The 72,089-nt window shown below is 46.1% G+C and overlaps 1 protein-coding gene and 1 pseudogene across 1 annotated transcript; one reads left to right on the top strand and one right to left on the bottom strand.

The window, feature by feature from the left end:
• Positions 1 to 43,793: 43,793 nt before the first annotated feature.
• Positions 43,794 to 45,625, top strand: LOC123120218 (uncharacterized). Its single transcript, XM_044540210.1, has 2 exons — positions 43,794 to 43,832; positions 44,219 to 45,625. The coding sequence occupies exons 1-2, from the start codon at positions 43,794 to 43,796 to the stop codon at positions 45,623 to 45,625; spliced, it is 1,446 nt and encodes a 481-aa protein (XP_044396145.1).
• A 16,427-nt stretch (positions 45,626 to 62,052) lies between these two features.
• Positions 62,053 to 63,687, bottom strand: LOC123120217 (peptide-N4-(N-acetyl-beta-glucosaminyl)asparagine amidase A-like; annotated as a pseudogene).
• Between the last annotated feature and the right edge of the window lie 8,402 nt (positions 63,688 to 72,089).

Genomic DNA, 72,089 nt, shown 5'->3' with positions numbered 1-72,089 from the left:
TTCCCCCACCCCCACTTTATTTCTTGTTTGAACCAAGTACAAGATTCAACTCCATGAAGTAGCTTTACCTCTAACAATAGTAGAAAAAAATAGGTGACGTTGGACCATCCGATCGAGAGGGGCTGAGAGGTAGAAAATGATGCACATGCAGCGACGTAGCGAGCTGGGGAAGTAGAGCTAAGGCGATTTTGAAGGAAGATATACCTGAAGCTCGTCGGGATGTGGATAGGTGGGCGGCGGGAGGCCGGATCCGCCCACACTAGGGCAACGACGAAGGGATCGGAGGACCTCCCGCGCCGGCGCTCGGCCAGAGATAACGGTGCGGACGGCAGTGGGTCTCCTCCCTCGCTGTCGACGACAGCCTAAACACTGCCCCTCCTCCCCTTGACCGACGGAGGGGGATATGTCCGGATCTGTAACCACCGGTGAGCATAGAAAGATAGTGTTTTTTGAAGGGAAAAAGACAAGTTACCACCCCTATATTGTTTAGATCTGGAGAGGATGAGAGTGTGTGAATAGAGCAACCCTAGCAAGCAAGCGCGGAGGCTCCAGCCTATATATACGTAGTGGGGTAGTTTTCCTTTTTCAATCCATCAAAACAATCGTTTAAAATTGTGTACTACGTGCCAGGTCGTCGTTTTTTAGTTGTTGATTGTTTTTTGAGATAGCTACCCGCTTGTTCCAAGTAGTGTTACGGTGTGCCAGGTCGCACTTCGTATCGTTCAAGTCTAGTACAAGTCCCTCCATTAAATGAACAACCACCCCCTCGTAAAAATTGTGAACAAGCCCACGGCTAAAATTATCGGAAACGTGGGTTGCCCCAACATGCATTATTATTGATATTTTCTACTCCCTCCGTTCCTAAATATAAGTCTTTTTTATTAGCCACACCTAAGACAAGATTTTTTTTATTAGCAGTGAACCCCACATGTCATAGACACAAAAAGTGTGGCAAGATTCCCTTAGGCAAGCCAAAGTGTGTCTAACAATTTGAGCAACACAAGTTAGGCAAGTGTGGGAAAAATAATGTGGTAACATAAGACAAACATAGTCACAATCCAAACAGCCCCGTAATTTTTTGTGACATGCATGAAAATTTGGCTAGTTAAATTTATAGTCAAAATTTGGCAAGGTGCATCAAATCAACACATGCAAGTATCAAAAGGGAAGTCACGGCATGCATGCATGCGTTGTACTCCCTCTGTTTCCAAATATAAGTCTTTTTAGAGATTGCAACTAGTGACTACATACGAAGCAAAATATGTCTACATACATCTGTATGTAGTAGTCCATTTGAAATGTGTAAAAAGACTTATATCGAGTGCAGTGCTTTGATGTGTCGCGTCAACTCGTACAAGACCGAGAAGTTTGATTACTACAACGCCCTCTCCCTTGCGGACTGAGCTCCGGTGCCTTAACTGCACCTGCCTTTGGCTGCATGACAGGTGGGCCAACCACCTGTTGGGCCCACCTGTCATAGACGCAAAGGCAGGAGCAGTAAGTCAATGAAGTTGCGTCCCTCCCTCGTGCATGAGCGTGGTGGCTGGCAGGACTAGTAGGAGCTTTCGCTACATGCTTCTTGACGGCGGCGAACTTGCGGATGGAGTTGACCATCATTTCATCCATGCGAGAGGCGAAGCCGGTGTCGGCGAGGGCTACGACGCCGGCGGTCGCCAGCACCGTCTGGAAACGCTGCGCGGTGCAGGGCCGCGGGCCGGCACCTTGGATGACTTGGCACAGCCGACTGCCGCTCGCGACCATCGCCTCCATAGGTGCTTTTGTCTTCTGGTCACTTGGTCTTGGATTGGAGTGAGCAGTGTTGCGCAGTGATTGAGAAAGAACATTTATTGTCAATCTAACGCTGCCATCCATACACCTCTTTGGTTTAGAGTTAGTTCAGGGTTAGAATCTAAATCTAACCTCTAACTGAGTTAGTAGAGTTCTCCTCGTCTCGGTTCATCGCCATCATACTTTCCCCATTTTTGTGTTTTCAGTATCCTGCGAATCAAAGAGGCCCTTAGACTGGTTTAGGTCCGGTAGTTTTTTATAAACGTGTTATGTCCAAAATTTAATGAACATGCTCCGGTTTCTACGAAAATAATCCGGTTTCATGTAGTAATTCATTTATTTATTTATTCTTCTGCGGGGGGTTTGCATGTAATTCATGAGGTCTGAAATGTAAAGTACCCCGGCATATGCTCCGAGTCGTGCATGCACTACGACCCAGATGCTCTATGTCCCACATGTCGGCGAGAGGGAGCACGTGGGAATAGCCTAGGAGTACATATAGGAGGATAAATGCGTGAAAAAATATGTACGGTGAAGCGTAGCTGCGGTTCGAAAAGGAGACCTAAAATGATGACAGTTATAGGTCGCACGCACCCAACTAGTGGTAGTACTAGACATACGACTGCTCTTTCCCTAAAAAAAAGAGGTACGAGTGCTCAGTACTCCTATTCTATCAACGCGAGTCCCATCTGACAATAGCGTCTGTGCTACAGCTAGCTCTTCTCCCTCGTTTCTCTCTTCTAATTCTAAACTCAGCCGACGCCCGGTGGGCGGGGTGGGGATTTGCCGATGGTCGGTTTGCTCAACTGTGGCCCCACCTCACAGTGAAAACGTTACTACTGGAATAAAAATGCCATATACTCCTATACTAATAAAACATTAAGGCCACGAGGCAATGCAGTGCTGCTTACAGGAGGCAAGAAGAAGAGATGCATCCATCGACGATGTCCACCTCCTCGACTTAGGGCGCCGGCCCACCGAACGACGGCTAAGTAGCAGCGGCTTTCGTGGCCAGGTCGACGTGATTCTGAACAATGGCGTCCAAAGATTCCAGCCGCTGGAAGAAGGCCAACGTCTTTCTGTCCTCGCTGGCCTCGTAGTTGCCTATGTAGATGATTTCCTCGTAGACGTGGATGTGCAGGTCAGCGGTTTCTTGCATGGCGAGGCGCTGCGCGACGAGCGCGGCCTCGAGGTGCACATTCTTCATCGCGACCTCCGGCAACTGCAGGGCCACCAGGGCTTGAAAGAGTTCGTCACCATGGAGGCCGATGAGGGTGGCAGGCAATGAGGAGCCTGGGCGCGCGGGCTAGAGTAGTACAGCAAGGTCGTCCGCGCGCTTCTTGATGGCGGCGAACTTGCGGATGGAGTTGACCATTGATAACCCACAAGTATAGGGGATCGCAACAGTTTTCGAGGGTAGAGTATTCAACCCAAATTTATTGATTCGACACAAGGGGAGCCAAAGAATATTCTCAAGTATTAGCAGTTGAGTTGTCAATTCAACCACACCTGGATAACTTAATATCTGCAGCAAAGTATTTAGTAGCAAAGTAATATTTTTGGGTTTTGTAGTGATTGTAACAGTAGCAACGGAAAAGTAAATAAGCGAAGAACAATATGTGAAAAGCTCGTAGGCATTGGATCGGTGCTGGAGAATTATGCCGGATGCGGTTCATCATGTAACAGTCATAACATAGGGTGACACAGAACTAGCTCCAATTCATCAATGTAATGTAGGCATGTATTCCGAATATAGTCATACGTGCTTATGGAAAAGAACTTGCATGACATCTTTTGTCATACCCTCCCGTGGCAGCGGGGTCCTAGCGGGAACTAAGGGATATGAAGGCCTCCTTTTAATAGAGTAACGGACCAAAGCATTAACACATAGTGAATACATGAACTCCTCAAACTACGGTCATCACCGGGATTGGTCCCGATTATTGTCACTTCGGGGTTGCCGGATCATAACACATAGTAAGTGACTATAGACTTGAAAGATAGGATCAAGAACTCACATATATTCATGAAAACATAATAGGTTCAGATCTGAAATCATGGCACTCGGGCCCTAGTGACAAGCATTAAGCATAGCAAAGTCATAGCAACATCAATCTCTAAACATAGTGGATACTAGGGATCAAACCCTAACAAAACTAACTGGATTACATGATAAATCTCATCTAACCCATCACCGTCCAGCAAGCCTACGATGGAATTACTCACGCTCGGCGGTGAGCATCAAGAAATTGGTGATGGAAGATGGTTGATGATGACGACGGTGACGGATTCCCCTCTCCGGAGCCCCGAACAGACTCCAGATCAGCCCTCCCGAGAGGTTTTAGGGCTTGGCGGCGGCTCCGTATCGTAAAACGCGATGAATCCTTCTCTCTGATTTTTTCTCCCCGAACACGAATATATGGAGTTGGAGTTGAGGTCGGTGGAGCGTCAGGTTGCCCACGAGGCAGGGGGCGCGCCCCCCACCCTCGTGGACAGGGTGTGGGCCCCCTAACGTGGATTCTTCTTCCAGTATTTTTAATATTTTCCAAAAATATGTTTCATGGAGTTTCAGGTCATTCCGAGAACTTTTGTTTCTGCACATAAATAACACCATGGAAAGTGTGCTGAAAACAGCGTCAGTTCGGGTTAGTTCCATTCAAATCATGCAAGTTAGAGTCCAAAACAAGGGAAAAAGTGTTTGGAAAAGTAGATACGACGGAGACGTATCAACTCCCCCAAGCTTAAATCATTGCTTGTCCTCAAGCAATTCAGTTGAGAAACTGAAAGTGATAAAGAAAAACTTTTACAAACTCTGTTTGCTCTTGTTGTTGTAAATATGTAAAGCCAGCATTCAAGTTTTCAGCAAAGATTATAACTAACCATATTCACAATAACATTTAGGTCTCATGTTTACTCATGTCAATGGCATAATCAACTAGCGAGCAATAATAATAAATCTCGGATGACAACACTTTCTCAAAACAATCATGATATGATATAATAAGATGGTATCTCACTAGCCCTTTCTGAGACCACAAAACATAAATGGAGAGCACCTTTAAAGATCAAGGACTGACTAAAAATTATAATTCATGGTAAAAGAGATCCAGTCATAGTCATACCCAATATAAATTAACAGTAATGGATGCAAGTGACAGCAGCGCTCTCCAGCTAGTGCTTTTTAATAAGAGGGTGATGACTCAACATGAAAGTTAATAGATAGGCCCTTCGCAGAGGGAAGCAGGGATTTGTAGAGGTGCCAGAGCTCGATTTTGAAATAGAGATAAATAATATTTTGAGCGGCATACTTTCATTGTCAACATAACAACCAAGAGATGGCGATATCTTCCATGCTACACACATTATAGGCGGTTCCCAAGCAGAATGGTAAAGTTTATACTCCCCTCCACCAAGAAGCATCAATCCATGGCTTGCTCGAAACAACGAGTGCCTCCAACTAGCAACAACCCCGGGGGAGTTTTATTTGCAATTATTTTGATTTAGTTTGCATAAAGCATGGGACTGGGCATCCCGGTGACCAGCCATTTTCTCGTGAGTGAGGAGCGGAGTCCACTCCTCTTGAGAATAACCCGCCTAGCATGGAAGATACGGACAACCCTAGTTGATACATGAGCTATTCGAGCATACAAAACAGAATTTCATTTGAAGGTTTAGAGTTTGGCACATACAAATTTACTTGGAATGGCAGGTAGATACCACATATAGGAAGGTATAGTAGACTCATATGGAATAACTTTGGGGTTTAAGGGATTGGATGCACAAGCAGTATTCCCGCTTAATACAAGTGAAGGCTAGCAAAAGACTAGGAAGCGACCAACTAGAGAGCGACAACAGTCATGAACATGCATTAAAATTAATAAACATTGAGTACGAGCATGAGTAGGATATAATCCACCATGAACATAAATATCGTGAAGGCTATGTTGATTTGTTTCAACTACATGCGTGAACATGTGCCAAGTCGAGTCACTTAAATCATTCAAAGGAGGATACCACCCCACCATACCACATCACAATCATTTTAATAGCATGTTGGCACGCAAGGTAAACCATTATAACTCATAGCTAATCAAGCATGACATAAGCAACTATAATCTCTAATTATCATTGCAAACATGTTTATTCATAATAGGCTGAATCAGGAACGATGAACTAATCATATTTACAAAAACAAGAGAGGTCGAGTTCATACCAGCTTCTCTCATCTCAGTTAGTCCATCATATATCGTCATAATTGCCTTTCACTTGCACGACCGAACGATGTGAAAATAATAAGAGTGCACGTGCATTGGACTAAGCTGGAATCTGCGAGCATTCAATAAACAGGAGAAGACAAGGCAATAGGGGCTCTTGGTTAAATAAAAAACAATGCATATAAGAGCCACTTCAATAATTTCATTACGGTCTTCTCCTATCGACCCCCAAAGAAAAGAAAAGAAATAAAACTATTTACAAGGGAAAGCTCCCAACAAGCAAAAGAAGAACGGGAAATATTTTTGGGTTTTCTTTTAATTATTACTACTACAGCAAGAAAATCTCTAAATTCAAATTTGCGAGGTTCACTAGCACTACCCCATTGTGGAAGTTTGCAAGCAGTGGTAAAAATCCTCTAAGTCCATCGTATAAGATTTTTCATAAAGATCAAACAGGACAGTTGGAGAATTGCGTGAAGATGAAAATTCAAACCTCCTCACAAAGGAACTAGTGAGATAGTGGTACTGGCGGCACTTTTCCTCCTCGAAGCTCACAAGATCAGCGTTACGCAAATATGCGTTAAATTCTTCCTTGATTCCCGCTCGATCCATAAAGTTTTCTTTAGGCCATTCACAAGGCCGCACTGGAGCGTCCCTTGGTGGCTCATCGTCAGCATCACGCATTGCAAGCCTGGGTCCTTGCTTCCTTGAAGAACCACCTTGGTACATTTTCCTAAGCATATTTCTTCCTCTGAAAAATTTCTGAAATTTTTAGTAACTTCAAATAAAAGTGAACCAAGCTCAACAAAATTGATAGCAACTACTCCTACAAGTGCCTAGAGCCTATATCATGCATTAGAACTACTTGGAACCATATAAATTTGACATGCAAGCTCAAGAACATGGTCACCTAGGCAGCACAAATTTGCAATGAATAAAGCACTAGAACAAAAACTAATTGGACCAATGGAGGAGTCACATACCAAGGAAAAATCCCCCCAAGAAGTTTTGTGAGAGGTGCTTTGAGCAAGGAGATCAAAAATCGCAGCAAAATGAGCTAGAACTCGTGCTTGAGCTGGATGGTGATTTTTTTGGGAGGAAGAAGTGTGTGGGTGCAGGAATAAGTGGAGGGGGGCCACCATGGGCCCACGAGGCACGGGGCACGCCCTGTAGGGGTGGGCGCGCCCTGGACCCTCGTGGCTAGGTGCTTGATCCCCTGCTGTGTTCTCAGTGCTAGATATTCTCAAATATTCTAGAAAAAATCATATTAAATTGGCAGGGCATTTGGAGAACTTTTATTTTCGTGGTATTTTTATATTGCACGGAATTCAGAAAACAGACAGAAAAATACTGTTTTTGCTTTATTTCAACTAAATAACAGAAAGTAGAAAGAGAGTACAGAAGGTTGTGCCTTCTAGTTTCATCCATCTCATGCTCATCAGAAGGAATCCACTAACAAGGTTGACCAAGTTTTGTTAACAAACTCATTCCGAATAACATGGAACCGGAGAAATTTCGAATAACACTATGTTACCTCAATGGGGATATGCACATCCCCAATAGTAAGAATATCATATTTCTTCTTGACAGTAGGAAGAGGAAATTCTAAACCTCCAAAAATAATCGATGGAATTTTTCCAATAGAATTGATACTGTGGACTTGAGGTTGTTTCCTCAAAAAGTGTACTGTATGCTCATTACCATTAACATGAAAAGTGACATTGCCTTTGTTGCAATCAATAACAGCCCCTGCAGTATTCAAAAAAGGTCTTCCAAGAATAATAGACATACTATTGTCCTCGGGAATATCAAGAATAACAAAGTCCGTTAAAATAGTAACATTTGCAACCACAATAGGCACATCCTCACAAATACCGACAGTTATAGCAGTTGATTTATCAGCCATTTGCAAAGATATTTCAGTAGGTGTCAACTTATTCAAGTCAAGTCTATGATATAAAGAGAGAGGCATAACACTAACACTGGCTCCAAGGTCACATAAAGCAGTTTTAACATAGTTTCTTTTAATGGAGCATGGTATAGTTGGTACTCCTGGATCTCCTAGTTTCTTAGGTATTCCACCCTTAAAAGTGTAATTAGCAAGCATGGTGGAAATTTCAGTTTCCGGTATCTTTCTTTTATTAGTAACAATTTCTTTAATATACTTAGCATAACGATTCATTTTGAGCATACCAGTCAAACGCATACGCAAAAAGATAGGTCTAATCATTTCAGCAAAGTGCTCAAAATCCTCATCATCCTTTTTTCTTGGATGGTTTGGGAGAAAAAGGCATGGGTTTCTGAACCCAAGGTTCTCTTTCTTTACCATGTTTCCTAGCAACAAAGTCTCTCTTATCATAACGTTCATTCTTTGATTGTGGGTTATCAAGATCAACATCAGGTTCAATTTCTACATCATTATCATTGCTAGGTTGAGCATCATCATGAACATTATCATTAACATTTTCATTAGGTTCATGTTCATTACCAGATTGTGTTTCAGCATCAGAAATAGAAATATCATTTGGATTCTCAGGTGTTTCAGCAATAGGTTCACTAGAAGCATGCAAAGTCCTATCATTTTTCTTTTTCTTCTTTTTAGAAGGACTTGGTGCATCTAAAATATTTCTCTGAGAATCTTGTTCAATTCTCCTAGGGTGGCCTTTAGGATACAAAGGTTCTTGAGTCATTTTACCAGTTCTAGTAGCCACTCTAACAGCATAATCATTATTCTTACTATTTAATTCATTGAGCAAATCATTTTGAGCTCTAAGTACTTGTTCTACTTGAGTGGTAACCATAGAAGCATGTCTAGTAATGAGTTTAAGTTCACCTTTAACTCTAGACATATAATCACCCAAGTGTTCAATCATATAAGCATTTTGTTTTAATTGTCTACCAAAATAAGCATTAAAATCTTCTTGCTTAACCATAAAGTTATCGATCGCATCCAAACATTGGCTAGCATACTTAGTAGGAGGGATTTCAGCTTTATCATATCTATAGAGAGAATTTACCTTTACTACCTGTGTCGGGTTATCGAGACCATGTGTTTCTTCAATAGGTGATAAATTAAGGCCACGTATTTCCTCAATAGGAGGTAAATTCTTAACATCTTCAACTTTAATACCTTTTTCTTTCATAGATTTCTTTGCCTCTTGCATATCTTCAGGATTGAGAAATAGAAGACCCCTCTTCTTTGGATTTGGTTTAGGAATAGGCTTAGGAGTTGGCTCAGGAAGTGTCCAATTATTTTCATTTGTCAACATATTATTCAATAGAATTTCAGCTTCATCCGGTGTTCTTTCCCTTAAAACAGAACCAGCACAACTATCCAGGTAATGTCTGGAGGCATCGGTTAGTCCATTATAAAAGATATCAAGTATTTCATTTTTCTTAAGAGGATGATCAGGCAAAGCATTAAGTAATTGGAGAAGCCTCCCCCAAGCTTGTGGGAGACTTTCTTATTCAATTTGCACAAAGTTATATATTTCCATTAAAGCAGCTTGTTTCTTATGAGCAGGGAAATATTTAGCAGAGAAGTAATAAATCATATCCCGGGGACTATGCACACAACCAGGATCAAAAGAATTAAACCGTATCTTAGCATCACCCTTTAATGAGAACGGGAATATTTTAAGGATATAAAGGTAGCGAGATTTCTCATCATTAGTGAACAGGGTGGCTATATCATTTAATTTACTAAGATGTGCCACAACAGTTTCAGATTCATAGCCATAAAAAGGATCAGATTCAACCAAAGTAATTATATCAGGATCAATAGAGAATTCATAATCCTTATCAGTAACACAGATAGGTGCAGTAGCAAAAGAAGGGTCAGGTTTAATTCTAGCATTAAGAGATTGCTGCTTCCATTTAGCTAATAACTTTTTAAGATCATATCTATCTTTGCAAGGAAAAATAGCTTTAGCGATTTCTTCATCCATAACATAACCCTCAGGAACAACAAGTAATTCATATTTATTAGGGGGAGAGTCTTCATCATCACTATCTTCAATATTATTAGTTTCAATAATTTCATTCTCTCTAACCCTAGCAAGTTGTTCATCAAGAAGTTCACCAAGTGGCATGGTAGTATCAAGCATAGAAGTGGTTTCCTCATAAGTATCATGCATATGAGAAGTGGCATCATCAATAACATGCGACATATCAGAATGAATAGCAGAAGCAGGTTTTGGTGTCGCAAGCTTACTCAAGACAGAAGGTGAATCAAGTGCAGAGCTAGATGGCAGTTCCTTACCTCCCCTCGTAGTTGAGGGATAAATTTTTGTTTTCGCGTCTTTCAAGTTCTTCATGGTGACCAGCAGATATAAATCCCAAGTGACTCAAAGAATAGAGCTATGCTCCCCGGCAACGGCGCCAGAAAATAGTCTTGATAACCCACAAGTATAGGGGATCGCAACAGTTTTCGAGGGTAGAGTATTCAACCCAAATTTATTGATTCGACACAAGGGGAGCCAAAGAATATTCTCAAGTATTAGCAGTTGAGTTGTCAATTCAACCACACCTGGATAACTTAATATCAGCAACAAAGTATTTAGTAGCAAAGTAATATTTTTGGGTTTTGTAGTGATTGTAACAGTAGCAACGGAAAAGTAAATAAGCGAAGAACAATATGTGAAAAGCTCGTAGGCATTGGATCGGTGATGGAGAATTATGCCGGATGCGGTTCATCATGTAACAGTCATAACATAGGGTGACACAGAACTAGCTCCAATTCATCAATGTAATGTAGGCATGTATTCCGAATATAGTCATACATGCTTATGGAAAAGAACTTGCATGACATCTTTTGTCCTACCCTCCCGTGGCAGCGGGGTCCTAGCGGGAACTAAGGGATATGAAGGCCTCCTTTTAATAGAGTAACGGACCAAAGCATTAACACATAGTGAATACATGAACTCCTCAAACTACGGTCATCACCGGGAGTGGTCCTGATTATTGTCACTTCAGGGTTGCCGGATCATAACACATAGTAAGTGACTATAGACTTGCAAGATAGGATCAAGAACTCACATATATTCATGAAAACATAATAGGTTCAGATCTGAAATCATGGCACTCGGGCCCTAGTGACAAGCATTAAGCATAGCAAAGTCATAGCAACATTAATCTCTAAACATAGTGGATACTAGGGATCAAACCGTAACAAAACTAACTCGATTACATGATAAATCTCATCCAACCCATCACCGTCCAGCAAGCCTATGATGGAATTACTCATGCTCAGCGGTGAGCATCATGAAATTGGTGATGGAAGATGGTTGATGATGGTGACGGCGATGGATTCCCCTCTCCGGAGCCCCGAACAGACTCCAGATCAGCCCTCCCGAGAGGTTTAGGGCTTGGCGGCGGCTCCATATCGTAAAACGCGATGAATCCTTCTCTCTGATTTTTTCTCCCCGAACACGAATATATGGAGTTGGAGTTGAGGTCGGTGGAGCGTCAGGGGGCCCACGAGGCAGGGGGCGCGCCCCCCACCCTCGTGGACAGGGTGTGGGCCTTCTGACGTGGATTCTTCTTCCAGTATTTTTAATATTTTCCAAAAAATATGTTTCATGGAGTTTCAGGTCATTCCGAGAACTTTTGTTTCTCCACATAAATAACACCATGGAAAGTTTGCTGAAAACAGCGTCAGTCCGGGTTAGTTCCATTCAAATCATGCAAGTTAGAGTCCAAAACAAGGGCAAAAGTGTTTGGAAAAGTAGATACGACGGAGACGTATCAACCATCATGTCGTCCATGCGAGAGGCGAAGCCGGCATCGGCGAGGGCTACGACGCCGGCGGTCGCCAGCGCCATCTGGAAATGTTGCACGGTGCGGGGCCGTAGGCCGGCGCCTTGGATGATTTGGCACAGTCGACTTCCGCTCGCGTCCATCGCCTCCATAGGTGCTTCTGGCTTCTGGTCACTTGGTCTTGGATTGGAGTGAGTAGTGTTGCGCAGAGATTAAGGAGTAGATGGATTGGAGTGGTGGGGCGCCTTTATATGAGAATCCAAACTCTGTTGCATTCACATCGTGCTGGCTCTATTCTGATTCTCCAATTAATTCCCTCTACATGTAGAGTAATTTGAGGATGCATCATTGACCATTCAACGTCTCAGGAACCGCTACCCTCTCCCTTCTTGGCATTCAAGCACCTATGGAGGCGACTGCCGCTCGTGTCTATCGCGTGTGAGGAGACGTTCCCGTCGACGACGAGGTGCCTATGGTGACTTCGTAAATTTCAAGATGATAGTACTAGTATACTCAATATTGTGCACCGCGACCAAGGCCGAGAGGAAAATGAGAGAATTACGTATTTATTTATGGTGTAGATTCACTCATTTTGCTCCATATGTACTCCGTCTCGGTGTAGTCTAGTCACTTGTTGAAATCTCTAGAAAGGCAAATACTCCTTTCTGGTTTACAGGGCTATACTAGCAAGTACTCCCTCCGTCCGAAAATACTTGTCATCAAAATGGATAAAAAAGATGTATCTAGAACTAATATACATCTAGATACATCCCCTTTTATTCATTTTGATGACAAGTATTTCCGGGCGGAGGGAGTACCACAATAGTGGGCTCACATAGCAATTTTGTCTCATGCAAGAGCCTGGCTATATGCGTGCTCCAAGGTTCGCAACTGCCACGTTCGGGTTGCACTTGGCTCTTCGCCTCTTCGAGAAGACGAACAATGATGTTACTACTACTGCTTCTACAGTATCGAATCCACTGCTGCATGTCCGTCCACCGCGAGCGGGAGGAATAGCTTGTTGTAGTACTATATGTTGGGGAACGTAGTAATTTCAAAATTTTCCTACGCACACGCAAGATCATGGTGATGCATAGCAACGAGAGGGGAGAGTGTTGTCCATGTACCCTCGTAGACCGACAACGGAAGCGTTATCACAACGCGGTTGATGTAGTCGTACGTCTTCACGATCCGATCGATCAAGTACCGAACGCACGGCACCTCCGAGTTCTACACACGTTCAGCTCGATGACGTCCCACGAACTCCGATCCAGCCGAGTGTTGAGGGAGAGTTTCGTCAGCACGACGGCGTGGTGACGATGATGATGTTCTACCGACGCAGGGCTTCGCCTAAGCTCCGCAACGGTATTATCGAGGTGTAATTTGGTGGAGGGGGGCACCGCACACGGCTAAGAGATCTCAAGGATCAATTGTTGTGTCTCTGGGGTGCCCCCCTGCCCCCGTATATAAAGGAGCAAGGGAGGAGGAGGCCGGCCCTAGGAGGGGGCGCACCAAGTGTGGAGTCCTACTAGGACTCCCTAGTCCTAGTAGGATTCCACCTCCCATATGGAATAGGAAAAGAGGAAGGGAAAAAGAGAAGGAAGGAAGGGGGCGCCCCCCTTCCCTAGTCCAATTCGGACCAGACCAAGGGGAGGGGTGCGGCCACCCTTGAGGCCCTTTTCCTTCTTTCCCGTATGGCCCAATAAGGCCAATACGTATTCCCGTAACTCTCCGGTACTCCGAAAAATACCCGAATCACTCGGAACCTTTCCGAAGTCCGAATATAGTCATCCAATATATAGATCTTTACGTCTCGACCATTTCGAGACTCCTCGTCATGTCCCCGATCTCATCCGGGACTCCGAACTCCTTCGGTACATCAACATACATAAACTCATAATAAAACTGTCATCGTAACTTTAAGCGTGCGGACTCTACGGGTTCGAGAACTATGTAGACATGACCGAGACACGTCTCCGGTCAATAACTAATAGCTGGACCTGGATGCCCATATTGGCTCCCACATATTCTACGAAGATCTTTATCGGTCAGACCGCATAACAACATACGTTGTTCCCTTTGTCATCGGTATGTTACTTGCCCGAGATTCGATCGTCGGTATCTCGATACCTAGTTCAATCTCGTTACCGGCAAGTCTCTTTACTCGTTCCGTAACACATCATCCCGCAACTAACTTATTAGTCACAATGCTTGCAAGGCTTATAGTGATGTGCATTACCGAGTGGGCCCAGAGATACCTCTCCGACAATTGGAGTGACAAATCCTAATCTCGAAATACGCCAACCCAACAAGTACCTTTGGAGACACCTGTAGAGCACCTTTATAATCACCCATTTACGTTGTGACGTTTGGTAGCACACAAAGTGTTCCTCCGGTAAACGGGAGTTGCATAATCTCATAGTCATAGGAACATGTATAAGTCATGAAGAAAGCAATAGCAACATACTAAACGATCGGGTGCTAAGCTAACGGAATGGGTCAAGTCAATCACGTCATTTTCCTGATCCCGTTAATCAAATGACAACTCATGTCTATGGCTAGGAAACATAACCATCTTTGATTAACGAGCTAGTCAAGTAGAGGCATACTAGTGACACTCTGTTTGTCTATGTATTCACACATGTATTATGTTTCCGGTTAATACAATTCTAGCATGAATAATAAACATTTATCATGATATAAGGAAATAAATAATAACTTTATTATTGCCTCTAGGGCATATTTCCTTCACTATAAGCAAAAGTCTGTCCTCGTCTGCGAGCCACCGTGCGCATGGCCGAGGGAGAAGGCGTGTAGTAGTAAAATCAAGCTTCTCCTCGTTGTACGAGTTGACGCGACACATCATAGCACTGGCCCCACATGGTCGCCTCTAAACTTGGCTGAAAGACCCGCAGTGTACACCCCACCACAAATTAAAATATATATTACTGTCTTGACCAGATGAGCGTGCAAACTAGAATCACCAGGATGACAGGTAGGGTCAGAAGATTATTTTAATCAAAAATATAGCATGGAGCCGACCCCAACGATTTTATGCTTACAGGCACGGTACACGCTATCCTAGACTACTCTACACTTGAAACTGCCACACGAGCGTCCGGGCTGCGCTTGGCTCTTCGCCTCTTCGAGAAGTCGAACAAAATGATGGAGTACTACTGCAGTGGAGGAGTACTACAGTATGCTTCTGGCCATCTGACACCGATTGAACTGCTGCATGTCCACCGCGTACGGGAGGGAGAGCGTGTAGCGAATGGAAGCTTCTCCTAGTCCTGCCAGCCACCACGCTCATGGGTGAGGGAGGGACACAACTTCATTGACTTACTGCTCCTGCCTTTGCGTCCATGACAGGTGGGCCCAACAGGTCGGTGGCCCACCTGTCATGCAGCCAAAGGCAGGGGCGGTTAAGGCGAGAGGGCGTTGTAGTAATCAAACTTCTCGGTCTTGTACGAGTTGACGCGACACATCAAAGCACTACACTCAATATATTTCAATAATTTGCATTTACTGATGCATTAATTACAACGCATGCATGCATGCCGTGACTCTCCTTTTGGTACTTGCATGTGTTGATTTAATGCACCTTGAAGTAGTATGAATATGTGCCGGTAAAGCTTTGTAATGCCCCGGCCCTAATAAAGCGAGAGATGGTTGTGCACGAGGAGGGCGAGATCATGCAGACGGAACAGGACCCGATGATGGAGCTCTCTATGGTCTCGATGGACCTCACCTTGCTCCACTGCCCCTTGTGCCTCCGCCCCTTGAAGCCTCCAGTGTATGAGGTTCGAATACACCTCGTCCGTTCGGCTGATCGAGCAAGGTGCAGGTTTCTTGATTGATGTGTTGTTCGATTGATTTGTGCAGTGCAAGGGAGGGCACCTGGCTTGCGCGGACTGCCGCGTCGAGCGCCCCGGGAACCAGCGGCAGTGCCAGAAGTGCGAGCGCGGCGGTGGCTTCGACGTGCGGAACACGGCGGTGGACGCCGTCCTCTCCTCGGTGAGGGTGGAGTGCCCGCACGAAGGCTGTGGGCTCTACGTCACTTACCACAAGCTCGCCGATCACCAGAGCGTGTGTCCGCTCGCGCCCTGCAAATGCCCCGTGCCCGTCTGCGGCTACGAAGGCCCGCCGCCGGTGCTCTCCCACCACATCAGCACCGTGCATCCCATGCCCATGCACAGGATCCAGTACGGCAAGGCGCTCCAGCTGCAAGTGCCACTGTCGGAGCCACGGCTCTTGCTGTTCGCGGAGGAGGACGGCCGCGCGTTTTTCTTGGTCGGCGGCATGCTCGACATCGGCGCGCCTATCGCCGTGTCGGTCGTCTGCATCAGAGCGGGGGCGTCCCCACTGCCGCACTACGTGGCCAAGCTGTGGGCGAACGGCCCGCCGGGGGAGCCCAAAGGCAGGACCGACGCCGTCAAGGTGGAAATGGAGGTGACAAGCAGCAGGGATCCCGGCGACGTCGCCGTGCAGGAGCTGACCTTCTTCACAGTTCCGCCCAAGCTGCTGGCCGGGGCTAAGCTGGTGTCCCTCCACATTCAGATTGACAAGCTCACGTCCTAAATGATTCTATAGTGCCTTCTGTTTATCTTAGTAATATGCTAATATAGGGGTTAGCTCGGTCTACTTTAGCTTAAGAGATGGTGGGTTTTGGTGGCGATGCAGCAATTACCTCGACATCAGATCAGCAGTGAAAGTAAGTTCGAACAGTCGAATGGATATTTTGTGTCTGTTGGATATAAAGATCCTTTGCGTAAGAAGTAACAACTTATATGCTTTTTTAAAACGGAACAGCGATACTAGTATAATTTTTGTTGGCATGCGCTAATATTTTCGAAACGGACGTCGGGCTGTAGCTAGAAGGGCGGTTGGGACGCGGCATCGGCCCATACCGCGGTGACCCCCGATTGGGACGCACCGACTGTGGATTTTCTCCCTCGCCGATGTCGACCGCGTCTACGCAGAACATTGTTCCCTTCCCCCAGCTGTGGGATCAGGCCGGATATGTGACCAGCGGTGTGGCCACCGTCGTTCTATGCTTGTGAAGAGAGCAACCCAAGCAAGCAGGCTTGTAGCTTAGGCTCCTGCTAGTGTATATATAGTGGTTTTCTTTTTCTCTCCATATCAACCATTTTATATTGCGTACGTGTCATTGAAGAGTGAAATGATGGTTGCTTCTTCCGACTAACTTACTGTGTGATTTGACTGCTCCTTTAGTGGCCCCTACACGTACTCCCCCTACGTGTATGCAACAGTCACACGTACACATGGACGCAAAAACGCGCGCGACGCCCTAATGCATGCATGTCCGAGCACACGACGGAACACACACGGTCACGCTCAAGTGCTCAACCTACACGTGCATGCACACACATACTCAGCCAGGGTGAGCTAGTGACCGTATAAACACCGGAAAATGTATATATTGAGCGCAATGAGCGTATTATGAAGTCCACTGACCGTATTTTTACAAATATACAGTGACAGACAGTGTATTTATCTCGTTTGAAATTAAGCCATATTAACCGGAGAGGAGGCAGTATGGACTAGCATTACTTTGCTGTGTCCCGTCAACTTGCCGAACGAGGAGAAGCTTGCAGGACGGGAGAAGCTTGCGCGCGGTGGCTCGCAGGACAAGGAGAAACTTTTGACTAATGCAAGCTGTCCTTCGCTCAGGCGGTGGACGTGCAACAGTTAATTCGGTGTCAGATTGCCAGAAGCATACACTATACTAGTACTATTATTGTTGCACTTCCCGAAGAGGCGAACAGCCAAGCGCAAAGTTTACTAGTACTAGTACTACTACTATAGTCTATAGAGGTATGTACTAGTATACTAGTACTAGGAACCGGATGGAGGAGCGTCTGCACTCTTATTATATTTTTAAAATGTGATAAAGCAATCTTCAACACATTTGGTTCTCTTCGAGGGTTCTCGCATGTGATAATGGAAGTTGATTGCATGGAACACTCGCCACAATTCTCGCTTAATTCTGGCTCATATCCTGTTACAAATAGGAGCGCTCGGTAATATTTCCTCTTTTTTTGTTATTCAGCATGTAAACAGGTCAGCAAACCTTGCGGCGCATCTTTGTGCGAACCGTGCTTGCTGCACTTTGAATGTGGCCGAGAGCTGGCTTGATGAAACACCTCGCTTCCTACTTCTTTTTTGCGGGGTACCTCGCTTCCTAGTGACCAGTGTCTTGGCTGATCGTCCTAAGAATGCTTATATATGAATAAAGCTCTCTCATTTACCCGCAAAAAAGATTAAGCCATATTAACCGGAAAGGAGGGAGTATGGACTAGCACTACTTGTTGGTGTGTCCCGTCAACTCGCAGAACGAGGAGAAGCTTGCAGGACAAGGTGAAGCTCGCTTACGCCTTTTGACTAATGCAACGTACCCTCGCCCAGGCGGTGGACATGCATCAGTTCATTCGGTGTCAGATTGCCAGAGGCATACACTGTAGTACCGAACATGCGGAGTACCATCATTGTTCGACTTCACGAAGAGGCGAAGAGCCAAGCGCAAGGTTTAGTAGTACGAGTAGTACTACTACTAGAACCGCATGGTGGAGCCTCTGTACTCTTATTTTTCTTAATCTCTGATAAAGTACACATTTATTCCGGAGAAGGGCGGAAAACGGCAGCCCAACATGTAATGATGATATCGATCAACCATGCTCGAATATATCTTGGCCTCCGTGCGAGCCCGTCTGTGTGTTCTCGCTCCTCGTCTCTCTCAAGGAACGGCGGGTTGGCCATTTTGCCGTCAATTGAGATCGGTTTGCTCACACTCCGGTCCCACATGTCAGTGATATGCCAAGAGGAGGTGCGTTGACCGACTGGCCATACGCGTACTTGGTTTTGCACCTTCATACTACTCCTCCCTCCGTCACAGTTTACAGGGCGCGCTTCATTATGATGCATTTCTCTCAATGCATTTCCACCACCAGAGAGACTTTAGACGCGTTTGGTTTAATGCTCAATTAATTAGGGCGTGGTAACCGCAATTTTCTCTCGATGTAGTACTACGGAGTGGAGTAAGTGCATGCATGTGTGTACCCGGGGTGGAAGCACTGCATGCATGTGTGTACGCATTATTTCCTCTAGTAATAGACGTCGTGCTATAACTACCAATGCTATTTTTCAGGCCGATCGCTAGTCGCCTTGGTCCCAGAGATTTTCTCTTTTTCTGAAGCGCGCTCTATAAACAGTGACGGATGGAGTAGTATGAGCGGATTCAAAGAAGAGCGTATTGATGGTTGCTTCTTCCGAGCAACTTACAGTGGGAAAGGTGGGGCTTATGATTTGACTGCTCATTACTCACTATTAATGCGGCGCAACGACCGGTCTGAGTCTCCCATGCGGCTGTGCACTACCCCCTCGGTTCTTAAATATACTCCGGAGTATTTGTCTTTCTAGAGATTTCAACGAGTGACTACTCAAATATTTGTCTTTTTAGAGATTCAAATGGACTACTACATACGGATGTATATAGACATATTTTAGAGTGTAGATTCACTCATTTTGCTCCGTATGTAGTCACTTGTTGAAATCTCTAGAAAGACAAATATTTAGGAACGGAGGGAGTACACATACGAAGCAAAATGAGTGAATCTACACTCTAAAATATGCCCATTTGAAATTTGTAAAAAGACAAATATTGTTGATGACAGTTGCGACGACAAAAAAGAAGCATATTCCTTGTCCTAAGGGAAGATAACAACACGGTTGTGTTTGTCTAAAACGGTGTGAGGACGAGATTGCAATATGGAAAGTACGCCGGACGAGCTACGTTTTGTGCAAAGAACTATGGAAGATCCACATGCAGCGACGTGGGAAGACGGGCAGTGGAGCAAGGCCGGAGGGGATACCTGGAGGTCGTCGGGATGTAACTAGGTGAGCGGCGGCGGGCGGAATCTGCCCATACTGCGGCAGCGAGCAGGTGGCGTAGGCCCTACCTGCGCCGGAGCTTGGTCAGAGAGAACGGCGTGTACCGCAGATCGGGACGTGCTGCCTCGGCGCCGTCGAACGGAGAAACGATGCACGTCCTCCCTTTCCGCCGGCGGACGGGATGCGGCCGGATCAGTGACCAACGGTGAGAGAGAGAGAGAGAGGCCACCCCAGCCTTGTGTGAGATACTCTGAAGAGAGACAAACTAGGCAGGGAGGCTCCATTGTATATAGTGGAGCGGACTACCTTTTTCTCCATAAAAATCGTTTTATATTCTGTGTACGTGCCATTGAGCGATATAACTTTATTTAAAAATAACGCGCCAACGCATCAAGTCGAACTTTGTTTCGTGCACGCGTGGTACACGACCTCCGTAGGTAAACAACCGCTACACGCGTTCAAATTAGCACGTGGGCTGCCATTTCGTACAGAAATGAGCTCCATCGTGTACCCGCGCGGGTGTGGCTGGGCACGAAGCGTGAGTACGTGCACGGTGCACCTATTCTCTTCTTGTATACGTACACCACCTACGTGGGGTTGTGTGAGAGAGATACAAACGTAGAGAGATATAGTGTGTGGGTTCGTGAGAGTTTTTTTAGGGGGGGGGGGTCAATCAAAAAATGTAACATATGCAATGTGTGTGAAATAGAGTCCTGGATATATCATATATATAGAGGGGGCGATCCACGAGAAGAGAGTGGAGGTATCATCGACTTGAGGTGTCCATAGAATCGAAGAGAGGGATGATGTGTGTGTGTGTGCGCGCGCGGTCGATAAAGAGTGCCATCGAATTTGTGTGTGCCCACGTCAAAGATATAGAGTGGCTGGCCTACTAGAACGAGAGAGGGGACAGGTGCAGTTTGTCTCTGTGGCATGGATACCTACCTACAGCGCTCGACTATCGGTGTGTGGTGGGGGGGAGGGAGGCCTAATTAACTATAGAGGTACAATGGCTGGTATATGTGTGGAGGAGGAGAGAGGCCTACCTCATGTATTAAGGGAGATCGATCTACCTCATGTATTAAGGGAGATCGATCGGCATCCATGCATATGTGTAGGAGAGGAATAAGGTTGGGAGAGAGACAGAGCTAGAGTGTTGGAGGGGGTGGTAGTGGAGTTGCTTCTAACAAATGGTGGGATAGGCTTGCTAGACAACCGGAGGGCACGCCTGCAATATCAATAAGAGAGGGGATGGCTGCCTGTCTGTGCACGTGCGTGTGAGAGACGGGTCAGGAGGCATGCACGAATGATGAGGGGGGACGATATGGCTGTGGTAAGCAGACATAACTACATAGGAAGATCAATCGTCCTTTGTCAGAGAAAGGAGAGACATAACTTGTGAGGTACGTCGATCGATGGGGGGGAATAGTTAAAGTCGACCTAGGTATATGTTGGGAGATCGATCGGTATACATGCATGTGTGTGTTAGAAGCAAATGAGGCACGGGGAGAAGGATAGAGAGAGAGGGATGCATCTAGGAGGTGGTGCGAGAGTCATACTATATCGAGGGGGAAGGAGTGTGCGAGTACGAGATCGATGAAAAGAGTGGTGGGAGTGAGGCATGGACGGTGATAAGAGAAGAGGGGAAGCTTGTGTTTGTGCTAGGCACACCTGGCTAGAGAGGCATATCGATCGATGTGTGCCGTAAAGAAGGAGCTGGGGGGCCTACACACACCGTGGGTGAACGACCTAAAGTGAAAAGACGAATTTGCGCGATGGAGCTAGAGAATGCTGAGGGAGGGTGAGAGGGATGCGGGCGTCTGCATGCACGAGAGAAAGTTAGCGCTAGCTAGCTACAAAGATAAGAGGATTGTGTGGGTGTAAAAGACGAATAGAGATCATACTTCATTATAAAAAGCGAATTCGGATATTTGAAGAATTTATCATAGTGTTTTAAACCGACGCATGTGTGAATATATATAACGGTGATACACATGGTGTGGTTATGAACATGTTATACTACATATAATATATTTTATCTCTACTCTTATAAAAAACGGAGTTGTTGATGATGGTGCCATCCTGCAATATAGGCCGTCCGATTTATATCTGACGGATAGGAAGGAAACTATGGCAATTTTGAAAAAAGATACCCACACCCCTCTCCATATTTGCAAATTAGGCCTCCCCTTGATCATGTTGATGTTCTGTGGAACGCATGGGCATCTTGCTAGTACTACGTATAACATATAGAACATTGATCATAATTTGGGCTAATGTGTGGCTTTTGCAGCTCAGGTCTAAATACTTGTCATAATGTAGGGGGCGGGGCACTATACTATGTGTGATAAACACGGTGTACACGTATGGAACATGGTTTAGATTATGAATATATAGTTAGTACATCAAATGTACTATTATTTGGAATCAACATCAAGTGTATTCAAAAAATAGAATTCGAGTTCATGTAGTACACATAGTTCATATCTATCTCTATAGTAATCATGTGGTGTGTTATTAAGGTAATACACGAATGATGGTTGAAGTTGGCAACAATCATGATTGTAGATTGTTATTGAAATAGAGAAACGAATTCAAATTCAGTTCGAATTGCAGCGGTAGTATAGACATTTGGAATGCACTAAAATGTTGGTATGAGTAGGTTACATGCATTATACAGCAAGCGAAAAAATTTAATTGGACATAACATGGATTCATACTACCGAATAGCATTTAATTGCACTAAATTGTTGGTATGAGTAGCTTTAAATAGCATTTTTATAGTAAAACGGGGCAAGACTCTCTCTTTGTGTGGTGTGAATAGTTTTATTTTTTTCGTTTTCTTTTTGGTTGAGGGAAGTGCGAATTGATTTGGTACGTACAAGTACAATATTACACGTTAGGCTTGTCCCTAAAATTTAATCCGCGCCTTGTTATATCCCGAAAATTCAGATATCGTGCTCCCAAAACTGGCGCCTTCACAACCCGCGCCTTGCTATCCCGAAATTACAACGCGCGCGAAAACTCCCTCCAGCTGCCAAATCCCGACACGCGAAATCCCCCTTCTAACCCTGAACCGAAAGGGCCGCTAGTTCAAATCGGTGGGGGGTACTTTTGTAACACACCCTACATTTTGGACAAGCGCGTCCCTAAGTCATGGTTCACCCCCTCCCATCGCCTCCTTTTTGCCATTCAAAATCCTAGGCCGCCATAACCTCTCCGCTCTAGCCGCGAAACCCCACCCTCCTTCGTCCGCCACCTCACCGCTGCCCAGCCGGAGCCTCTTCCCCGACGACGTCGTCCACCGCAACAGCTCGGCGTCCCTCATCCACCTCCTCGGATGAGGATCCATCGTCCATCTCGTCATCCCGCCGGTTCAGCCGCCCCGTCCTCCACCTCCAAGGAGCTGCTCTGACGATCGCTTCATCTATCACGGCTGCTCCATCCCCACAGCGCCGCCTTAACCAGCTCCACCGGAACCGCAACATCCTCACCGACTCCTCGGACGAAGCCGAGGCCTACTCGGCACCACCAAAGAGGTTGTACACTCATCACATCGCAACTTCTCCTTAGCTCGACCTCCCGGCGCCGACGGTGCTCCATCCCGCACCCCCATGGAGCGGCTAGCTTGAAGCCGGCGCCGTGGGCGACATCTCCACGGCGGCTCTCCCCCAATGTGAGGCCCCTTCGGCGGCGGCGTCCATACCAGCCGGATCTGCTGCTGCTGCTCCGGCTCTCGCTCGATCGCTCGCTCGCCCAGCTGTTGCTACTCCGGCTCTCGCTCGCTTGCTTGCGTTGCTGCTGCTGCTCTCCCCCTCGCTCGTGCTGCTGCTCTGCTCCGATTTAGCTACACTTCAGTCGACTGAATCGACTTTTGGGTCAGTCGATTTTCAGGGGGTGGGGGGCTCGCCGGAGTTAAGGAAGAACCACCCGCGGCGGGGACGGGGGCTCGCCGGAGAGGTACCCCACTATCTATCTTAGGGTTCAGGGTGGGGGCGGGGGCCTATAGGGCTGGCCGGGGCGGCGGCGGACCGGCGGTGGGGAGTTGTTTCGGGGCGGCGAGGCGGCGCTGGGGCCGGCGGTTCGGCCGGTGGTGGCTGGCGGCTCAGGGGGGTGCAGGTTGAAGATGAACTGCAGGCCCTCCCTAAACTACATGTCAAGTGCCTCTCTGCTACCATTGCGTTTGGTTTTGACAGTAACATTCAGATTCCACAGTAAATTTCAGTTTCGACAGTTAAGTTCAGAGTCAACAGTTTTTACCTCATCTGTTGTAGTCATGTGGTTTTTGGTGATGTAAATTTTACATCTATTTTACATCATCTATTGGAGATGCTATTAGAATCCCACTTGAGATTGACGATGTCTGTCTTGTGCTGCTTCAGCCTTGACGTCTTACGGCTCACCGGGGCTGCTCCAACGACAGAACGATCCATCACAACAGAGCAGTGCCCTGGACGCCGTCTACAGATTCCTCAGATCTTCCTCCACACCTCCGACAGCCACCTCTGCCTCAACTGCTTCAGCGACCAACCCAATGATGCTGAGGTCGACACGGCTACGGCAAAGAGGTTGTACACTTGTTGCATCACTTATTACTATACATTCATGTCGATCCATTAGGGCTATTTTGGTTCGACGGAAAAACATAGCAATAGGGAATTTTCCAATGGCACTCTACTATTCAATTATTCATGCATTTTGTTGAAAGGAATGAAGCAAAACATCCACCTGGACCTACTTTTCAAAATCCTATGCATGAAAACAAGACCAAGTGCATTAGTGGCAGAATAACATTCTAACTGTACACGCTTTCATATGGTTTCACTTTATTTTGGCCATGTTTCTTTGCATTCCTCTGCTCTTCCAATTCCTGTAAACCAAACACCCAAGTTGACAGAAATCCTGTGTTTACAAATGCTCTGTTTACCATGTGCATTCCTATCCTATTCCGGTGTTTTTCCTATCCCTGCGTTTTTAGAATCATGCAAGCCAAATGAGCCCTTACAGAATTACTTCAGTTACAGGTAGGTGTCGAAGGGAACTTTGTGTGGTTTGTCCTGCTCCTGCCGCGACGTCGTCCACCTCACCTGAGGTGCTCCATCGACAGAAACATCCACCAAACCAGACATCACGACTCCTGACCGTCTTTCGCCGCCTCAGATCTCCTTCCCTGCCGCCGGCACCCACCGCAACGGCATCACCATCATCGACTCAGCAGATGAACCTGAGGAGTACACGGGTCCACAAGAGAGGTCGCACTCTTTTGATTCTGCTTATGTTATGCATTGCTTAAAATTACCTGCTACTTTATCGTCCTGTTCACCTCTTGGACTCCAAGTCAGGTCCAAATTAATGTTCAAACTTGAGTTCTAAATTAGTTGTGGGGCACATATCGAGGAAGCAATGAATAGTATCTCTGTCTAATATCTGGTTCACCTAGGGTATGCCTATGTTGTTCATCTTGGGTGGGAAACAAATAGTAAAGCAATCATCATCTGTCTTTTTATTAAATTAAAGCAATCATCAGCCTGCTATCATTATTTTTGGATCCATCCACTGGTTGTTACCATCACTCTAAATTTCTGCATGCTCTCCTTACATAATCTCACCATATTTTTTTCGTATGCATGTCAGATATTGTACACAGTCATGCTGAACATGTAGAGAAAAAGAGAAGAGTTTTGCGCGGCAATACAATGTCATGCAGACATCGCTCCATGGTGGGTTCAATGGCAAACCCTCCCCACCCCTCTCCAGATTGTAATCCAGAGGAAGATATCTGTTCTGAGGCGGATTCAGACGCCGCTGACCACTCCTATTTACCCCCAAGGTGTTTGCTCTACCTTGGCATGATGATGTTAGTCATATCATGCATATGTTGCCTTGCAGTGCCTACTTTTGACATCATATATGTCATCTGCTTAGTTTAGACATGTTCTGTCGCCACCAGTTTAGTTTCTATATCATATATGGGAATTATGCAGTCTCATGTCTTTTAGCCAGCCATAATATATGTGAAATGTGCAATGCCATCCTGTTTAACCAGGCATCATATATTTGAATGATATCTTGCCCATCCTTTTCTTCATTACATTTCCATTTGTCGACAATGTTTGTACATTAAACTACTCTTCCTGTGAATCAGCCATTTGGGTGGGAGATTGAAAAATCTGGAGTGAAAACAAGGCCTTCAGAGCAGACAGTGCTACCTGTCGAAGCAGATCTCTTGTTGGGTCCCGATAGCTCCTCAGAGATGGATTCAGAGACAGATGACCAGTCCTATTCCCCCACCGAGGTGTATGCTCTAACTTGGCACGGCGTTTTAGTTATTCATCATATCTTTGAATTATGTTATGCTATGCTATCCAGTTTAGATAGACATCATATATGTGAAATTATGTCATGCTATCCGTTTTAGTTAAACAATATACATGTCAACTATTTCATGTCCTCTTTTTTCCACACTATCTATTGCATCTGTCTCTCATACAATGTCTGTACATTCAACTATGTTTCCTGTTTATCAGCCATTTGAATTGGAGCGGGTGATGCCAGCATCTAGCGGACTAAAAACACGGTCTTCAAATAAAACAGTGCTACCTCTTGGTGGAGATAGCACCCCGGTTGTACATGCACGAGAACCAGCCCTACCACACATAACCCAAACTCTCGCAGATTGTACCCCTACTGCGATGGACAGAGAACCAGCTTCACCCAATCTAACCCCAACCCCAGCAGATAGTAACCCAGTTCCTGTTGACACAGCACCATCTCCACCACAGAGCTCCCAAACAAGAGCAGTTAGTAAGGCAGCTCCAGTGCCCAAAGGGCCAGTACTACCACGGCGAACCCCAACTCCACCAGTTAGTACGCCTATTCCTGTGGAGGAAGCACAACCAGCTAGTCGTACTTTAGCATCTATCGCATTTGATGTTGTTAAATCGTATGTGCGTATCTTCCCATCTTGGAAATATTATACTGAAGATGAAGGAAAATGCCAGTTGCAGGTGTTTGTCCAGGAGTTATGTGTAAGTAATGTTATTCATGGCAATTACTTTGCTTTGTCCCATACATCCTACCTCCATGATGGTTATAATACAGCAAATTTTCCCATTTTTCTCTATAGAGAAGGACCGATTTGGAAACTCAGGATGAGGTAACCTGTGCTAATACCTCTGCTATCTTCAAGAATGCTTGGTGGCAGTATCGGAATTACCTGAAGAAAACGTACTTCACCGGCAAAGAAACTCATCAAATTCCCTTACGTTCTCCCGAGACACATTTACTGGACGATGACTGGGAACGCATTGTTCTGTACTGGTCCCGAACCAAGAATGTGGTAAGGTCTATGAGCTCATTTTCTATTTTTAAGTACTATATTCTTGCGTCTTACTGTACTCTGTTCATGTAGAACAAGTGCCTAAACCTGAAGAACAACTGTTCTAATTTAAGATTCCATTGCTATCATAGTTCCAAAAAGCGCTAGGCGTTAATTATGCGTTTTGCCACCGCCTTGCGCTTTACTGACCAAAGCGCATGCTTTGCGCAGTTATGCACAGATTAAGCGTAGTTATGCGCAATGCGTTTCGCCAACGCCTAGAGCCTAGGCGCGCTTAAGCGCTCGCTTAGGCGCGCCTTTTTTAACTATGATTGCTATCGTGCATACTGCTTTGCTCTTGTATCACTGTATTTACTCATACAAACTTATTTTTAAATTGAAGGATCCAATCGAAACTCCAATGGCACAGCAGGTATGTTCACGCATGTTTCTTTAACAGGCTTGCTCTTATCAATAGCTCTGTTGATTTCAATTTCAATTGTGTATACAGTTGACTTCTCATATCATGCACATTACTAGCATCACAACAAAGCAAATAGTGTTGTTGTACATGTAGACCCGTGGTACCCATCTGAAATCTTGTTGTGCCGTGTAGTTTCCCACGCTTTGTATTCTTTCACTGCTGCTTTGTCTTGAACTGATATGATTTGAACCGTGTCTCTATTTTGATTTGGCAAGACAATGCAGTGACCATAGGACATAGATATATGTTTGTTTGATGCTTTTATTATGTACTAGTACTTGGCAATAGAAGACTTGGTAGTTTAATCCTGTCCACCTTACTAATGAACTGGTTCACCGAAATGAGTTTCATATACTAGTACATGCTAAACTGTTATGTGTCTGCTTGTTTCTTCTTTTAGAATGCTGACAGAATATTGGGGAAGAGTGCCTTATTAAGCAATGGTAAAGGAAGTAATGCAGATAAGGTTCAGGATAGTGACACATCCTTGTTGGTCTCCAACAAAGCTGATAAAACAGCTAAGGAAGACTATCTCGAAGACAGTGAGACAACCCCAAAGTCCTGTCTTGGTTTAGTGTTGGAGTTACTGGCCACTACCGCTTGCACAAGCTATTCAAACTCACTGTCTGAATCAGTTCGGTTTCTTGAGTCTCAACTACAAGCTGAAAGACATCGATCAGCTGTGCTGCGACAAGAAGCGGAAGGACTGCGGAAGTCCCTGGAGCATTCAGATGCATACTTTCTGGTGCAACAGCAAGCGTTGGAGGATTTTAGCGCCAAACAGGACAAAGCTAATAAGCTTGCTAAGCTTATTGCCAGCATGGTGGATACCACGTTTCTTGAGCTCTTCTGAAGTTGTTTCAGTTATGCTCTTGTTTTGCTGCCGCGTTTATTTGCATTGGTGGCGAATTTTGACAGCCAGTGTATGTAATATGCTGCTTTGTTCCCTATATTTGCACTGGTGGCGAACTTTGATGCCCAGTGGATGTAATATGTGTATTAGCGGTAATAGGCTAGCGTTAATTGCTTGCTTATTTATTTCCTTATTGTCTTGTTTAGTTGTTTGCTTGTAGTCACTGCAGTTCTTTTTCTGTGTTTTTCTAGTGGCCACAATAACCTATCTTTGGAAACTAGGCAAGAATAATCATGGCAACACACGGACTGTTGTAACCATGGGCCTCCTACAGGCCGTATGATCCATGGGCCTATTACGGGCCGTAGGATCCATTGGCCTTCTATACGGGCCGTAGGATCCATGAGCCTTCTACGGGTCGTACGATTCATGGGCCTTTTACGGGCCGTAGGATCCATGGGCCTTCTACGGGGCGTATCATCATTTCGCCAATTATGGGTCGTACTATTAGTGGACAATAACGGGCCGTTAATAGGCCGTATTTGATAACTCTATGAAAACAGCCCAACGGTTTTTTTACATGAAAACGGCCCAACGTATTATCGGGCCACAAACAGGCCGACTGTAACCACGGGCTGAATTTGGCCCACAAGTAGAAAATGACAGTAATGGGCCGTAAGTAAACGAATGTGGAAATGAGCCCAAGAATAAATGGGCCCCGAGAAGGCCGAAAGATAACATGGGCTGGAAACGGCCTAACGGAATAATGGGCCGTTAATGGGTATAAAGTGATACACTGTTCATTACGGCCCAGTTTCACCACATGCCGTTAATGGGTATAAAGTGGTTCACTGTTCATTACGGGCCAGTTTTACCACGGGTCGTTAATGGGCCGAGAGTAATAAGGGCCTCATATGGGCCGAAAGACGTCATGGGCCATACATGGGCTGGAAGTTAAAACGGGCTGGAATTATATTGGACGGCCCAGATGACGCTACTGGGCCTAATTCGGATAGGCCGTAAACCGGCCCTGGGTTAGCGGGCTATAAATGGGCTATATGCGAACATGCCGTTCACAGGCTTGCCGTGGGCCGGCCCGCCACCTTTTGACCAAGTCAAACGGGCCGGCCTTTTCACAGGAATGGGCCTTTGTTGGGCCATGCCACGTGTCGACGTATCATAGGAGCTTTGGGTCCAATGAGTGGATGACATCTGTGTTGGGGAACATAGTAATTTCAAAAAAATTCATACGCACACACAAGATCATGGTGATGCATAGCAACGAGAGGGGAGAGTGTTGTCCACGTACCCTCGTAGACCGAAAGCGGAAGCGTTAGCACAACGCTATTGATGTAGTCATACGTCTTCACGATCCGACCGATCAAGTACCGAACGCACGGCACCTCCGAGTTCAGCACACGTTCAGCTCGATGACGTCCCTCGAACTCTGATCCAGCCGAGCTTTGAGGGAGAGTTCCGTCAGCACGATGGCGTGGTGACGACGATGATGTTCTACCGACGCTGGGCTTCGCCTAAGCACCGCTACGATATTATCGAGGTGGATTATGGTGGAGGGGTGCACCGCACACGGCTAAGAGATCAAGAGATCAATTGTTGTGTCTATGGGGTGCCCCCTACCCCGTATATAAAGGAGCAAGGGGGGAGGTGCGGCCGGTCAGGAGGAGGCGCGCCAGGAGGAGTCCTACTCCCACCGGGAGTAGGACTCCCTCCCTTCCTTGTTGGACTAGGAGAGGAGAGGGAAGGAGAGAGGGGGAAAGGAAAGGGGGGCGCCGCCCCCTCCTTGTCCAATTCGGACTTGGGGGGGAGGGGCGCGCGGCTGCCCCTTGGCCGCCTCTCCTCTTCCACCAATTGGGCCCATGAAGCCCAATAGCCTCCGGGGGGTTCCGGTAACCCCCCGGTACTCCGGTATATATCCGATAACCCCCGGAACCATTCCGGTGTCCGAATATAGTCATCCAATATATCAATCTTCATGTCTCAACCATTTCGAGACTCCGAACAACCTTCAGTACATCAAAACATATAAACTCATAATATAACTGTCATCGAAACGTTAAGCGTGCGGACCCTACGGGTTCGAGAACTATGTAGACATGACCGAGACACGTCTCCAGTCAATAACCAATAGCGGAACCTGGATGCTCATATTGGCTCCCACATATTCTATAAAGATCTTTATCGGTCAGACCGCATAACAACATACGTTGTTCCCTTTGTCATCGGCATGTTACTTGCCCGAGATTCGATCGTCGGTATCTCAATACCTAGTTCAATCTCATTACCGGCAAGTCTCTTTACTCGTTCCGTCATACATCATCCCACAACTAACTCATTAGTTGCAATGCTTGCAAGGCTTAAGTGATGTACATTACCGAGAGGGACCAGAGATACCTCTCCGACAATCGGAGTGACAAATCCTAATCTCGAAATACGCCAACCCAACAAGTACCTTTGGAGACACCTGTAGAGCACCTTTATAATCACTCAGTTATGTTGTGACGTTTGGTAGCACACAAAGTGTTCCTCCGGTAAACGGGAGTTGCATAATCTCATAGTCATAGGAACATGTATAAGTCATGAAGAAAGCGATAGCAACATACTAAACGATCGAGTGCTAAGCTAACGGAATGGGTCAAGTCAATCACATCATTCTCCTAATGATGTGATCCCGTTAATCAAATGACAACTCATGTCTATGGCTACGAAACATAACCATCTTTGATCAACGAGCTAGTCAAGTAGAGGCATACTAGTGACACTCTGGTTGTCTATGTATTCACACATGTATCATGTTTCCGGTTAATACAATTCTAGCATGAATAATAAACATTTATCATGATATAAGGAAATAAATAATAACTTTATTATTGCCTCTAGGGCATATTTCCTTCAGTCTCCCACTTGCACTAGAGTCAATAATCTAGTTCACATCGCCATGTGATTTAACACCAATAGTTCACATCACCATGTGATTAATATCCATAGTTCACATCGCCATGTGGCCAACACTCAAAGGGTTTACTAGATTCAGTGATCTAGTTCACATCGCCATGTGATTAACACCCAAAGAGTACTAAGGTGTGATCATGTTTTGCTTGTGAGAGAAGTTTAGTCAACGGGTCTGCCAAATTCAGATCAGTATGTATTTTGCAAATTTCTATGTCTACAATGATCTGCACGGAGCTACTTTAGCTAATTGCTCCCACTTTCAATATGTATCCAGATTGAGACTTAGAGTCATCTGGATTAGTGTCAAAATTTGCATCGACGTAACCCTTTACGACGAACCTTTTTGTCACCTCCATAATTGAGAAACATATCCTTATTCCACCAAGGATAATTTTGACCGCTGTCTAGTGATGTACTCCTAGATCACTATTGTACTCCCTTGCCAAAATCAGTGTAGGTTATACAACAGATCTGGTACACAGCATGACATACTTTATAGAACCTATGGCCAAGGCATAGGGAATGACTTTCATTCTCTTTCTATCTTCTGCCGTGGTCGGGCTTTGAGTCTTACTCAATTTCACACCTTGTAACACAGGCAAGAACTCTTTCTTTGACTGTTTCATTTTGAACTACTTCAAAATCTTGTCAAGGTATGTACTCATTGAAAAACTTATCAAGCGTCTTGATCTATCACTATAGATCTTGATGCTCAATATGTAAGCAGCTTCACCGAGTTCTTTCTTTGAAAAACTCCTTTCAAACACTCCTTTATGCTTTGCAGAATAATTCTACATTATTTCTGATCAACAATATGTCATTCACATATACTTATCAGAAATGCTGTAGTGCTCCCACTCACTTTCTTGTAAATACAGGCTTCACCGCAAGTCTGTATAAAACTATATGCTTTGATCAACTTATCAAAGCGTATATTCCAACTCCGAGATGCTTGCACCAGTCCCTAGATGGATCGCTGGAGCTTGCATATTTTGTTAGCACTTTTAGGATTGACAAAACCTTCTGGTTGCATCATGTACAACTCTTCTTTAATAAATCCATTAAAGAATGAAGTTTTGTTTATCCATTTGCCAGATTTCATAAAATGCGGCAATTGCTAACATGATTCGGACAGACTTAAGCATAGATACGAGTGAGAAACTCTCATCGTAGTCAACACCTTGAACTTGTCGAAAACCTTTTGCGACAATTCTAGCTTTGTAGATAGTAACACTACTATCAGCGTCCGTCTTCCTCTTGAAGATCCATTTAATCTCAATGGCTAGCCGATCATTGGGCAAGTCAATCAAAGTCCATACTTTGTTCTCATACATGGATCCCATCTCAGATTTCATGGCCTCAAGCCATTTTGCGGAATCTGGGCTCATCATCGCTTCCTCATAGTTCGTAGGTTCGTCATGGTCAAGTAACATGACCTCCAGAACAGGATTACCGTACCACTCTGGTGCGGATCTTACTCTGGTTGACCTACGAGGTTCGGTAGTAACTTGATCTGAAGTTTCATGATCATCATCATTAGCTTCCACATTAATTGGTGTAGGTGTCACAGGAACAGTTTCTGTGATGAACTACTTTCCAATAAGGGAGCAGGTACAGTTACCTCATCAAGTTCTACTTTCCTCCCACTCACTTCTTTCGAGAGAAACTCCTTCTCTAGAAAGGATCCATTTTCAGCAACGAATATCTTGCCTTCGGATCTGTGATAGAAGGTGTACCCAACATTTTCTTTGGGTATCCTATGAAGACGCATTTCTCCGATTTGGGTTTGAGCTTATCAGGTTGAAACTTTTTCACATAAGCATTGCAACCTCAAACTTTAAGAAACGACAGCTTAGGTTTCTTGCCAAACCATAGTTCATACGGTGTCATCTCAACGGATTTAGATGGTGCCCTATTTAACGTGAATGTAGCTGTCTCTAATGCATAACCCAAAACGATAGTGGTAGATCGGTAAGAGACATCATAGATCGCACCATATCTAATAAAGTACGGTTACGACGTTCGGACACACCATTACACTGTGGTGTTCCAGGTGGCATGAGTAGTGAAACTATTTCACATTGTTTTAACTGAAGGCCAAACTCGTAACTCAAATATTTTACCTCTGCGATCATATAGTAGAAACTTTTATTTTTGTTACGATGATTCTCCACTTCACTCTAAAATTCTTTGAACTTTTCAAATGTTTCAGACTTGTTTTTCATCAAGTAGATATACCCATATCTGCCCAAATCATCTGTGAATGTCAGAAAATAATGATACCCGCCGCAAGCCTTAATATTCATCGGACCACATACATCAGTATGTATGATTTCCAACAAATCTGTTGCTTGCTCCATTGTTCCGGAGAACGGCATTTAGTCATCTTGCCCAAGAGGCATGGTTCACAAGCATCAAGTGATTCATAATCAAGTGATTCCAAAATCCCATCAGCATGGAGTTTCTTCATGCGCTTTACACCAATATGACCTAAATGGCAGTGCCACAAATAAGTTGCACTATCATTATTAACTTTGCATCTTCTGGCTTCATTATTATGAATATGTGTATCACTACGATCGAGATCCAACAAACCATTTTATTGGGTGTATGACCATAGAAGGTTTTATTCATGTAACAGAACAACAATTATTCTCTAATTTAAATGAATAACCGTATTGCAACAAATATGATCAAATCATATTCATGCTCAACGCAAACACCAAATAACACTTATTTAGTTTCAACACTAATCCCGAAAGTATAGGGAGTGTGCGATGATGATCATATCAATCTTGGAACTACTTCCAACACACATCGTCACCTCGCCTTTTACTAGTTTCTGTTTATTCTGCAACTCCCGTTTCGAGTTACTACTCTTAGCATCTGAACCAGTATCAAATGCCGAGGGGTTGCTATAAACACTAGTAAAGTACACATCAATAACATGTATATCCAATACCTTTGTTCACTTTGCCATCCTTCTTATCCACCAAATACTTGGGGTAGTTCCGCTTCCAGTGACTAGTCCCTTTGAAGTAGAAGCACTTATTCTCAGGCTTAGGACCAGACTTGGGCTTCTTCACTTGAGCAGCAACTTGCTTGCCGTTCTTCTTGAAGTTCCCCTTCTTCCCTTTGCCCTTTTCTTGAAACTAGTGGTCTCGTCAACCATCAACACTTGATGTTTTTCTTGATTTCTACCTTCGTCGATTTCAGCATCACGAAGAGCTTGGGAATTGTTTCTGTTATCCCTTGCATATTATAGTTCATCACAAAGTTCTACTAACTTGGTGATGGTGACTAGAGAATTCTGTCAATCACTATCTTATCTGGAAGATTAACTCCCACTTTATTCAAACGATTGTAGTACCCGGACAATCTGAGCACATGCTCACTGCTTGAGCTATTCTCCTCCATCTTTTAGCTGTAGAACTTGTTGGAGACTTCATATCTCTCAACTCGGGTATTTGCTTGAAATATTAACTTCAACTCCTGGAACATCTCATATGGTCCATGACGTTCAAAACGTCTTTGAAGTCCCGATTCTAAGCCGTTAAGCATGGTGCACTAAACTATCAAGTAGTCATCATATTGAGCTAGCCAAACGTTCATAACGTCTGCATCTGCTCCTGCAATAGGTCTTTCATCTAGCGGTGCATCAAGGACATAATTCTTCTATGCAGCAATGAGGATAAACCTCAGATCACGGACCCAGTCCGCATCATTGCTACTATCATCTTTCAACTTAGTTTTCTCTAGGAACATATATAAAACATAGGGAAGCAACAACGCGAGCTATTGATCTACAACATAGATGTGCTAATACTACCAGGACCAAGTTCATGATAAATTAAAGTTCAATTAATCATATTACTTAAGAACTCCCACTTAGATAGACATCCCTCTAATCTTCTAAGTGATCACGTGATCCATATCAACTAAACCATGTCCGATCATCACGTGAGATGGAGTAGTTTCAATGGTGAACATCACTATGTTGATCATATCTACTATATGATTCACGCTCGACCTTTCGGTCTCAGTGTTCCGAGGCAATATCTGTTATATGCTAGGCTCGTCAAGTTTAACCTGAGTATTCCGCGTGTGCAACTGTTTTGCACCCGTTGTATTTGAACGTAGAGCCTATCACACCCAATCATCACGTGGTGTCTCAGCACGAAGAACTTTCGCAACGGTGCATACTCAGGGAGAACACTTATACTTTGATAATTTAGTGAGGGATCATCTTATAATGCTGCCGTCAATCAAAGCAAGATAAGATGCATAAAAGATAAACATCACATGCAATCAATATAAGTGATATGATATGGCCATCGTCATCTTGTGCTTGTGATCTCCATCTCCGAAGCACCGTCATGATCACCATCGTCACCGGCGCGACACCTTGATTTTCATCGTAGCATCGTTGTCGTCTCGCCAATCTTATGCTTCTACGACTATCGCTACCGCTTAGTGATAAAGTAAAGCATTACAGGGCGATTGCATTGCATACAATAAAGCGGCAACCATATGGCTCCTGCCAATTGCCGATAACTTGATTACAAAACATGATCATCTCATACAATAAAATTTAGCATCATGTCTTGACCATATCACATCACAACATGCCCTGCAAAAACAAGTTAGACGTCCTCTACTTTGTTGTTGCAAATTTTACGTGGCTGCTACGGGCTTAGCAAGAACCGTTCTTACCTACGCATCAAAACCACAACGATAGTTTGTCAAGTTGGTGTTGTTTTAACCTTCGCAAGGACCGGGCGTAGCCACACTCGGTTCAACTAAAGTTGGAGAAACTGACACCCGCCAACCACCTGTGTGCAAAGCACGTCGGTAGAACCAGTCTCGCGTAAGCGTACGCGTAATGTCGGTCCAGGCCGCGTCATCCAACAATACCGCCGAACCAAAGTATGACATGCTGGTAAGCAGTATGACTTATATCACCCACAACTCACTTGTGTTCTACTCGTGCATGTAACATCAACGCATAAAACCAGGCTCGGATGCCACTGTTGGGGAACGTAGTAATTTCAAAAAAATTCCTACGCACACACAGGATCATGGTGATGCATAGCAACGAGAGGGGAGAGTGTTGTCCACGTACCCTCGTAGACCAAAAGCGGAAGCGTTAGCACAACGCGGTTGATGTAGTCGTACGTCTTCACAATCCGACCGATCAAGTACCGAACGCACGACACCTCCGAGTTCAGCACACGTTCAGCTCGATGACATCCCTCGAACTCCGATCCAGCCGAGCTTTCAGGGAGAGTTCTGTCAACACGACGGCGTGGTGACGATGATGATGTTCTACCGACGCAGGGCTTCGCCTAAGCATCGCTATGATATTATTGAGGTGGGTTATGGTGGAGGGGGCACCGCACATGGCTAAGAGATCAAGAGATCAATTGTTGTGTCTATGGGGTGCCCCCTGCCCCCGTATATAAAGGAGCAAGGGGGGAGGTGCGGCCGGCCAGGAGGAGGCGCGCCAGGAGGAGTCCTACTCCCACCGGGAGTAGGACTCCCTCCCTTCCTTGTTGGACTAGGAGAGGAAAGGGAAGGAGAGAGGGGGAAAGGAAAGGGGGGGCGCCCCCCCCCCTCCTTGTCCAATTCGGACTTGGGGGGAGGGGCGCGCGGCTGCCCCTTGGCCGCCTCTCCTCTTCCACCAATTGGGCCCATGAGGCCCAATAGCCTCCGGGGGGGTTCCGGTAACCCCCCGGTACTCCGGTATATATGTGATAACCCCCGGAACCATTCCGGTGTCCGAATATAGTCATCCAATATATCAATCTTCATGTCTCGACCATTTTGAGACTCCTCGTCATGTCCGTGATCACATCCGGGACTCCGAACAACCTTCGGTACATCAAAATATATAAACACATAATATAACTGTCATCGAAACGTTAAGCGTGCGGACCCTATGGGTTCGAGAACTATGTAGACATGACTGAGACATGTCTCCGATCAATAACCAATAGCGGAACCTGGATGCTCATATTGGCTCCCACATATTCTACGAAGATCTTTATCGGCCAGACGGCATAACAACATACGTTGTTCCCTTTGTCATCGGTATGCTACTTGCCTGAGATTCGATCGTCGGTATCTCAATACCTAGTTCAATCTCGTTACCGGCAAGTCTCTTTACTCGTTCCGTAATACATCATCCCACAACTAACTCATTACTTGCAATGCTTAAGTGATGTGCATTACCGAGAGGGCCCAGAGATACCTCTCCGACAATCGGAGTGACAAATCCTAATCTCGAAATACGCCAACCCAACAAGTACCTTTGGAGACACCTGTAGAGCACCTTTATAATCACCCAGTTACGTTGTGACGTTTGGTAGCACACAAAGTGTTCCTCCGGTAAACGGGAGTTGCATAATCTCATAGTCATAGGAACATGTATAAGTCATGAAGAAAGCAATAGCAACATACTAAACGATCGAGTGCTAAGCTAACGGAATGGGTCAAGTCAATCACATCATTCTCCTAATGATGTGATCCCGTTAATCAAATGACAACTCATGTCTATGGCTAGGAAACATAACCATCTTTGATCAACAAGCTAGTCAAGTAGAGGCATACTAGTGACACTCTGTTTGTCTATGTATTCACACATGTATCACGTTAATACAATTCTAGCATGAATAATAAACATTTATCATGATATAAGGAAATAAAAAATAACTTTATTATTGCCTCTAGGGCATATTTCCTTCAATCTGTCCCAACGGTGAGCCGACACGTGTTTCCTCCAGCCAATGATGATTTTACACGTGGAAAATCCCCATTGGTCGGGGCTGTTAATGGGTTATCGGATCCAAAACCGGACCCGATAGCTCAACGGCGTTCCGTTACGGTGCATGCCACGTGTCGGTCACCCTTGACGAAAGCACTTCTGTGACGCGCGATTTATCGTCATGGAAGTGGACACTTCCGTGATGATAATTCTGGTAATGTCATGGAACACTTCTATGACAGCACAGGTATGACTATCTTGATTCTGTCATAAATTTGTCATGGATGTACATGCATGACAGAAAACGTGACCTTCTGTGACAAACACGTATCATCACGGAAGTGTATTTTTTTGGTAGTAATAGCAACATACTAAACGATCAAGTGCTAAGCTAACGGAATGGGTCAAGTCAATCACATCATTCTCTAATGATGTGATCCCGTTAATCAAATGAAAACTCATGTATATGGCTAGGAAACTTAACCATCTTTGATTCAACGAGCTAGTCAAGTAGAGGCATACTAGTGACACTCTGTTTGTCTATGTATTCACACATGTACTAAGTTTCCGGTTAATACAATTCTAGCATGAATAATAAACATTTATCATGATATAAGGAAATATAAATAACAACTTTATTATTGCCTCTAGGGCATATTTCCTTCATTGAGAAGATATGAGTATATCTACTTAATGAAACACAAGTCTGAAACGTTTGAAATGTTCAAAGAATTTCAGAGTGAAGTGGAGAATCGTCGTAACAAGAAAATAAAGTTTTTAGGATCTGATCGCAGAGGCGAATATTTGAGTTACGAGTTTGGCCTTCATTTAAAACAATGTGGAATAGTTTCACAACTCACGCCACCTGGAACACCACAGCATAATGGTGTGTCCGAATGTCGTAACCGTACTATATTAGATATGGTGCGATCTATGATGTCTCATACCGATTTACCACTATTGTTTTGGGGTTATGCATTAGAGACAACTGCATTCACGTTAAATAGGGCACCATCTAAATCCGTTGAGACGACACTGTGTGAACTATGGTTTGGCAAGAAACCTAAGCTGTCGTTTCTTAAAATTTGGAGTTGCGATGCTTAGGTGAAAAAACTTCAACCTGATAAGCTCGAACCCAAATCGGAGAAGTGCGTCTTCATAGGATACCCAAAAGAAACTGTTGGGTACACCTTCTATCACAGATCCGAAGGCAAGATTTTGTTAGTAAGAATGGATCCTTTCTAGAGAAGGAGTTTCTCTCGAAAGAAGTGAGTGGGAGGAAAGTAGAACTTCATGAGGTAATTGTATCTTCTCTCGAATCGGAAAGTAGTTCATCACAGAAATCAGTTACAGTGATACCTACACCAACTAGAGAGGAAGCTAACGATAATGATCATGAAACTTCATACCAAGTTACTACCTAACCTTGTAGGTCAACCAGAGCATGTTCCGCACCAGAGTGGTATGGTAATCCTATTCTAGAAGTCATGTTACTAGACCATGACGAACCTACGAACTATGAGGAAGCGATGATGAGCCCAGATTCCGATAAATGGCTTGAGGCCATGAAATCTGAGATAGTATGCATGTATAAGAACAAAGTGTGGACTATGGTTGACTTGCCCAATGATCGGCAAGCCATAGAGAATAAATGGATCTTCAAGAAGAAGACCGACGCTGATGGTAGTGTTACTATCTACAAAGCTCGACTTGTCGCAAAAGGTTTTCGACCAGTTCAAGGTGTTGACTACGATAAGATTTTCTCACTCGTAGCGATGCTTAAGTCTGTCCGAATCATGTTAGCAATTGCCACATTTTATGAAATCTGGCAAATGGATGTCAAAACTGCACTCCTTATTGGATTTCTTAAAGAAGAGTTGTATATGATGCAACCAGAAGGTATTGTCAATCCTAAAGGTGCTAACAAAATGTGCAAGCTCCAGCGATCCATCTATGGACTGGTGCAAGCATCTCGGAGTTGGAATATACGCTTTGATGAGTTGATCAAAGCATATAGTTTTATACAGACTTGCGGTGAAGCCTGTATTTACAAGAAATTGAGTGGGAGCACTACAGCCTTTCTTATAAGTATATGTGAATGGCATATTGTTGATCGGAAATGATGTAGAATTTTCTGGAAAGCATAATGGAGTGTTTAAAAGGAGTTTTTCAAAGAAAGACCTCGGTGAAGCTACTTACATATTGAGCATCAAGATCTATAGAGATAGATCAAGACGCTTGATAAGATTTTTCAATGAGTACATGCCTTGACAAGATTTTGAAGTAGTTCAAAATGGAACAATCAAAGAAGGAGTTCTTGCCTGTGTTGCAAGGTGTGAAGTTGAGTAAGACTCAAAACCCGACCACAGTAGAAAATAAAAAGAGAATGAAAGTCATTCCCTATGCCTCAGTCATAGGTTCTATGAAGTATGCTATGATGTGTACCAGACCTATTGTGTACCTCACCATGAGTTTGGCAAGAGGGTACAATAGTGATCCGGGAGTGGATCACTGGACAGCGGTCAAAATTATCCTTAGTGGAATAAGGATATGTTTCTCGGTTATGGAGGTAACAAAGAGTTCGTCGTAAAGGGTTACGTCGATGCAAGTTTTGACACTGATCCAGATGACTCTGAGCCTCAATCTGGATACATATTAAAAGTGGGAGCAATTAGCTAGAGTAGCTCCATGCAGAGCATTGTAGGCATAGAAATTTGCAAAATACATACGGATCTGAATATGGCAGATCCATTGACTAAAGTTCTCTCACAAGCAAAACATGATCTCACCTTAGTACTCTTTGGGTGTTAATCACATGGCGATGTGAACCAGATTATTGACTCTAGTAAACCCTTTGGGTGTTGGTCACATGGTGATGTGAACTATGGGTGTTAATCACATGGTGACGTGAACTATTGGTGTTAAATCACATGGCGATGTGAACTAGATTATTGACTCTAGTGCAAGTGGGAGACTGAAGGAAATATGCCCTAGAGGCAATAATAAAGTTGTTATTTTATATTTCCTTATACCAGGATAAATGTTTATTATCTATGCTAGAATTGTATTAACCGGAAACTTGATACATGTGTGGATACATAGACCAAACACCGTGTCCCTAGTAAGCCTCTACTAGGCTAGCTTCTTAATCAAAGATGGTTAAGTTTCCAAACCATAGACATGTGTTGTCATTTGACGAACGAGATCACATCATTAGGAGAATGATGTGATGGACAAGACCCATCCGTTAGCTTAGCATAATGATCATTAAGTTTTATTGCTATTGCTTTCTTCATGACTTATATATATTCCTTTGACTATGAGATTATGCAACTCCCGTACCGGAGGAACACCTTGTATGCTATCAAACATCACAACGTAATTGGGTGATTATAAAGATGCTCTACAGGTGTCTCCGAAGGTGTTTCTTGGGTTGGCATAGATCGAGATTAGGATTTGTCACTCCGAGTATAGGAGAGGTATCTCTGGGCCCTCTCGGTAATGCACATCATGATAAGCCTTGCAAGCAATGTGAATAATGAGTTAGTTGCGGAATGATGCATTACAGAACGAGTAAAGAGAATTGCCGGTAACGAGATTGAACTAGGTATGACGATATCGACGATCGAATCTCTGGCAAGTAACATATCGATGACAAAGGGAGTAACGTATGTGGTTATGCGGTTTGACCGATAAAGATCTTCGTAGAATGTGTAGGAGCCAATATGAGCATCCAGATTCCGCTATTGGTTATTGACCTGAGACGTGTCTCGGTCATGTCTACATAGTTCTCGAACCCGTAGGGTCCGCACGCTTAACATTCGATGACGATTTGTATTATGAGTTATGTGTTTTGGTGACCGAAGTTTGTTCGGAGTCCCGGATGAGATCACGGACATGACGAGGAGTCTCGAAATGGTCGAGAGGTAAAGATTCATATATTGGAAGGTTATATTCGGACATCGGAATGGTTCCGAGTGATTCGGGTATTTTATCGGAGTTCCGAGGGGTTACCGGAATCCCCCGGGGGAAATCATGGGCCTCATGGGCCATGGGAGAGAAGAAGCGACAGCCCACAAGGGGGAGCCCCCCCCCCCCCAAGGGGAGTCCTAATAGGAAGGGGAGGGGGCGCGGCCCCCCTTTCCCTCCTCCTCTCCTCTCCTTCCCTCTTTCCCCCTCCATTGGAAGGAAAAGGTGGGGGGGGGGGGAATCCTACTTGGACTAGGAGTCCAAGTAGGACTCCCCCCTTGGCGCACCCCTCCTAGGCCGCCGGCCTCCTCCTCCCCTCTTTATATACGGGGGCGGGGGGCACCCCAAAGGCACACCAAGATTTGTCTTAGCCGTGTGCGGTGCTCCACTCCACGGTTTACTCCTCCGGTCATAGCGTCGTAGTGCTTAGGCGAAGCTCTGCGCAGATCACATCACCAACACCGTCGCCACGCCGTCGTGCTGACGGAACTCTCCCTCGACCCTCTACTGGATCAAGAGCTCGAGGGACATCATCTTGCTGAACGTGTGCTGAACACGGAGGTGCCGTACGTTCGGTACTTGGATCGGTTGGATCATGAAGACGTTCGACTACATCAACCACGTTGACATAATGCTTCCACTTTGGGTCTACGAGGGTACGTGGCCACACTCTCCCGTCTCGTTGCTATGTATCTCCTAGATAGATCTTGGGTGATCGTAGGATTTTTTTTGAATTACTACGTTCCCCAACAGGTACTCTGCTCGTTAGCGTAGACCACGTATGTAGTGGTGCGTAAAATGAAAAATAACCTACAAAGGAGAACAATTTATGTCATTAAAAACCAAAACATTTCTACAAAGCCAAAGCGATCATAGAAGGGCATACACACCCACGCTTATTAGTGTTTTAAACCTATTTGAGATATATACCGTCCAACCAATGACCAAGAATATTGGCAAGACTTGTGGGCAGGTACAGATTTGACGCTATTTGGATGACTAACGATGTAGAACGTGCATAGGAAAACCAGGCGTTTGATTGTCTCGTCATGAGTACAAAAGCTACACTTCTTACTTCTTAATCAGTTGCGACGTGGGGAGTTGTCTTTGATTAGCAAAACTCCCCTTTGAAGATACCACATGAAAACATTAATTTTTAGTGGAATCTTTGACTTCTAAATTTTCTTATTCTTATTCATCGGGACCTCTGAATGCATGAGCGCACGGTACAAAGAGTCGACTATGAATGACCCAAATGTAGTGAGGTCCCAACGAAACACATCCCGACCTTGTGTCAGGTAATCCTCTAGCGACTGTGATTGATATTTTTTTCCTCTAACAACTGTATTTGAGAGTGGGAGCAGGAAAAAAATCGACAACGACATTTGAGTAGGATTTATCGTTGATGTTTTGATTATGTTTTCTTCAAGGAGAGAGATATGTTTGGTAGCTAAACAAATGTCATCTATTCTTAAATAGTTGTAACCGACTAACTATTTTTGTGGAACATGTAAACTCTTGGCATCATCAATACTTTTTATTTTTTATTTTTAGCAACAAATCATTTCACGGAAGTGAGAAGGCCAGGAGACTATAATGCGCAACTACTATTTTTTAATACAATACATATCTAACTTTATTCTTGATAAATTTAATGCTATAAATTTTCGCGGGAACACACTAGGAGCCTGTTCGGACTCCCTCCGGCTCTGCAACTCCGTTCCGAAGCGGAGTGACATCTAGTTGTAATTTATGGAGCGGCTAAAACGATGCTCCGCGCGCTCCGCTCCGTGGTAGAGGAGTGGAGGGTTACCAAACATAGCCTAGGTATTTACCATATAATCCCTCCGTTCCAAAATAGATGACTCAACTTTGTATTAAGTAATACAAAGTTGAGTCATCTATTTTAAAACGGAGGGAATAGTTTGGAGAGCAAGATTTGAGAATCCGGGAGAGCACACAAATAAATAGACCCAGTATGACATGGAGAGTTTGATTTTAGGAGTTCGTTTGTAGTCTGTATTTTCTAAGCTTGCACTAGTTGTTTGTTTGTAGTCTGTGTTTTCAAATTCAAAACTAGGGAGGATTTTCTTTTTCTTTAAACATCAAATTTGCTTGTAGTCTGTGAGCAGTTGAGCACGCAAACCTTTTGCTTTTGGCCTTTGTCAGGCAGACCTGCTGCCGTCCACAGTAGCCACATACCAACCGTCAAAGGAGGAGACTGCTACAGTACACAAACATCCACCAGTCCGACGACGGACGGACCACACCGAGCTCTGTGCCGACGCCACCGCCATGTCGCTCCGGCGCCTCATCGGCATCTCCTCCGCCGCCGTCTCAGTCCGCTCCCTCTCCGGGCGCCTCCTCGCACCCGCCATGGGCCGTCATCGACCGCACGACAAGGGTCGACAGGTCGTCGTCGGCCCCGGGCGCGTGCTTCCGCCCCGTCGAGCCCCCGGCCGTCTCCCGCGTCTCCGCCCCGGCGCATCTCATCGACCCCAGCCAACGCCCCAGCGCGGGCAGCAGCAACGTCCTCCATCACCTCGGCGGCAACGTCGTCCAGCTCCTCTTCGGCACCGTCGACGCCGCCAGCGGCGACGGCCACCTCCTCCTCAGCTACCACGACCACCGAGCCGAGGGCCCCTGCACCACCTGGGATCTGACGGGGGACCCCGAAATTCACCGCTTCGTCTGCAACCCCCTCACCGGCCAGATGCTCCGCCTGCCCGACATCGGCGGCTCCAGGAGGACCCTCGTCTTCCACCACATGGGTCTCCTCACGCAGGCGGATGCCGGGCTCGGGAACGGGCCGCCTGACAGGTTCGCCGTCGCCGAGCTCATCTTCGATGGCGCCGCCTTCGAGCGGTTTCTCTCGGATGAAGGGGAGTGGAGGACGGTGATGGGCGTACCGCGCGGACCGCTGCTCCGGCGCCAGATGGAGGTGAACCAGGAGACGGTTGCCTTCGGCGGCCGCCTGTGGTGGGTCGACCTCACCTTTGGCGCCATGTCCGTTGACCCGTTCGGCGACTGGCCGGAGACCCGCTTCGTGGAGCTGCCCAGCGGCAGCGTGCTCCCTGCGCGCGCAAGTACAAATGACGGAGATTTTAGGGAGCTCGAGGACAAGGTGATGTTCAAGGAGGAGGTGGCCAAGCACCGGCGCATCGGCGTAAGCGAGGGGCGACTGCGCTACGCCGAGGTCTCTCCTCACGACCCGTTCCTGCTCAGTTCCTTTGCGCTCGACGGCGACGAGGGCAGCGGCTGGACACTGGAGCACCAGGTGGCCCTCAGGCAGGTCTTGGCGGATGGAGGCTACCCATGGCAGGAGAACTCAACGCAGGCGGCGCCACAGATCGCGGTGCTTGACCCGCTCAACGCCAATGCCATCTACCTCAAGGTCGGCGAGCACGTCGTGGTGGTGGACATGCACAACGGCAAGGTGACAGGGGCCTCTCCGCTTGAAGAGGAGTACCTGTACCTTTCTCTTGTACCATGTGTGCTTCCACCATGGCTTGGATCAAGCCGGATCCCTACCCCAGGTATGCAATCAAGACTGCCAATTTCCCTTTATGCTTCAGTTTTGCTTGAGTTGTTTTGTGTTTAGACATGATTTTGTGATTTGTTCATCATAATGTGAAAACATACAAATGGATGAGTTTGTGACTGGAAACTATTTTGTGACCCGTGTCATAGATCGTGTTGATGAATAGATCGTTGCTGCTAATATTCCAAACATATACTACGTATGAGGCTGAAAGAAAGATGACTATCTATTTAATAATAAAAGGAGATGAACTTCCCACCAAGGGGTCTGAAAAAAATAGAGAAATAGTCTAGAAATTTTCACAAAAAAGCAAAATATCTGGACGTTAATCTCCTCTTCTTATTATTTCATAATGACATCTGACCTTGATGTATCTCCCGTGCCTAACCTCTCACGTTCATCTCCAATGTGAAGAAGTTTAGTAGCCAGAGGTCGACTCCCATCAGCTACAATCTTCAATAGTTATTTTTCAGGAACCAGGACCAATCTAAATTATAATCATGTTTTCATATTTTAGTAGCAAAACTTGTACTAATAGTCGACATTTTGGAGTTGCACAAGAAATGAAAATCTATTTAACAAAGATGCAAGGCAATTAGGGAGCTAAGTAAAGAATCCGAGCCACCAAACTAGACATGAGGTTTGCAGTGCCTGTTCTTGCGTGGGCATCGATATGTTAGATATCATTGCACAGATGATTGAGTTCATTACCTCCGAGATCAGTTTCCTCCAATCCTCTTGTTCCCCTCTCATTCCCTTTTGTCTCCCTCCTCCCTTCTTTGTCAGAGCAGAGCAAAGAACAAAAAAAAAAGAGCCATGGATATATGAAGGCTACCGAGGAGCCGAGGACGTGATCCAGATGGAAATAAGTTAAAAAGCAAGTTCTAGACAAACATCTTAGACCAGAGCGGTCCAATGGGAAAATAAGTAAAAAAGCAACCAAAATATAACCATTGCTGAAAACACTGCAGAGAAGACTATCTTGGTGTTAAGGGTGTAGTAGTAGTAGTATAGGACTCTAATTGTAGATTCCTTATCCCAGTCTAGTACTAGCCCTCATGTACCATGTATATTGTCCCCATGGGGCTAGAATATACAAGTGCTATTCATAACATGGTATACAGAGCCAAAAATTAGGGTTAGGGTATGTCTCTCCCTCTCTCTAATCTTTTCCGCACGTTGCACTTGCGTGTCATATGTTTTCCGCTGCCCTCCCCCCCGGGAGGAGCAAAATCAACTCCCGGGGGCGGCTCCACATCTTCCACTGCTTGCTCCGGGACGCGCTGATCTAGAGCTTCATCGCTAAGGCCACGGCGCCATCCTTTATCAACGGGTCGCCGCTCTCCACAGCAGGACGCGGTCATCGAATTTCATTTGGAGCGCGCCGAGACCTCAATCCTCGTCGAGTTCGTGTTGTTTGTTTTCGGCCTTCACAGCTGATTTGTTTGGGATCTAGCGCGATCTTCCTTGTTGCCTTGTCTCGCTCCTGCCGGCTTGTCATCACGTTGCAGAAGCTACAACTGCCGGCTGTTCTTGAAGCGTCGCTACTTTTCGTGCTGCTCCCGATGGTGTGGCTATAGTCTATTCAACATGGACTGCTTTTGGCCTTTTGTTGGGTTGGAGGCCCGTCTTCTCGAAGGGCCGATGGCCGAACTTTATTAGATAGAAAGAAGAGAGGTACAATCTGGTTAGCAGTCTAGGCGTACTAGAGCTGAAAACCGTCTAAAGCAGCCAAATACAGCTATACAAAAGGAAACACAGAGGTACATCCAAAGTTCTCAGATTAGGCTCCGAGCTCAACAATACAACCGGCCGCACGTCAAACCGCAATATCTTCATAGACCAAATCCAGCACCCTGTCGGCGCTGCTTGCCATCTGGTCAAAAATCCTGGAGTTCTTCTCCTTCCACAGCCTCCAGTGCATGAGAATAGTAAAAGTGTCGAAGTTGCGACGCATCGGTTTAGGAACGCCGGCTCTGGCCTGGAGCCACCACTCCTCTATGCCGCTAAAACTGTCCTCTGGCGTGATGAAGTGAGCCCCAAACCTGCGCTTGAGCAAACCCCAAAGCTGCTGCGTGTATCGGCAATGCACAAACAAGTGCGTACAGGTCTCGGGTTCCGACAGACAGAGGGGGCAGGATGCATTAGCAGGCCAGCCGCGGCGAAGAAGGTTGTCTGCTTCCATGAATCATGGAGGCCCGTCTTGAGCTATGCTTCCATGAATCATGCAGTTACTTGTGCTACTTCGTGTTTTGCTTTATGGTGCTTGCTTGTCCTCTGGCTTCTAAAGTTTAGCCATTTGTGTTGCTTATTGCTGCTAGCATCTTTGGATCTAGATCTAGTATTTTGTTTTCTATTGCGTCCACATCCCAATCTATTTTCTCTTGTGTTCGTCTACGTCGTGCGAGTCCACATATGCTTTACCGGACAACCAATATCTTTTTAGTTAGCCAAACTTCATCTTTGTTTGGCTAATACAATGTTATTTTGGTGTCATACAACCATCTAGGTCTTTTCGCAGCTTTTCTTGTCGACTTTGTTTGTCGGCTTGGCTACTCGTTTGATGTAGGGCATTTTGTCTGTCTTCTTGGTCTTTTTCATAGCTCCAGGAACAACTTTCTTTGTTGCCTCCTGCTACTTTTGATCATGGGCATTTTTTGAAGTCACCATCATGACTCTACACATGTGCTTCGTTATGCACTTCTTCGGCTTGATTCGACGGATTATCAAGACTCCACTATAAGAAGGCTTCATAGAGTTAGATTTTGTATGTACTAAGTATAAGTTTAGTCTTAGTGCTCACTCTTTCTTTCAAATGCGACGCTATTGCATACGGCTTGCATTTAGGGGGGGGGGGGGGTGTTAAGGGTGTAGCAGTAGTAGTACTATAGGACTCTAATTGTATAGTCCTTATCGTAGTCTAGTATTCACCCTCATGTACCTATATATATAGTCCCCATGGGGCTAGAATTCAATAGAAGTGCTATTCATAACACTTGGCTGTGTTCCATGAGGTCAGTATGCATATTCACAGGCTAGTAGAAAAATATTCCTTTTAAATCAAATGGACACATCAGCATGGCACAACATGATCATTCAAGTAAAATGAGTTCATATCCACAACTGTGGAACTGTGTGCTGTGACAAGAAGCAGCCATAGATGAATAAACAAACTATGGATTCTTCCTCTTGTCAGAGCCATAAGCATATATAGAAGTAGTAGAGACATTACTGTATTTTCATACCAAATTAATTTTACCTTACAAGGCTCGCTGGAGCATGCTAAGATCGCAAATTAAGTTTTCTCCAAGTAAAACTCATTACTGTCACAAAAAGGTCCGCGGGGATATGTATAAAGCAAGGTTACTCAGAATGAACTATTTTTCAGGAACCAAGACAATTCTAAATTACTATAATGATGTTTCCATATTTTAGTGGGAACTCCACTAGGCTTCTGCTAATAGTCGATATTTTGGAGTTGCATGGGAATTGAAAATCTATTCTACAAAAGTGCAAGGCATTTAGGGAGCTAAGTAAAGAATCTGAGCCACCAAACTAGACGTGAGGTTTGCAGTGCCTGTGCTTACGTGGGCATGGATATGTTAAATATCATTGCATGGACGATGGAGTTCATTACCTCCGAGATCAATTTCCTCTGATCCTCTTGTTCCACTCTCATTCCCTTCTGTCTTCCTCCTCCCTTCCATGTCCACATGAGCAGAGCAAAGAACAGAAAAATAAAGCTATGGAATATATTGTTAGTAGTTATTGTGAATAATAACATACTAAACAACCATCCAGGACATCACTACCTCATGTTAGTAGTTATTGTGAAGCTGATCCTACAGCAAACACTCTAACATAGTAGTAGCAGTTTCGTAGCAGAGTGAAAACTGGATCCACTTGGAGATGAGTATTAAATGTACTTCTTTTATGAAAAGGAAAACTAATAAATTTGGCACTATGAAAATTCTGATTATTGCGAATGATATAGTACAATCAATAATTACAAGATAAATTTGTACTGAATCATATGGTCAGAACAAAGGACATGGTCAATCATGCAATGACTCTGAAAAAATACTGTTTTGTGAGCTTACCAACAAAGAAATTTAACTGAACAAGTGACACTTGGGTTCTTAAGAAGATAGCAGGCCAAAAAAGGAGACCAGGAAAAAAAAAGAATGTACGGTGCTTGAGTAAACTCATATGGCACCCCGAAATTCTTAAGCCAACATGAAGCTTTCAATTTAACTAGTTGCTAATGCAGCACATTGGTAATTTCATCATTCAGAAGGAGTGCAACGTTTCTACACCCAGGCTCAGCTGCACCTGCCTATGAACAGTAAAGTCGAAAAAATAGCAAACATATTCAAAAAAATCTGATACTTTTACACATGAAAGTTGAGAGAATCTTCTAGGTGCGTGCCAAATTTCAACGTGTTTGGACATATGAGAAGGCTGTGGCAAAAATAATAAATTTGGCTTGTCAAAGAAACTTTCAAAAAGTGCACTGTGTAGTCCGAATTTTGTTTTTTACCACGAGCTCGTCAAATTTCCAAACACCTTGAAATTTTGGAGGCACCTAGAAAATTCTCTCATATTTCATGTGTAAAAAGTTCAGATTTTTTTGAATTTATTTGCTATTTTTTTCGAATTTACTGTTCACCGATAGCAGACGAGCCTGGGCACCGTTTTGAATTATCGATTCAGAAGAGACTATATTTGCATAAGCCTTAGCTTTGTCTCCACATGAAAAGATGGTAGAGTTGCAACAAATCCTAATCTTTCTATCTTTAATACAAGTTAACTAACATAATATAGTGCCTCTCAAAACCTATGGGTGCGCGTGTCATCGGCCCATATGGGCCGAGTTCACGGAATGGTTTGTGTGAGTGTGGTCCATGTGGACTTAGTTCATGGAGTGACGTGGACTGGAGAGGAGTTAGGCTATGTCACTGACTAATGGGACCCGGGGTGAACGGGGCCCACATGTCATCGTGAGAGAGAGGAGGGATGCCACTGTAAAATATTTGGACATAAACATGAATAACCTAAAGCATGAGGGTCTAATCATAATCATAAGTTTCAACTCTTCTACCCCGACCACCATTGACAGAGCTTGGGAGCTCGAACCGGCATGGGGATAAAGGAGGAGGGTGGCACAGAGCAGAAGAATCGGAGGCTCTGGCCCTCGCGCATTGGTTTGAGCCAGAAATCTAAGCAGGGATGATGGTGATTAGCTACTGCGACAACATGAACAGCGATGGCCAAAATAACTATTGCGGTACAAATCCATCCATTCACTGCTTGAGCATGTATATGAATGTTTTATTGAGAAGTGCTCCAGTACTCCTTTTTTTTAAAGCGACACGAATCCTAAAGCATACTTAATTAATTAAGAATATTATTTATGATGTTCACCTGTAGGTACCTGCCTGGTTCCGATCCTCACCTGTCCAATCCAGCCCATCCAAATAACCACACAATCTAATCACATGCATCTGCGGCAAGAAGTACCAGTGAACCCTAATCATGTTAAATTATAGCTAGTATGACAAATCGTTAAAACATATTATCCATTAAACTAGCAAATTGAACTCGGTTTACAACTTTAGAGATCATATCAACATTTTTTTCCTTGTATATAGCTGCTGGACATTTTTCTCAGATGGAGAACATGGATTGAATGACAAACTCAAACAATTAGAACTTGGGTCATCAACATTCAGATCAAGGAAAAATTATCTCTATATAGCCAGCATCATCTTCTTTGTCCATGGATGAGTGATTGTTGCACAAATCTATTCCGACCCGACTACCTTTTCCAGGTAACTGAGGAAAGATGGGCTCATGGAACCGATGAAATGGATGAATATGGTAGTTGAGGTGGCTGATCTGCGGACATTAGGCTAAGGGGTGTGCTGCAAGAGAGATGCATGATGTTTATATATTATTCAGAGAGCTGTGGACGAGGAATGTTCTTGGACGACAGAGACGATGGTGGAGTCTCCGGCGACAGGGGCGCAGCACGACGTGAGCTGCTAACACGAAACATGTTTTTGTGGACTTGGGCTGGGCTAGGCTAGCTGATGGGTTGGGCTAGATTTCCGATCCTCGCATTAATTGAAAATGATAATAAGAATTTTAGTTGTGCTTTAGGATTCGTGCTAATCATTTAGAAAGGGAGCAATGTAGCAGTTCTGTTGTAGGGTGGAACCATGGATGGAGATCTTTCACGAATTGGAGGGGAAATCCCCAAGAACACGAAGAACACAAGAGAGGGGAAACATTCAAATTGACTAGATCCAATCACACATATGCTAGATCCAAGAACACACAAGAGGTCACAATGATCCAAGAACAACAAAGGAAAGATACAAGGTACTAGTTCATCCCAATCCTATGAGGAGAGAGGTCTTGATGATCCTATGATGGGGATCCTTCCCAAGAAGGGGGCTTGAATCCACTAGGGATCTTCTCCATAGGAGGTCATGATCTTCATGAGGAGGAAGATGAGCAAAGCTCTCTCTTTGTCTACCAAATACTTTGCTATCCTCTAAATGAGCCAGGGAAGGAGTATATATAGTCTAGGGACGAAATAGAGGGAGAGAGGGATACAAAGGTCCAAAATTACCCTGAAAATGGAGACACTCTCGGAGGGGTCCGGGCACCCGGGGTGCGAGGGACCGGGCACCCGGTCCGGTCAGGGGGGCTGCGCCCTTGTTGTTGTAGAGGCCGGGCACCCGGGGGTAGTGGCCCGGGCACCCGGGGTGGTGGCTGGTGGCACCAGGCGGGGGGCCCGGGCACCCGGGGCCGGCTGGGACAGCGCCCAGGGGGGTGCGGGCACCCGGGCCCTCCAAGGCCGGGCACCCGGAGCCGGGAGCGGCCGCGCCCAGGTCAGGGCCGGGCACCCGGGGTAGTCAGGGGCTCCGCCGGCTGTAGGGGAGGGCCGTGGTGGTCCGAGAACTCCTTTGCTTCATGCTTCTCGCGCATCCTTCTTCCTTGTCCTCCTCCGTAGGTCTCCGATGAACTTGGTGATTCCTCCGTGCTCCCTCGTGACGATCTCCGAAATACCTAAGAATGCCCAACGTGTCTCTTTGAGGTAGAATCCCATTCACAAGTGAATCCGAACGAAACTCGGAGAGGAAAGAGTTAACCTCGGTTTCGACGGTGCGTGCACGTGCTCTTGTCCTTGGTCCTCGAGGTCTTCGCGGTGGTGGTGTGACGCCCATGGTGATGGTCGAGGGATGCTCCACATCATCCCCCCCCCCTTGGGAGAGATCCGTCCACGGATCGTGATCTTCATCATCATGGGAAAGAGATGGCCGTGTAGAAGTGGACGACTACCAAGCACTTGTCATCTTGAAGCTCAAAATGGGCACTCTCCAATGTTGCACCGTCTTGTGATTCCTTCAAAAGGAGCAAGTATAACAAACACTTGGAAAAACAAATGTGGTTAGCGTTAGTGCAAAACCAAGCATTCAAGAGGTGACTCACCAAACAAGTGTCGTCATCAAGCATAGCATGTGGTGTGACAAGGGAGTGTGACATGTCATGTAAGCACGTAAATTGAGCAGAAGCAAAGACATCATGGAAACAAGCATGCAAATGTGAGGTAGCGATGCAAATATGTTTGACAAGATAGCAAGCATCAACCTCAAGATCATAGCAAACATGCATAAAGCGCTCGACAAATGGTCTATGGTAGGCATAAGAGTCATTCACAACACCAAATGAAATGGAATGGCTAAACACATGAGGCAAGTGCAAGACAATCCAAGAATAATGTGCATATGGTGTGGTGAAGATAGTGTGGCACTCAACACAAATGAGATAGCAATGGTGCAACATGTGCGAGGCAATCAAGTCAATCATGTGACAAGCAATGCGACATGACATATGTGAAGTAATGACATTGTTGCAACCAAACATATGATAGGAGCAAGTATCCTAGAATTGGATGCAACATGAGAAAGCATAGAAATCAAGTTGTGCAAACTAGTGGAGCGAAGATGCAACACACTATAGGAAATCATGGCAATCATGTCATGTGAGCAAATAATAGGCCTAGGCAATGCACATGGCATATCGCGAGCACGAACACAAAGCGAGATCATAGTATCATCATGGGAATGGATCATAAATGAAACATGGCAGGAACGAGCAATATCTCCACCAAGCTTGCAAATACACATACAAGTACTAGAATCAATCATCGTGTGTAAAGCAAAGCATGGGTCACAAATGCATGGTAAAGGCATATGAATAAGCATGTCATGCAAAGTGAACATGGCAATATGGGCATATAATATGTAATGGACAATAATCCATAGCCAAGTGAGGGCCATGTAGAAGAAATGCGCGAAGTCTTTGCGTGAAGAGAGCGGTGAGAAAGACAATCCACGGGATCCCAAGCCATCATTGCTCTCTCTAGAACTCGTTTTGTCAACTCATGGGATTGTGAGGTTGACAAGTATTCATGGGTACCTACACAAAAGAGAAAAAAACCAAAGAAATTGTGTTCGTGGTAAATATACACGTCATCCATCATGATGTGTATGTGCTTGTGTGAGTTAGCACAAGATAAACATCGCTCAAAGAAATTTGATGCATGGTATAAGAACATGTCATCCATCATGAAAGAATAGTTGTTATGTATGACACGATGGGACACAAATTGAGAATGCAAGTATATGGCACATCACTAGCATGTTTATTCATGGGAAGCATATGGTGCACACAAGTAGTGGGATCATGCAATGGATAGGATGAATCAAAATCTCCTAAAATGTATGAGAAAACTATGGGGGTCTCCTCATGAGAAAGAGCGGAAATATCATATGGAGAAAATAAACAACATCCAAAACAATGCATATCCGAAGGTAGGAGGCGATGGCATGTCATATGAGATAAATGATGCAAAGGGCGCATATCAATATCATCACAAGAAAAACAAATGCCAATAACCATGGGCTTGTAATCTATGTCATATGTGCAAATTGGGTTTATGTTGATGGCATATGCATAGTCACTATGATGAGATTGCAAATATGACATATTGTTGATCTCATGCATAGCATATGACAAGGCAAGCGGATTGTCAAACATAATGTGACCAATAGAATTGTCACAAGAAATCCTATGTAACATGGCATCACAACTAATAGACTCCACATGGAAATCATCAAACTCATCATAAATGGGTAAATCATCGCATGGGGAAGTCGAGCTAGCATGAAGCATGACAATAGATGGATCAACATCATGCAAGCAATCAATGTCCAGAATGTCCACTAGCGGGACTAGAGCATCACCTTCACCTATATTACCTTGTTCATTCCACTCAAGTGGTGTAGGTGAAGTGGCAAAGACCAAATGGTGGTCATCATCTTCATCTTGATGGAACCATGTGGGGGGGTGCATCATATTCCACCATGGCCATCGTCTTGTCCAAAGGAAGGACGAAGTCGTCGCGAATCGGCGCGTCATCATAAATGGGACCTAACACCAAATGAGAAGACACAATAGAGGTAGAGGTTAAGTCGTTAGAAATCATAGTGGCCTCACATGCCCTATCAACTACCTCACTCTCTCTATGTGGTGGTGGCTCACTCACTCCCTCAAGGTAGGTGCACTCAATGTCACATATGGTGGAGTCACTCATCTCACTCAAGTGGTGGGGGTTGTGGCTCTCCTCACATGGGAATTGTGGCAACTCATCATATATGGGGCTAGTGGTGAAGTCACTCTCACTCTCAATATGGTAGGACAAGTCACTCAAGTCATCATACGTCGCCGTGGTCGAAGGGAAAATCCCATGCTCAACCATCTCGTCGTCGTCGTCGTGGATGAAGGCCGAAGATGGCACATCATCGCTCTCCTCCATGACCAAAGGGAAAATCCCATGCTCGATCATCTTGTCACCGTCGCCGTGGATGAAAGCTGATGTAGGCGTACTTGTCGGAGGTAGGCGAAGATGTTGTACGTCCGAAGGCGAAGATGCCTTGATAACACTTGGCGAAGATGCCGAAGTGGTGGTAGTAGTCGTAGATTGCTCGTGGTGGAGGTCGTCTCTCGGTCTTCTCTTTTACTCATGAAGGTTTTCTTGACGGTGCCGCGTGGTACTTGCATCTTGTGGTCGCTCCGAAGACTTGCGACTTGAGCGTCTCCGCCTTGAAGATGACGAAGAGGAAGAAGACTTGTAGTTGGCCCACACGTGTCGGATGTCATCCAATTGTGCATCCAACTTGGTGTCGATGTAGTCCCTTGTCCGTGCTTCGCGTTGATGAATGTCGACGGTGAGTCTCTCAATGCTTCGCATTGCTCGTTGTAGTCCGAAGATGAGCGTTTTGGTGATGTAGTTGTTCGCTCCGTCGTTGTCGTGGAAGACAGGAGATGAAATGCCTTGCCTATCCATCACAAGACTCGAGCAAATGTAAGTGGAAGAAAGGAAAGAACTAGACCAATGTACCTTATCCAATGGTGAAGATGGATCAATGATCACTCAATAATGTAACAAGGAAATAGCACAATTGGTACCGGATCTTGTCAATTCTCACACCTACACAAGTAAGGCTTATGGTGGAGCTCGGTGAGGATAGTGGCACAAAAATTTGATGCAAATTGTTAGCACGAGTCAATAATGTTGTAAAAGATTCATAAATTCGCAAGTGAAACAAGTAGACCAATAACAATGAATGGCACACGGAAACACACACATGGATAGATAAATGGGGCCGTGCAACCAAGAAATGAGCACAAAATGTGGAATCCACGGAAAACGCTCGTGTTGCACAACTCTAGAGAGACGCTAGCACGATTGCTCAATAGGCGGATACGACACTTGTGCACAACCTATAAGATGCAAAATGTATCAACGTTCTATCCCAAGTATGATATATATGTATGATGTTCCGGTGTTTCGCACACGATGATCCAAGATGATCAATATGGTAGTATGGTATGCAATGTGGCGATGCTATGGCTCTTGCTTACAAGCTTCTTTGCCCTCTTTTTCTTTTGCTTAAAAGCTTATTTTTTTGATATGACCACTTATGCGAAATGCACAAACCAACATAGCAATTGTGTATATGCGGGAACAATCTTGTGACACAAGGGATGATATGATGATACCAATATGATATGGTATATATGCAATGGAAGGTACGGATCACTAATGTGCACAAGTAACGTTGCCGGCAATACTCAAAGGCTAGTCTCGATAGGCAAGTGACGCAAAAATGGGCTAAGGAGTTAACAATGTAAAGGCAAGAATGTACAATGATGGGATACCACGATACCAAGATGATATAGAGGTTACCGTTCTTGCTTACGGTTAGGGTGTCAAAATGGTGAAGTGGTCGATGTCGAGTCCTTGTCGAAGGTGAGCGGCGGTGTTGTCGATGTCGAACCGTTCCTAGTTAGCCGAAACACCCTAGGAAACGGAAAAACCGCAAACTCAAAATCTCAAAGGAAAATGTCAAATGATGGTAGCGGAATGCGTAGGTGGTTCCGGAGCTAGCAATGTGGAAGAGGTGGTGGTGGTTGATGACGAAGCAACCGTACCTAAGTAGCCGAAACACCTTAGGAGACTCAAGTCACCACACAAGCAACCACAAATGCTATATGGATAAAAAAAGGTTAGGTTGCGGAAAGCGAAGGTGGTTTTGCGAATGATATGGTGGATGGCCTAGTCAAAGATGCCAAGATGCCGAAATTTTGATGGAGTCAAATGGTGTTGGAATCTATCTAGATGGATGGGGGGTGTCAATAGCTACTCAACGAGCTAAAGAACGTCAAAATCGGACTCCGGGAGCGAAAGTTATGGCCGAAATGGTGAATGTTGGTGGGCTGATTCGGGGGTGGGGGTGCGAGTGCCCGGTGTTTGGGGGTGCGGGCACCCAGGGTGGTCAGCGAGGTTGGGCTGAAGAAGAGGACCGGGGGTCGGGGGGCAAGAGGTGCGGGCACCCGGGGTGGTTCGGGGCGAACAGCCCGGGGTGCGGGTGCCCGGAGGCTCGGGGCGCAGGCACCCGGGGTGGTCAACGGGGATGCGCGGGCGGTCCGGGTGCTCGGGGTTTGAGGTCCGGGTGCCCGGGGGTGACGGATTTGGGCGGAAATTCGTGGGGAAAAGGGAGAAATTGGTGGATTTCGTGGAGGAAAAGGTGGAGATGGATGGGGGGAAGGTTAGATCCACTTGAAACCAAGCAAATCCATGGATCAAATCCAACAAAACCTCATCAAACCGACAAATCACAAAAAAAAATTTGGGGCTATTTCTGGTGGGGAATTTTCGAAATTGGGGAAGAACACAACAAAATTAGGCTAGAGAACAAGAAGGGGGGTTCCAATTTCGTGAGAAACCATGGCTCATGATACCAAGATGTTGTAGAGTGGAACCCTAGATGGAGATCTTTCACGAATTGGAGGGGAAATCCCCAAGAACACGAAGAACACGAAGAACACAAGAGAGGGGAAACACTCAAATTGACTAGATCCAATCACACATATGCTAGATCCAAGAACACACAAGAGGTCACAATGATCCAAGAACAACAAAGGAAAGATACAAGGTATAGTTCATCCCAATCCTATGAGGAGAGAGGTCTTGATGATCCTATGATGGGGATCCTTCCCAAGAAGGGGGCTTGAATCCACTAGGGATCTTCTCCATAGAAGGTCATGATCTCCATGAGGAGGAAGATGAGCAAAGCTCTCTCTTTGTCTACCAAATACTTTTCTATCCTCTAAATGAGCTAGGGAAGGGGTATATATAGTCTAGGGATGAAATAGAGGGAGAGAGGGATACAAAGGTCCAAAATGACCCTGAAAACGGCGACACTCTCGGAGGGGTCCGGGCACCCGGGGTGCGAGGGACCGGGCACCCGGTCCGGTCAGGGGGGCTGCGCCCTTGTTGCTGTAGAGGTCGGGCACCCGGGGGTAGTGGCCCGGGCACCCGGGGTGGTGGCTGGTGGCACCAGGCCGGGGGGGCACCCGGGGCCGGCTGGGACAGCGCCCAGGGGGGGTGCGGGCACCCGGGCCCTCCAAGGCCGGGCACCCGGGGCCGGGAGGGGCCGCGCCCAGGTCAGGGCCGGGCACCCGGGGTAGCCAGGGGCTCCGCCGGCTGTAGGGGAGGGCCGTGGTGGTCCGGGACCTCCTTTGCTTCGTGCTTCTCGCGCGTCCTTCTTCCTTCTCCTCCTCCATAGGTCTCCGGTGAACTTGGTGATTCCTCCGTGCTCCCTCGCGACGATCTCCAAAATACCTAAGAATGCCCAACGCGTCTCTTTGAGGTAGAATCCCATTGACAAGTGAATCCGGACGAAACTCGGAGAGGAAAGAGTTAACCTCGGTTTCGACGGTGCGTGCATGTGCTCTTGTCCTTGGTCCTCGAGGTCTTCGCGGTGGTGGTGTGACGTCCATGGTGATGGTCGAGGGATGCTCCGCATCAAGTTCTCTTTTTATTTTGATTTAATTTCTCTATTTACAAAATTTACTATCAAAATCTATAAAATTCTTTGACGTATTCTCACGTGAAACATCAAAGCATTTATTATTTTTGTTTTTATTAGAAAACACATAACCATCTTAGTTTTTCATGTGCAAAAGGGGGCTACCATAGTGGAGGTCAAACTAAACTAGTGTTTGTCTGCGAAATGAAAATTACATGTTCCTAACATTTTGTGGGGGTAAAACACAAACACATGTTCATCATGGGCCTTATTTGTAGTGCTAGCTAAGATAAAACAGAAAAAGAATAAGGACAAGCTCTGTGATTTTTCTTATGATATTTTCATCTGGTTCGAAGGGCTTATGCAGTAGTGAAAAGGACATAACTTTAAAGATAGAGTGATTATTGAACTAACTATTAAAACAATTTAAAAACTTTAATAATATCTATGAATCTAGAAAAGTCAAAACGATCTATAATTTGGGATGGAGGGAGTAATATTTTTTTTATATTCTAGTCATGGTTTCGTTTTCTTTTTTCTTTCTTTCTTTTTTTTTGCGTTGATAAGCATAACTTTATCAGTATGGCTTGTTTGCTTTATCTCAAGTACTAAGGGCGAAATCTAAAGTATATAAGAGCAACTCCAACGCACCGACCCAAATGGACGGCGCTTTTGTCTGCTTTTTGGCCGTTTGGGTCGGCCGCCCGCCCGGCGTCGCCCAGTTTTAGATTTGGGTCAGTAGTGCGCCCAATACGCCGACCCATATGTGCCGGCATGACCGGTTGGCCACCCTTTTTCAACAAATATATAGCTTATTTTTTGCATTGTTTCACACACAACTTTTGCATTCAAACATATAGTCCAGAACCAAATAAATAAAATAGTTTCAACTGAATAAAATAGCATAGTTTCACAAGCCGAATAAAATAAAAATGTCTCACATAGTTTTGCAAGCCGAATAAAAAAGATACGTCTATTGGTTGCCAACATGAACCCACGTATGCTCAACCAAATCATTTTGCAGTTGCATGTGGGTTTCCCAATCACGCATGTCATGATGAAATTGGGTGAACTGTTCAAAAGTTGCCGCTCCTCCATGCTCAGGCACAACATTTTCACCTTGAAACTGAAACCCTTGATCGTACAGACGTTTCAGGCGCTCATCTTCTACGATCATATTGTGCATGATCACGCAAGCAGTCATCACCTCCCACAGTTTCTGCGTACTCCAAGTATTAGTGGGATACCGAACAATGCCCCATCGAGATTGCAAAACACCAAAGGCACCCTCGACGTTCTTCCTAGCACTCTCTTGCTCTTGGGCAAATCTTTTCCTCTTCTCTCTGACAGGGTTGGGGATTGTCTTCACAATAATGGTCCACTGAGGATAGATACCGTCACCCAGGTAGTATCCTTTGTCGTAGTTGTGGCCGTTGATAGTAAAGTTCACCGGTGGGCTGTTGCCTTTGGCAAGCCTAGCAAACACCGGCGAGGCTAAAGCACGTTGATATCATTGTGTGATCTGGCCATGCTAAAGAAAGAGCGTCAGATCCAGAGATCTTGAGACGCAATGGCCTCAAGTATGACAGTGCAAGCCCTGACATGGCCCTTATACTGCCCCTGCCAAGCAAAAGGGCAGTTCTTCCACTCCCAGTGCATGCAGTCTATGCTGCCAAGCATCCCTGGGAAGCCCCTGCTGGCATTCATCGCCAACAAACGGGCTGTATCTTCAGGAGTCGGCTCTCTCAAGTACTCAGGGCCAAACACAGCAATAACAGCCTTGCAAAACTTATACAGGGAGTCTAGGCATGTAGACTCGCTCATACGGACGTACTCATCAATGAGATCACCGAGCACTCCGTATGCAAGCATTCGGATGGCGACATTGCATTTTTGATAAGAGGAGAAACCACTTTTTCCAACAGCACCCTCTTTGCACTCGAAATAGTCATCATAGCCGACCAATCCCTCTCTAATACGGTTGAAAAGATGTCTATTCATACGGAAACGGCGGCGGAATTTCTGATGTTTGAACAACGGGTTTGTTGTGTCAAAGTAGTCCTTCCAAAGAAGGAAATGCCCGCTCTCTCGGTTGCGATTCAACATCGGAAGGTGCCCCGGAATGGAGCTACGGAACGACGGGCGCTGGCTATTGACCTGTTGATGGATCAACACGGCACCCAAGATCTCCTCCTCATCATCGGACGAGGAATCGTCAGAGTCGCAAAGGAAATTGTGAAAAAGAACTCGTCGGCAGAGTCCATTTTGTACCTTGGCAAACTGTCGAACAACTTGCGGGCGTCGATGAAGATGACGGCCGGCGAAGGGAGTCGCGCCGCCCTCGGACCAGCTAGCTGCCCTGGCGGCGTCCGACGAGCGTGCTGGTGAGGATCTCGACGGGGCGGCGAGGCGGCTTCTTGGTCGCGGTCGCGGTTGTGTCGGGGGAGAGGGGGTGGGAAGCTTTCAGTTCCCCGGCGGCAACATGGTGGTGGCGAGCGACGTGGGAGGTGGCGGCGTTGCAGAGGGGATGTTGTGGCGCCGGCAGCTGGCAGAGCCACCAGAGAAATGGGCACTGTGAGCGGCAGCGGCGTCGACGAAGGAGGCTGGCGAGGGCTTGTTGGAATGGGAGAGGATGACCAATGTGCCATCGACCAACGGGTCAGGGGGGAGGAGAAGGCGAGCGCGCGCGCGTTCGTCTCGTGTCTGTGCCGACGTAAATCCGGCTCAAAAAATGGGCCGGGAATGGGTCGCCCGCAGATGAAAAGCGGACGCGCGTCCATTTAGGTCGGCGCGTTGGACCGACTTTTGTGTCCGCGCTGACCCAAACGAACGCCCTTCTCCGCTGTCCGGAGCTGATTGTATTTTGTCGTTGGTTTGCATGCTCGTAGGCTTGTTGTCGACTGCCATAAATTGACAATATAGGAGCTGTCCAGGCTTTTTCTATAAAAATATGGTATTGTCATTGGCGTATTTTTGAAAAAAAACTGCCCGGGCTTTATTACCGCATCCTACACTTTATTTATTGCTTGATCCTGTAGATCAACGCAATGGCCCCTTGACGCACGCCTCACTGGACTGGTCCGCCACGATGCTGTAACCGCTGCTGGTCACGTTCCTCAAGTAGCACCAGTCGGTCGCCTCGTACCTGTACGTCTGCCGGATGCCCCACGACGCCCCGGCGACGCTGCTCCGCTGCGTGTTGCGCAGCGACTGGTATCTGGGCCCTGACGACCACCGGCCGGCGGCTACCGTCTCCTCCAACCCGTGCGTGACGGTTACCTGGTCCGGTCCTGAGTCCAAGAAAAGCGGGAAGCTCTGGCGCATCTGCATCGAGTAGTACAAGACGCCGGCGACGTCCGTGGCGGCGACGCCGGCGTGCGCGACGGTCGTCTGGTTCACCTTCTCTCCGGCGTTGGTGTTGTCGAAATCGAACGTCTGCGTGGCGTTCCTCGTGATGTTCCCGTACGACGACTTCACCCATCCGGTCGCCGAGACCTGCCGGCTCGCCGTCGTGCGGGAGGACGCCGTCGCCGGCGCTAACTCCGGCGCCACGTAGCTCACGAGGCCCGCCGCCGTCGCCGTGCTCCCAGGGTCCAGCCAGAGGTGGAGGTTGGCGTCGACGTACCACACGTCCACAGCGTTGGTCACAGCGAACGCGAAAACGTGCGCCTTGCCGTCCAGCATCTTGCACAGCAACGGCGTCGCCTCGACGTCGTACGTCCGGAGGTTGAAGGAACCGATGCCGGTGATGGGCCGCCATAGGAGGGGGTCCATGCCGCCGGTGAAGATGACGGGGAACGGCCACGCGGCACCGGCGAGGACCCCGTCAACACGGACAGTGACCTCGCGGAACGGGCTGCTGGCATCGGCACCGGGCTGGTTTGTCCACTAATCGTCATCCCCGTGGAACGAGACGTAGAGTTGGAGGACCGCGCAGTAGGTGTTGGATGGCAACACGACGCTCTTGGCCGTGACGTCGGTAGCGTTCTCGATCTTGTACCAGAGCCCGTCGTTGAGAGGTAAGCCTCTGGACATCGGGACGATGAGGTCGGCGGGAGCCACAGCGGGCGGCGGCCTCGTCGGCGTGCGGCGGAAGTAGAGGTGGAGCGTCACGTTGGCATAGTACACGCCGGTGTACTGGTTGTTGACGAGGTTCTCGACGAAGACGGCGAGGGTGGAGTTGCCGGCGGCGAGGAGGGACGCGTACCTGGTGATGTCCTTGGAGACGGACCAGACGACGCCGTTTTGCAGCGGCTCGGCGGTGCTGCCGCGGAGGAGTTGGCGCCGCCGTGCCAGACACCGAAGATCATGTCGAACTGGAGTCCCCGGCAGGTGGCATGCCACTCGAGGACGGCAAGGGAGATCGCTGAGGCGCGGCCGCCCGCCGCGGCGAGGCAGCGCGGCGGGGAGTAGGCGGCGATGGCGGGCAGCTTGGTGAAGGTGAAGGCGAAGGAGCTGGATAGCAGGAGCGTGGAGCACGGGCCGGAGCTGTCCGGTGGCGGGCGGAGCGGGCGGTCCACCTCGAAGAAGGTGGTCGGCCGCGACGCATCTGCCGGAGACGGTCGGGGCCGCGGCGATGTCGACCGGGGATTTGCGTAGATTACGATGAGGTGAGGCGACGGTGGCTGGGACCAGACAAAGGAGAAAGACAACGTGAATGCAGGGCGCGGCCATGGTTGAGGCTTGAGACCACAGTGGAGGCAATGCCTCCTGAGTCCTGACTGCGTGTACCCGTACGTGTATCTCGTCTTGTGAGATGGAGTTAATTGCAAAGAAGTACCACATTTAGGGCGGTTGTGACGGATCAGTACCACTATTCAGATTTTTTGCAAGTCACTACCACGTTTAAGGCTAATCGTTGCAAAACGGGTTAAGCGCCGTATAACAATGTATTGACACTGTATCTGACAGCGCAGCCCCACCTGTCAGGTGACAGGTGGCATGTTGTTTTTGCAGATAAGACCCTCGCATTGCACTTAATCACGCAAATGCTCCCGCGAAGTTAAAAAAAGGAAATAGCGCAAGCGGGGATTCAAACCCACGACCTCCTTGTTTTGAGGGAGAGGCCCTGCCACTACGCTAGGCCTAGTGAGTTGCTCAGTTAGGATAATTAGTACTTATATTATTATACCGTTAAATAAATAAAACGAACCACAAAAGTAGCGATCGCAGAGAGGGCGCGCCGCAGCTGGGATTCAAACCCGGACTAGGGCGACGCAGCGCGCGCTCACTATCGCTGCGCCGCGAGTGTTCCTCTGTTTACATAGCACGCATACATGTTTTATACCGTGCTTCGTTCTCTTTTTCATACGGTAACAAAAAAGATAAATAGCGCGCCGTATATAGTGTGTGTATTGTATATTGTTAAAAAAATTACATCATATACAAAAAAAATGTAATTTATAAATTTTAAAAAGTACATTGTATATTAAAAAAGTTCAATGTATATAACAAAATTGTTCATCTATATTATACAATAATGTTCAATGCATTTTTATAGAATAATGTTCAGCGTGTATTTACAACCTTTTTTGCATACTAAACCTATATAAAAAAAGTAAAAAAAATTGAAAACATGAAAATCCGAAGAATACCAAAGATCTGAAAAAGATAAAAGAAATCAGAAACAAAAAAACACGTATAAAAAAAAGGAATTTATGCATTTTTTAAAAAAGTTCACCGTATATTTATGTTCAGTGTGTATAACAAAATTGTTCATCGTACATTATACAAGAATGTTCAGTGTTTATTTATATAATAATGTTTAGTTTGTATTTACAAAAAATATTGCATACTAAACCTATATAAAAAAGAAATGTGAAACAGAAAACATAATTAAAAATGGTAAAAGACCAGGACGTGTCCAAACTAGATAAATGCCACTAGCCTGACGCGGGCATCTCTCTAGAGCAGTGGCTGGCGCGTTCTTTCTTTCAGTCGCAGGCGCAGGTTTGAATCAGCGCAAACGCGAGTTTTTTTCCGTTTGTTTTATTTATTTAATCGTCACGTAATATAGAAACCAACTATACTATTACCACAGCCAACATGGGCTAGCGTAGTGGTAGGGCCTCTCCGTCGAATCCGGAAGGGCGCGGGTTCTAATCCCTGGCATGCGCAATTCTTTTTTTAACATCGCGGGGGCATTTGCATCATTAAGTGCAATGCGGGGGTCTTATCTGCAAAAATAATATGCCACGTGTCACTTGAAAGGTGGGGCCGCGTGGTCAGATACTGCGTTATACAACGTTTAGCTCGTTTTGCAATGATTAGCCTCAAACGTGATACTGACTTGCAAAAAATCTGAATAGTGGTACTGATCCGTTACAACTATCCCAAATGTGGTACTTCCTTGCAATTAACTCTGTGAGATGAGGAGCTTGGCTTAAAACTTTGCGGGTGCATGAAAAGGACGGACCATGAGGTCAACGTCAACCTGGAGGATGCGATGCGTCCATTCATGGCAAATTGACAATTTTAACTTGTGGACGCAATGAATTCACAAAATGAACTGCCCCTAAAACTATGTCACGTAACTGACTTTTTTGAATGGCGCCCGACACGTAGGCGCCACACCCTACGGTGCAGCGCCTAGCTCTGGAGCGTTGCACTTTTTTCCACCGTGGCAGCCCCTGGACCCGCACCCAGCAGTGCAGCGTCTCCGTTTTAGGCGCCACACATGTAATGTGCAGCGCCTAGCCCTCAGATGTTGCACCATGACTTAGATGCAGCCGCCGCACGCAGCCGTCCCCAACCCACCCCATTACCAGTTACAGAACAGCGGTGGCGGCGGCTCTCTCCTCTCCCCCTCTCAATCCCCTCTCCCAAATCCTTCAGATCTGACGATTTGGTCCGTGGATTTCTTCACCAATCCATCCTAGAAGGTACTCTTCTCCGATCCTCTTCTTTCTATCCATAGAATGTATGCTATGTTGGAGATTTGGGGAACCCTTATTTGATTAGATTAGATTAGAATGTTGCATGTATTAGATACCTAATTTTGCAACCCTAGTTTAGTTGATTTTATTGAAAAGTTATTGTTTGGATACATAGGCTGACATGTTATTACTATGGAAAAGATATTTGTATTGAATCTTACATGAAGTAGGCCTAGTTTAGTTTATTTGTATTGAAATTATATTCGTATTGACAAGAATGCTTTGGATACATATGCTTTGAATTTTGCATATAGTAGGCGTACTTTAGTTTATTTGTATTCAAAAGATAATCGTGTTGACAAGAAAGCTTTGTTTGAAATTGTTAGGATGGTTTGGCTTCTCGATGACCACTGGGACCATCAACACCGGTCATACGCTATGTCAATGGAGCAGCGGGTAATAATGAAAGTGGTCGGTATTATGAATTTCGTGTTTATTTCAAACACAAATGCCCCATATGTAATTTTTTGATTTGTTTGTTTGTAGGAGCTTCAACCTCTGAAGATTCGGTTTCACGGGGTCAACCTTGGGGGGATGCGCTATGATGAGCGATACACACCGTATGTAAGGGAGACAGGACTCCTCCCTTTCATTCAGTTGGTTAGTCGGTCGACGCCACCCCTCAATGCTGCAACAATCACCGCGCTTACTGATCGTTGGAGGCCGGAGACACACAGTTTCCATCTTCGGACCGGGGAGATGACTATGACGCTCCAGGATATTGCTATGATCGCCAGTCTTACTATCGAGGGGAATCCTCTATGTATGAGCACCGATTCTGATGGGTGGCGCGAGTATATGCATGCCCTTATCGGTATGGTTTCTCCGGAGCCTCGGGAAACAGAAACAGAAGACAAGAAGAAGGAAAGAGTCGCAGCTGGTGCTCCTTTCATCTGGATTGCATGGAACTTTGGTACTTGCCCCGAGGAAGCGAATGAGGATGAGGTCAAGACATATGCTCGTGTCTACATGTGGTATGTTATATCCAGGACTATTTTTGCTGATGGCACAGGCAAGAATGCTCCATGGATGTGGCTGAAGGCGTTGACCATCTTCGATAGCAAATGGAGTTGGGGTTCGGCGACACTGACTTACTTGTATAGACAGGTACAAAGTTGTTTCTTTTTCACTTCATTGCTACATTATCAATGCGATCTTCTTGTTAATTCAACCATGTTCTCTTTTATGTGCAGTTGGATGAAGCCTGTTGTAGGAAATCTGGAGGTATTGGTGGTTGTATGCTCGCACTTTCTATATGGAGCTGGGAGCGATTGCCGCTTGGACAACTGTTGGGGATATAACTATTGAGTATAAACCGCCCAGGAGGGGCCGAATTATACTCATGATGATTACCAGTATCGAAGCCCATGAAGACATAGAAGATGGCGACTTATGAAGGAGACTTAATAAGAAGGCCCAAAGCCCAGAGGCGGGTTAGGACCCATTGACGTAAACCGCCATAGGCGTGTGACTTGTATTGTAAGATAGGAAAGAGTAGATACCGAGCCGGACACGTTTATGAGCCGGCCGGGATTCTGTGAACCGCGGGGCATCAACTTGTGTATATAAGGGGACGACCCGGCGGCGGTTTAGGGACAAGAAACAACAGATCGAGAGCCAGGTTAAGCGTATTTGCTCCGTGGTCATCAAAACACTAGAAATACCACCTCAAGCTGGATTAGTCCTTTACCTTCACCGCAAGGGGCCGAACCAGTATAAACTCCTCGTGTCCTTTGTCCTGATTAACCCCTTTAAGCTAATCTTGTTGCAATGGCTCCATGACTAAGTCCTCACACTAGGACATCTGCCGTGACAATTCCACGATAGTTGGCGCCCACCGTGGGGCTATCGCACGATGGTTTCAAGTTCTTAGAGGGCAACTTCGAAGGGCTCAAGGGATACGCTGTGAGCCGGATGACCAAGAGTCGTCACGACAAGCTCTACATCGACGACGCAGGCTGGGGCCCCAAGGCCGGCTCAATTGAGTACGGGTACCGGGTCCCCTTCAACGGAATTCACGTCTTCATTGGCAAAATCGGCGAGCCGGGCCCTGAGCCGGACATCTGCACCGACATCATCGAGACGGCTCAGCGTGCGAGACTCGCCCGAGTTCAGCTCGCCATGAAACGTGCCTTCGTGGGATTCATCCATGGAGCGGAATCTGAGGGTAGATCGGCATCTGGTGGTGAGACGGTCGGTTACTCTGATGATGAGTCATCCACCGGCGAGACCGAGTCACTGTATCAACCGCAAGACGGCCGGCTTGGGGGCTGTTCCGATGGCGAAAGTATTCCGGACCCCTACGAGCCGCCGAACAGGGTCGCGATCTTCATGGACGGTACGCAGCCCGTGCAACACTCGTCGACTGCAGCAGAGTTGATTTCCAGGTCAGCAGCGGCGACGGCTGCCGGGGCAGGAGGCCCCGTGCGCCCGCCAGCTCAAGTCTTAACTTACTTGTTGGATAAGCTGACAGCATTGTTAGCAACAGTGGTTAATCCGGTGGATCGGGATCAGCATAATGCGGCGGTTGCAAATTTGGGTGATGAGATAGCACAGGCCAAGGAAGAGCTGAACGCGGAAAACACGAGGATGGCCGAGGAGCGAGCAGCTTTGGATGCTCAGGCACAGCGGATCTAGTCGGAGTCTTACCGGCTCATGCTAGATCACTACGCTTCAAACGATGTCATGAGAAGGAGGCATCAAACTCGTCTGCCCCCGGTTTACGAGGCAAGAAACCTTTTCAACACATCAGGAGCAGGAACCAGTAACCCGGCAGTAATAAACCAGGTCGAAGCACCTGGGATGGGTATGCCGGTTCAGCCACGAACGACGGACCCACCTCATCAGAACAATAACCCGCCGCAGCACGTGCCGACACCACCGGGTCATTACTCTAACTCTTTGGATAACATGATCGCTGCGGCGTCACGATTGGCAGCTCTCCCAGTTGAAGGCGAGTCTCCGACGACGGTTGAAACACGGAGAGCTAGAGAGCTCCTTCAGACAGCTTTGGTTCAGCAGCAGGCTTATTCTTACAGTCGTGACAGGATTCATTCCACCCCTCGCCCGAGCCGGAGTTACAGCAGGCATATCGATGAGCTGGCTATGTCAAGCTGTGGACGGAACCATAACCCGCCCCATGGACATAACCCGGCGGGCGGTGGTGCTGATGCTCAGAATGTAGTGGATCAAGGTCGAGTACGTCGAGAGGCCGAATTAGCGGCACAATATGCGGCCCGTCAACCTACTCCGGTTCGTCCGACAACTTCGGTGGAGCCCGGTGTAACCTTTAGGAATTTGGGCGTGCCATGTTTAGTGCCAGCTCTACGTAATGAGCGTCTTCCCAAGGATTTCAAAGGTCCTCGCAAGGTGCCTAACTATACAGCCGACTTACCTCCTGAGGCATGGATCGAGAGTTATGAGATGGCCATGGAATTTTTGGATGTTAGCGATGCTGCGTGTGCTAAATATTTCCCCTTGATGTTGGAGGGGACGGCCTGCACTTGGTTGAAGGGGCCCCTTGCCAACTCCATCGGGTCATGGGCCGAGTTAAAGGCTCGGTTTATCCATAATTTCAAAGACACATGCAAGCAGCCCATGTCAATTGTGGATTTAGCCGTCTGTGTTCAAGAAGAAGGTGAATCGATGACTCATTGGGTGCGCCGGGTCTCAACAATCCTGCACTCATCGGATCATATCAATGCTGATTTAGCAGTATTAATGTTGGAAAGCAATTGCCGTTTCACGCTCCTGAAGCAGAAATTGGGGCGGCTCAAACGCCACTGCAATGACATGGGGACACTCATGACGGCTCTGGTTAAGTATGCTGACTCTGATGGTACCAAGGACCCCGAGTCTGATGATGAAAAGCCGGGAAAGGGAAAGAAGAGCAGCAACACCAAAGGGCAGCAGCATAACCCGGCGAACCAGGGAGGCAACGGTATGCGTAAAGCTGATAATAGTTTTGACTTTGTGGCTAACACCAATGCGCAGAATAATGGTCAGCGTCGTAAGGGTAAACCGCCCGCACGGACTGGAGGATCAGGCATTAATCTTGAGCAGCTGCTGAATCAGCCCTGCCCAAGGCATGGTACGCGAGAAAGACCGTCTGGGCACCTCTGGAAGGATTGTTTCATTATGAAAGAGTTCAAAAATTCGAATCATTTTCAAGACAGTTATGGGCCAGGTGGTGGTTCAGGATCTGGCCCTCATGGACCGGGTTATGGCGGTGGCAGTTCTACGGGTTCCAAGGTAATCAAGGCAATCAGGGTGGCTACCATCAACAGTCAGGTCAGGGGAATCAACAGCAGCAATCTGGGTATCAGAGTAACCCAAAGCAGTTGAATAGTGGGCAGTACCATGTTTTCACCACAAGTTTATGCAAACGGGATCAGAAGCTTCATAAAAGGGCGGTGAACGCTGTTGAACCGGCAGTTCCCCATTACTTGCGCTGGTCTGAGCAGCCCATTGTGTGGAGTCGGGAAGATCACCCGCCCCGGGATGATAATCCGGGTCACTTGGCTTTGGTGGTCGCACCTCAGGTCGGAGGATACGAGTTCACCAAGGTACTCATGGACGGAGGGAGCAGCATCAATATCCTTCATTATGAAACTTTCTGTCGCATTGGGTTGACAAATAAAAATCTTAAACCGTCGAACACTGTTTTCCATGGCGTGGTGCCTGGTAAGTCGGCATACCCGGTTGGTAAGATAGCTCTGGAAGTTGCTTTTGGAGATGATCATGACTCTAGGTCAGAGACATTGACCTTTGAAGTAGTCAAGATTCACAGCCCGTATCACGCTCTGTTTGGACGGCCGGCTTATGCTAAGTTTATGGCCAGACCCTGTTATGTTTATCTGCAGCTCAAGATGCCGGGTTATAAAGGGACCATCACAGTGCATGGGAGCCGGAAGATAGCTTTGGAATGCGAAGAAGGTGATGCGGCTTATGCTGAGTCGGTTTGTGCAACGGAGGAGTTAAAATTTTATAAGGACAATGTTGATCCGGCGGATATGACATCTTTGAAAAAGCCAACTGCAGAGCATGATCCGGTCCTGAAGTTTAAGTCGGCAGATGATACCAAGATGGTTGATTTCGTTCCTGGCGATTCATCCAAGCAGTTCAGCATCAGTGCTAATCTGGATCCGAAATAGGAAAGCACGCTCATCGAGTTCATCCGTGAGAACCGGGACATCTTTGCATGGAAACCTTTTGACACGCGAGGTGTACCGAGGGAACTCGCTGAGCACACTCTCAATATTGATCCCAAGTTTAAACCGGTCAAGCAGTTTCTTCGTCACTTTAACGAAGAAAGGCGTAAGGCCATTGGTGAGGAGGTAGCCCGGCTCTTGGCGGCTGGGTTTATTGTCGAGGTTTTTCATCCTGAGTGGTTGGCTAACCCTGTGCTGGTACTTAAGAAGAATGGCACCTGGCGTATGTGTGTGGACTACACAGATTTAAACAAGGCTTGTTCGACTGATCCTTTTGCTCTCCCTCGTAATCGACCAGATTATTGATGCTACGACGGGTTGTGAGCAGTTGAGTTTTTTGGATGCTTATTCTGGTTATCATCAGATCAAGATGGTAGTTAAGGACCAGGAGAAGACGACTTTTATAACTCCCTTTGGAGCCTTCTGCTATGTGTCTATGCCTTTTGGGCTCAAGAGTGCCCAGGCGACTTACCAGCGATGTGTGCAGAATTGTCTTCATGATCAGACAATGTTCATGCCTATGTGGATGATATTGTAGTGAAATCCAGGAAGAAGGGGATGTTGATAGACGACTTAAAGGAAACCTTTGATAATCTCCGGGTCTATAAGATGATGCTTAACCCGGCCAAGTTTGTTTTTGGTGTACCGGCAGGCAAACTCTTGGGCTTTCTGGTGTCTAACAGGGGTATTAAAGCTAACCCGGAGAAAATCAAGGCCATTACTTCATTGGCTAAACCGGCATGTGTTAACGATGTTCAGCGTCTGGCGGGTCGTATTGCGGCTCTGAGCCGGTTCATAAGCCGGCTAGGTGAGAAGGCTACTCCTATTTATCAGATGATGAAAATGATAGATAATTTTGTGTGGAGTGATGCCGCTAATACAACGTTTGAGGACTTGAAGAAGCAGTTAGCCGAGCCACCTGTTCTTGCTG

Source organism: Triticum aestivum, chromosome 5D (genome assembly GCF_018294505.1).
Source record: "Triticum aestivum cultivar Chinese Spring chromosome 5D, IWGSC CS RefSeq v2.1, whole genome shotgun sequence".
Classification (NCBI taxonomy): Eukaryota; Viridiplantae; Streptophyta; class Magnoliopsida; order Poales; family Poaceae; genus Triticum; species Triticum aestivum.
Note: the sequence above shows the minus strand (reverse complement) of the source record. Positions and strands in the feature narration are given on the sequence as shown.

Coding starts and splice junctions, on each gene's coding strand:
- LOC123120218 (XM_044540210.1), top strand. CDS start 43,794: ATGCTCCGCGCGCTCCGCTCCGTGGTAGAGGAGTGGAGG. Junction 43,833..44,218: donor CCGTGGTAGAGGAGTGGAGG/GTTACCAAACAT, acceptor CGTCCACAGTAG/CCACATACCAACCGTCAAAG.